Source organism: Zea mays, chromosome 6 (assembly GCF_902167145.1).
Source record: "Zea mays cultivar B73 chromosome 6, Zm-B73-REFERENCE-NAM-5.0, whole genome shotgun sequence".
NCBI classification, from domain to species: domain Eukaryota; kingdom Viridiplantae; phylum Streptophyta; class Magnoliopsida; order Poales; family Poaceae; genus Zea; species Zea mays.
The window spans coordinates 106,199,443-106,270,584 of record NC_050101.1 but is presented as its reverse complement, the minus strand read 5'-3'; the positions used below and the strand labels follow the sequence as shown (position 1 = coordinate 106,270,584).

At 48.4% G+C, this 71,142-nt stretch overlaps 2 protein-coding genes across 2 annotated transcripts; both read right to left on the bottom strand.

Annotated features, from left to right (window-relative positions):
* Positions 1 to 36,692: 36,692 nt before the first annotated feature.
* On the bottom strand, positions 36,693 to 40,733 carry LOC100274448 (putative serine peptidase S28 family protein). The gene is made up of 10 exons (NM_001148807.1): positions 40,106 to 40,733; positions 39,326 to 39,506; positions 39,070 to 39,203; positions 38,317 to 38,429; positions 37,937 to 38,060; positions 37,703 to 37,858; positions 37,470 to 37,622; positions 37,285 to 37,364; positions 37,100 to 37,149; positions 36,693 to 36,994 (listed from the first exon to the last, which is right to left on the bottom strand). The coding sequence occupies exons 1-10, from the start codon at positions 40,604 to 40,606 to the stop codon at positions 36,858 to 36,860; spliced, it is 1,629 nt and encodes a 542-aa protein (NP_001142279.1). The 5' UTR covers positions 40,607 to 40,733; the 3' UTR covers positions 36,693 to 36,857.
* Positions 40,734 to 45,003: 4,270 nt separating this feature from the next.
* LOC103629700 (WRKY transcription factor WRKY28) lies at positions 45,004 to 47,003 on the bottom strand. The gene is made up of 2 exons (XM_008650811.2): positions 46,020 to 47,003; positions 45,004 to 45,856 (listed from the first exon to the last, which is right to left on the bottom strand). The coding sequence occupies exons 1-2, from the start codon at positions 47,001 to 47,003 to the stop codon at positions 45,443 to 45,445; spliced, it is 1,398 nt and encodes a 465-aa protein (XP_008649033.1). The 3' UTR covers positions 45,004 to 45,442.
* Between the last annotated feature and the right edge of the window lie 24,139 nt (positions 47,004 to 71,142).

Genomic DNA, 71,142 nt, shown 5'->3' with positions numbered 1-71,142 from the left:
ACTGGGAGGGTTGTGAGAATATGGGAGATGCTGACATGTCGTCAGCTCTCGTAAACTTAGAGAGAAAGGGGTTATGAAACATTATGACCATGGAATACCCCTGGAACGATGAGGTGGTAGCTCAGTTCTATGCCACCCTCTGGATAAAGAAAGTAGATGAGGAAGCCGATGGGTATGATTACCCAGTCATGTATTTCTTCATCCAGGGTAACTGGCACAAAGTCAGTTATCGTCGTTTTGCCCATATTATGGGCTTCTCTGATGCAGATATTCAGGGCAGCAACATGCGAGTGCATGACATTCGGCTGCCCATGCGGGAAGATACGGAATTCATTCATGTCTCTACTGAGCGGGAGTTCTGGACAACCGCTAACATGCATAGGTACTACAGGTACCTTAATTCTTTGTCCCGGATGACCGTTCTCCCGAAGGGCGGAAATCAAATGAACGTCCTTGGGGAGAGTCGAGTCTTCCTCCTCCTCCTTGCTCCAAATAGTCTCGCCTGCATCAATGTGTTTGACATGATCTAGGAAGAGATCATCCGTGCTTCCTGGTCTCCTCTCAGAGGGTGTCTTCATGCACCCTTTATCATGAAGATGATCGAAGTGGTCACCCAGACCCACTTCGAAAAACCCGTCAAACACTCCCGCTACGTACCCTACTGGGTTGATTCCTCCAACCCAGCTGCTCGTACGAAGCGGGCTCCCTCACGGTCTGGAGGCCCTGCCTCCTCCACTGAGCCACCTCGCCAGCCTCCCCATCATCCATCCTCCTCTCCCCCCGCTGCTGCCTCGCGTCCCTCTCCTGGCCGCGGATCTCCCATGCCACATGCTCATGGTCGTGGTCGTGGTCGTGGCCGCGGGATGGGTGCTCGCTTGGTCCATGGGTTTGCGGCATTTTTCTCCATGTGCCGCAACATTTCTGCTGATGTCCATGAGGTGGCACGGCGTCAGCGGGAGACTGACGACAATCTTCGTCGTCAAGCTTCCTCCATGGGCATGCCTTTTGTCCCTCGTTCGCCTGATGTGCCTCTCCATCCTCCTCCCCCGGAGATCAATGAGTGGCACCAGCAGGCCTACGGGGTGCCTTTTATGTCTGCAGACGATGAAGATGAAGAAGTCTATGTTGATGATCGCGAGGAGTTTGCCCCGCCTCCCTTCCATGGGGATCCGGGTCAATCATCCTCCCACCCACCGCCTCCTTACCCGGGTCCGGGACCCATTCCTGGTGACCCTAGGCCATCCGGCTCTGGTTACCACCACCACCCTCCACCTCCTCCTGATCATCGTACATCTTCGGCATCTGTTTTTTCTGCGGCTGATGAGCCACCTCGGGACTCCACTTTTGAGGAGGAGGCGATGAGGACTTTTTTCCCTGACTACACTTCATATCCTCCATCATATCCTCTGTCATATCCTCCTCCTGGAGGATATTGATTCTTGTATCCTTGTCTCTCCCTCCGTTTTTGGTACTTGTTGCCAAAAAGGGGGAGAAAATCCAACTTCTAGTTTGTGGTTCTTTCGTTTTCTCTTTTGGATTATTTTTGTTTTTGGCCACTGTTGTGGCTTGTACCCTTTTTACCATTGTATGAAATAAAACTATTGGATTGTTATTCAAAGTAATATGATGGTCTTCTGGCCATCATCATTTGTCCTATCAGTTTGTAATGACTACTCTGCTATGAAGTAAAAATAATGTGTTTATAGTCATGTGCATCACAACTCCTGTTATGACACTTTTGCACCCCTCGGATGATTGTATTTAGTATGGTTGTTGTCACTATCTCTAAATGTGTTGCTCACATGACATATTATGTCAAGACGTTGGATTCACAATCGTGCACACATTTAGGGGGAGCCATCTACATACAATCATTCAAAAGAAATTTTCTATTGCAAATATATATCTTTTGACCTTAATTGTTTTGGCATCAATCACCAAAAAGGGGGAGATTGTAAGTGCAATCAACCCCAAGTGAGGGTTTTGGTGATTTAATGGCAAAACAAATAAGAGTACTAACAGTTTTTGTTCTCAGTGTTTGATTAGAAGGAAACAGGAACTTAAGGAAGCACCAAGGATTTCATGCAACGGACGTATAAAATTTATGTAAAATCTTGTGTTGCATGATGTAATTCTTCCTTGTTCTTTTCCGCACAGGTACAGGTGTTTGCTATAGCTCAAGTCCTCTAATTCAAAAGCTAATTTTGAAAACCAAAAATCACTTTATCTTTATTTGGCTGACCATGGTTTGGGTTGAGAAACCTAGAGTGTTCTTGCTGAAAAAACAGCTGAACTTCTTCAACTGCAGCTGAGCTTTCCAGCTGAACTTAACTTCAGCTGTGATGAGCTTCTTCAGCTGCAGCTGAGCTTTTCAGCTGAGCTGGACTTCAGCTGAGTTGAACTTTCAACTCCAGCTGAACTTCAACTTCAGTTGTGGACCTCTCTGACCATACCCAGCTAAACTTGCCCCAGGGCAGCTGAGCTGGGGTTTTCTCTCCAAAACTCTCTGGTCTAGACCAGCTGAACTGGTCCTGGGGGGCAGCTCAACTGGTCTCTGACCCTCTGACCTCTGATCTACAGTCTGCCAGTCAGACTGGCAGTCAGGTCGCCAGGGGTGTCAGGGGGCGGTTCAACCGGTCCTGGCCTGTCTGACCCGCCTGCAGATCAGTCTGCCAGTCAGACTGGCAGACAGTCTGCTGACCTGTCAGGGGGCGGTTCAACCGCCCTAGGGGGCGGTTCAACCGGTTTTCAACGGGGTTTTTGGTCAAACGGCTAGTTTTTGAGCCGTGACTATAAATAGACCCCCCTCTCTCTCTTCTTCAATACGGCTGAACACTCACTCATTTATTGCTCACCTAACTTGAGACAAAGCATTCATCTCTCCATCTCTCTCACACTTAAATCTTCCTCAAGATTCAACCTTGTTGGAGGAGCTCTTGGGTGTGAGGTTTGTGCTTGTGCTCACGATTTGGTTTTCCTCTCCCATCTCTCTTTCAAAGACTTGAGCTTGTGCAAACCCCTCTTGTGCGTTCTTGGTGTTCTTGAAACCCTAGGTTTCAAGATCTTTGAGGTTGCTTGGGAGTCTCCAAATTTGTGGACGACCCTAAGAAGTTTGTATCACCCGCTCTTTGAGCTAAGATAAGAAGAGATTGCCTTGACCTTTGTGGTCGGCTTTTGGAGGATTAGGGTTGAAAAAGACCCGGCCCTTTGTGGGCTCCTCAACGGGGAGTAGGACACCTTTGTGGTGTGGCCGAACCTCGGATTAAATCTTGTGTCTTGTGTTCTTGCTTGTTTCAACTTGAGATATTTTTACTTGCAAGATTGGCATAAAGATTTCTCCGTAGAGTTTATCTAGAAGTAAAATAGCCTTTACATATTCATCTTTTCATCCTCACTTAGCTATATCTTACTTCTCTCAAGAACTTGCGAAATACTTTTCGAGTAGATTTTAGTCTAAAGTTTTTAAAACAGTTGGATTGGTTCAGAGTGGTTCAACTTGCGCACGTAGCTGTTGAACCGGCCTGCACCAGTCGAACTGTGTATCTAACAATCTTTCGAAGTTTGTTGTGAAAATTTTCAGATTAGCCTATTCACCCCCCCTCTAGGCTACTTTCAAGGGGAAGCGCTCCTGCTTCAAGTATGGTAAGATTGGTCATTTTATAGCTAATTGTCCCGACAATGAGAGTGACCAGGAAAAGAAGAATGGAAAGTGGGAAAAGTAGAAAAACTATAAGAAGGTGAAGGGCGAGGCACATCTTGGAAAGGAGTGGGATTCGGATTGCTCCTTGTCCGACTCCGACAATGAAGGACTCGCCGCCACCGCCTTCAACAAATCATCCCTCTTCCCAAATGAGCGTCACTCATGCCTTATGGCAAGGGAGAAGAAGGTATGTACTCGAAACTCTACTTATGCTTCTTCAAGTGAGGACGAATCTAGTGATGAGGATGAAATAGATTATTCATGTTTATTTAAGGGCCTAGATAGAACCAAGATAGATAAAATTAATGAATTGATTGATGCCTTGAATGATAAGAATAGGCTTTTGTCGGCGTTTCGAGACAGGGGGGTCCCTAAGCCGACGAGTGAGTGTGCTGCGTGCCCCAGCCCAGATGGGTCGAGCGCGTGGGCGAGCGCGGAGGGGGGAGAGGCGAGGCGGCCGGAGCCGAGCGTGAGAGAGGTGGAAGTCCCGCGGCCTTCGTGTTCGTCCCGCGCCCAGGTCAGGTGCGCTTGCAGTAGGGGGGTTACAAGCGTCCACGCGGGTGAGGGAAGCGAGCGGCCCCAAGAGAGCGCCTGTCCCGTCCTCGGTCCCGTGCGGCCAACCTTCTCTGAGAAGGCCCTGGTCCTTCCTTTTATAGTCGTAAGGAGAGGATCCAGGTGTACAATGGGGATGTAGCAGAGTGCTACGTGTCTAGCGGAGGGAGAGCTAGCGCCCTAGGTACATGCCAATGTGGCAGCCGGAGAGATCTGGGCACCCTGCTGGCGTGATGTCGTGGCTATCGGAGGTGCGGCGGAGCCTGATGGAGGGACAGCTGTTGGAGCGGTCGAGTCCCTGCTGACGTTGTCCTGCTGCCGTAAGAGAGCTGGGGGCCGCCGTCGTCATAGAGCTCGTGGAGCGCCATCATTGCCCCTCTGGCGGAGCTGGCCGGACGAGACGCCGGTCTTGTTCTCCGTGACCCGAGTCGATTCGGGGTAGGATGATGATGACGTTTCCTGTTGACGTGGCGGTCTGTGCTCTAGGCAGGGCGACATGGGGTTTCCTCCGAAGCCGAGGTTGAGTCTTGCCTTCAGTTGCCGTGGCCGAGCCCGAGCCAAGGGGTCGGGCGAGGCGGAGGTCGTTCGGCCGAGGCCAGGGCGGAGTCCGAGCCCTGGGGTCGGGCGGAGCGGGGTTCGTCGTCTTCCGGGTCTTAGCCCGAGTCCGAGCCCTGGGGTCGGGCGGAGCGGAGTTCGCCGTCTTCCGGGTCTTAGCCCGAGTCCGAGCCCTGGGGTCGGGCGGAGCGGAGTTCGCCGTCTTCCGGGTCTTAGCCCGAGTCCGAGCCCTGGGGTCGGGCGGAGCGGAGTTCGCCGTCTTCCGGGTCTTAGCCCGAGTCCGAGCCCTGGGGTCGGGCGGATCGGAGTTCGCCGTCTTCCGGGTCTTAGCCCGAGTCCGAGCCCTGGGGTCGGGCGGAGCGGAGTTCGTCGTCTTCCGGGTCTTAGCCCGAGTCCGAGCCCTGGGGTCGGGCGGAGCGGAGTTCGCCGTCTTCCGGGTCTTAGCCCGAGTCCGAGCCCTGGGGTCGGGCGGAGCGGAGTTCGCCGTCTTCCGGGTCTTAGCCCGAGTCCGAGCCCTGGGGTCGGGCGGAGCGGAGTTCGTCGTGGCGCCCTTGGCAAGGCCTGATTGCCTGTCAGACTCACTCTGTCGAGTGGCACTGCAGGCGCAGGTGGCGCTGTCCTTCTGTCAGACTGGCCAGTGGAGCGGTGGAGTGACGGCGGTCACCTCGGCTCTGCCGGGGGCGCGTGTTAGGATAGAGGTGTCAGGCCACCTTTGCGTTAAATGCCCCTGCAATTTGGTCAGTCGGTGTGGTGATTTAGTCAAGGTTGCTTCTGAGCGAAGCCAAGACCTTGGGCAAGCCGGTGATGTGTCCGCCATAAAAAGGGGGCCTCGGGCGAGACGGAAGTCTCTCGAGGTCGGCTGCCTTCGGCCGAGGCTAGGCTCGGGTGAAGCGTGATCGAGTCACTCGTGTGGACTGATCCCTGACTTAATCGTGCCCATCAGGCCTTTGCAGCTTTATGCTGATGGGGGTTACCAGCTGAGAATTAGGCGTCTTGAGGGTACCCCTAATTATGGTCCCCGACAGCTTTTAAAAAAACAAGAGGATTTGTTGTATGAAGAACATGACAAATTTGTAGAAGCACAAAAATCTCATGCTTTAGAAGTTAAAAGAAATGAAATGCTTTCTTGTGAATTATCTTCTTGCCATGAGACAATTTCTAGCCTAATTATGGTCCCCGACAGTAGCCCCCGAGCCTCGAAGGGAGTGTTAGCACTCGCTTGGAGGCTTTTGTCGCACTTTTTTGCAAGGGGACCAGCCTTTCTCGGTTGCATTTCGTTCCGGTGGGTGCGCGCGAGCGCACCCGCCGGGTGTAGCCCCCGAGGCCTCGGAGGAGTGGTTACACTCCTTCGAGGTCTTAATACCTCGCTTAACGCTTCGGCTGGTCTGGTCGTTCCCTCATGCGAACTGGCCGTAGCCCGGGTGCACGGTCGGGGCCCAAGCTCTCGGGCTGGTATGTTGACGCTGTCAACGATTTGGCCGGAGCCGGTTTTTGCGAGAGCAGCCCCCGAGCCTCTGCACAGGGCGAGAGGACGATCAGGGACAGACTCGGCTTTTTACATACGCCCCTTCGTCGCCTTTCCGCAAGGAGGAGGGGGGAGTGCGCCATGTTACCCTCGATGGGCACCGAACATGGTGTCTCCGGTGAGCTGCAAGCGGGTAATCCGAGTGGACGTCCGTGCCCCGTTCGTTGGGGGTCGGCTAGGGGCCCAGAGGCACGCCCAAAAGTACCTGTGGGTGATTTGCCGGACCCGGTCCCCTGGCGACGGGGTCCGAGGGCTCGATGCCTCCCTCCGATGGGATTCCGTTACAAGATCGTTCCCGCTGGTCTCGGAAATGTCCTAGGGTACCTCGGGAGCGCAGCCCGAGCCTCGGTTATGTATCGAACGTACCCCTGGTCATCCCTCGCTCGGTGTCTGAGGCGACTGTGAACCCTTCGGGGGCCAGCCTTCGAACCCCTGATCAGTAATGGGCGCGGAGCCCGAGTAGCCTGAGGCGGCCATGGAGCCCTTCGGGGGGCTGGCCTTCGAACCCCTGACCAGTAGTGGGTGTCGGGCCCACGCGATCTGAGGCGGCTGTTGAACCCTTGGGGGGCCAGCCTTCGAACCCCTGATCAGTAATGGGGGGCTCGGAGCCCGGTTCCTTCGCGGAGAAGGATCCCTTTCGGGGGATCCCCCTTCCCCGGTCCCTGTTGCAAGAGATAGAGAAAGAGGAAAATGGAAAAGGATACGAAATCGGACGACGTGGCGTACCTTTTCTGAAGCGGTTATTACGGCGAAGGTGAAGCGTCGCGCGCTCCTCCTACCAGAGGCGCCGCGTGTCCCGCCGCGGAGTTAATGCGACGGGGCGAGTGGTTGGCGGGGCGGCCGTTGCGCGCGGGTGATCCGTTCGAGGAACGGGTCACGGGTGCACCGTCTTCACGCCGTGAGAGGAGGCTCTCTTGCTGTCTCAGGATGGGACGTGAGCCTGGCTGACGACGTGACCGCTGCGCCCGCCCGCCTGCCACCGCTATTACTGCCGGCCCACTTTCGGTCGCTTTGACCGACGCGCCAGTCTGGAGCTGTTGGGTCGCCTCGAGTCGTGGCATAGGCTTCGCAACCGAAGAGGCGCGATGGTGGCACAAGTGGTGGTGCGGTTGCTTGCATGCAGCAACTGGCGTGCCGGTTGCTCGACGCGTGGGCCTGGGTTCCAAGCTGGCGTGTCAGAAGTCGGAGAAGCGCGTCCATCTGGCGCGGTTGCATGCCGCCTGCATGGCTGCCCGCCCCTTCTGCCCGTTGGTCTGGGTGAAAATGGGGGGTCGCCTGTAACCGCTGGACGGTCGTACGCACCATGCGCGGCGGTTTGGCTTCTTCTGCCCTGAGCCGGCTTGCATGACATGCGGGACCCAGCCCCCGAGTCGCAGGGGAGGGCCTTGGAGCGTGTTGGAGAAGACTCGGCCCGCGGCGCCTGGGGGCGCACGTAGGGGGAGTTGCCTTTAAAAGGAGGGAGGCTCCTTTCGTAAGGCAACCATGTCTTCTTCCTCCCTTAAGCGCCGGGTCTTCCCGTCTTCCAAGCCCCCGGATGGGGGATATCCGCCGCCTTTCCGCCTCCTCGTTGGAGGAACGCAACTCCATGGGAGTTGGTACCTCTCAGCCATCGTTCGGCTTCAAGGATTTTCATCACGCAGCCCGGTCGCACCCCTTCACCGGCGGTCACCCGAGATGGCGACCTCCAGCTTGATGGTGGGGGAAAGCGAGCCGGGCTGGGGCCTCTGCCCCTTCCTCAGCCTCAAGGATTTTCATCACCAAGGCTGGGGAGGGGAGAGTGCCGAGTTGGGGTCGGCCCCTGCGTGGGCGGTGGCCCGCTCCTTCACTCAGTGATGGGGGGAGAAGCGGGCATTGCCCGTGGCGTCCGGCAGCTGCAGCGTGCCTGGTCTTCAGCCGCGAGTGGCTTCGGGGCCCCTTGCGGCGTCGGCGTCTGCCACGGCAGCCGGAAGAGGTTCTTCCGCCGGCGCGGCGGCCGGGACCGGCCACGGGCTGACCTCCAACTTCTACGGCCTTCTGCCCGTCCTTGCCTCACGAGTTTTGGCACGGGCGGGGGCCTCCTGACAGCGGCATCCACCCTGAGGTCAGCGTTGCCGCTGTTCGGCCCCCCGGAGCAGAAGTCGCTGTCGTCGCCACTGCTGGAGCAGGTGACGGCGCGCCGTTCGTCGGTCTTCCGTTGCTCCGCAGGCCTTCCCCCTCGGAGTGGGGTTGTTCGTACCTGCGGAGGGGGAACCGGAGTTCCGTTTGTAATGGCACTTCGAATGCCAGTGAATTCGTTCATTGTGGCTGTCGAGGCCTGAACGTGTATGTAATTTTGGCACGGAGCCGTGTTTTTTCCTCATTTCCGAGCACTAAGTCTCGCCTGTTTGATTATCTGAACCGCTTTACCAAGCATGAGTTGCCCCTGTGTCAAGGTGACGGGTGAGGTATCCGTATCCCGGAGGCGTAGGAATTCCTCGGCCCGTTCGGCCTTGTTATGTGAGGCTCCTCTAGCTTAGTTGAAGAGACCCCTCGGCCGCCCTTTGGTGGATCGAGGCCGGGGGTAGCGATATCAGTATGAACAGAGGCGGAGTTGACTCGAGAATGGGGAACCTGGTTGGCCGGAGCCTAGCCGTGTTGCCCGTCAGCGGAGCCGACGCCCAAGTCGGTCAGTCGAGGCCTCGGATCGGGCTAGCGCCCTTGGAAGCCGGTTGCCCGAGGCCTCAGGGGTAACCGGTTGAGCCGCCTGCTCGGGCCGGATTCCTGGAGGAGCCCCTGGACCTCGGCGCCGCCCGAGGCTGGGTCGGGCTTTGCTGTAGACGTCGTCGATGCCGAGGGTGCTACGGCTCCCTTCGGCGTGAAGACCCGAGCCTGCAGGATCAGATCATCTTGTAGCGTGCGCTTTCTGCGGCCGCCGAGGCCAGAAGAACACGCCCTCGCCGCGCTTGCGAAGCTGCGTCTTTTTTCCTCCTGCTTCGAGCATCTGGACTCTGTCGGTAACAGGGACGTTTGTGTGAGCAAGAGTTGCTTTTCGCGGAAGGGACGAGTGAGGTATCCGTATCCCGGAGGCGTGGGAATCCCTCGGCTCGGTCGGCCTTGCCACTTACGCGTACTTTCACCCGTCCATGAGGCCCTGTCCCCGACTTAGTCGGGAAAGCTTGAAGGACTGCTTCGGCAGGAGAGCTTCCGAACGTGATGACTCGTTCGGTCCACGGAGTCGCTTTACCCGAGCGCAAGTTACTTATCGCAGAAAGGGACGAGTGAGGTATCCGTATCCCGGAGGCGTAGGAGTCCCTCGGCTCGGTCAGCCTTGGCTGCTTACGTGTACCTCGTCGTTTCCAGGATCCGCTTTCCGAAGTAGTCAAGAGGCACGGAAGAAACCCTGCTAAAAAGAGATCCTTTTTCGAGGAAAAATTCGACGCAGAGGGGGTCTCCCCCCTTTTAGCCCCCGAGGGAGGGTCGGGCTTTGCCGGGGCTAGGCCGACCCTTCCTTGACAACTAAACTTTGCGTAGGTGCGAGGTATATGGACAACTTGAAAACATCTTAAGGGTAGAAGCGACGTAGCTGTTTGATGTTCCAAGCGTTGCCGTAGATCTCGCCTTGATTGTTGGCCAGCTTGTATGTTCCGGGCTTCAGAACTTTGGCGACGACGAATGGCCCTTCCCAGGGGGGCGTGAGCTTGTGCCTCCCTCGGGCATCTTGTCGCAGCCGAAGCACCAGGTCGCCCACCTGGAGTTCTCGGGACCGGACCCCTCGGGCGTGGTAGCGTCGCAAGGACTGTTGATACCGCGCCGAGTGTAGCAAAGCCCTGTCCCGAGCTTCCTCCAGCTGGTCCAGCGATTCCTCTCGGCTAGCTTGGTTACTTTGTTCGGTGTATGCCCTCGCCCTCGGGGAGCCGTATTCCAGGTCAGTGGGCAAGATAGCTTCAGCCCCGTAGACCAGGAAAAACGGCGTGAAGCCCGTGGCACGACTCGGCGTCGTCCTTAGGCTCCAGACCACCGAGGGGAGTTCCTTCATCCATCGCCTGCCGAACTTGTTGAGGTCGTTGTAGATCCGAGGCTTGAGCCCTTGTAGAATCATGCCGTTGGCACGCTCTACTTGCCCATTCGACATGGGATGAGCCACGGCGGCCCAGTCCACCCGGATATGGTGATCCTCGCAAAAATCCAAGAATTTTTTGCCGGTGAACTGGGTGCCGTTGTCGGTGATGATGGAGTTTGGGACCCCGAAGCGATGGATGATGTTGGTGAAGAATGCCACCGCCTGCTCGGACCTGATGCTGTTCAGAGGTCGGACCTCGATCCACTTGGAGAATTTGTCGATGGCGACCAGCAGGTGCGTGTAGCCCCCGGGCGCCTTCTGCAAGGGGCCGACGAGGTCCAGACCCCATACAGCGAAGGGCCAGGTGATGGGTATTGTCTGCAGAGCCTGAGCGGGCAGGTGTGTCCGCTTCGCATAGAATTGGCACCCTTCGCAGGTGCGGACAATTCTAGTGGCGTCAGCCACCGCCGTTGGCCAGTAGAAGCCTTGCCGGAAAGCATTTCCAACAAGGGCTCGGGGTGCTGCGTGGTGGCCGCAAGCCCCCGAGTGTACTTCTTGCAGCAGTTCCCGACCTTCGGCGATGGAGATGCATCGCTGGAGGATGCCCGAGGGGCTGCGATGGTAGAGCTCCTCTTTGTCGCCCAGCAAGACGAATGACTTGGCGCGTCGCGCTACCCGCCGAGCCTCGACTTGGTCGAGGGGTAGCTCTCCTCGACGGAGATATTGCAGGTACGGGGCCTGCCAATCTTGGTCTGGCGTGGCCCCGCTCTGCCCTTCCTCGATGTTCAATGCCCCGCCCTCGGGGGCCGAGGGTACCTTGGGCCGGCCCGAGGTTACCTCGGGCTGAGCCGAGGGTACCTCGGTCTGAGCCGAGGGTACCTCGGGCCGAGCCGAGGGTACCTCGGGCTCGGGCGCGTCGTCGAGCTTGACGGAGGGTTGATGCAGGTCCCGGGAGAAGACGTCCGGGGGGACTGTCGTTCGCCCCGAGGCTATCTTCGCCAGCTCGTCTGCGGTTTCGTTGTAGCGCCGAGCGATGTGGTTGAGCTCGAGCCCGAAGAACTTGTCTTCCAGGCGCCGAACCTCGTCGCAGTAGGCCTCCATCTTCGGGTCGCGGCAGTGGGAGTTCTTCATGACTTGGTCGATGACGAGCTGCGAATCACCGCGGGCGTCGAGGCGTCTGACCCCTAGCTCGATGGCGATCCGCAATCCGTTGACCAGAGCTTCGTACTCGGCCACATTGTTGGACGCCGGGAAGTGGAGGCGCAGCACGTAGCGCAAGTGCTTTCCGAGGGGCGAGATGAAGAGCAGGCCCGCACCGGCCCCCGTCTTCATCAGCGACCCGTCGAAAAACATGGTCCAGAGCTCCGGTTGGATCGGAGTCGTTGGTAGTTGGGTATCGACCCATTCGGCCATGAAATCCGCCAACACTTGGGACTTGATGGCCTTCCGAGGGGCGAACGAGATCGTTTCGCCCATGATCTCCACCGCCCACTTTGCGATTCTGCCCGAGGCCTCTCGGCACTGGATGATCTCCCCCAGGGGGAAGGATGACACCACAGTCACCGGATGGGACTCGAAGTAGTGTCGTAGCTTCCGCCTTGTCAGGATCACAGCGTACAGCAGCTTTTGAACTTGTGGGTAGCGGATCTTGGTCTCGGACAGCACTTCGCTGATGAAGTAGACCGGCCTCTGAATGGGCAATGTATGCCCTTCCTCCTGCCTCTCGACCACAATCGCGGCGCTAACCACCTGAGTGGTCGCGGCAACGTAGACCAAGAGGACTTCTCCGCCCGCCGGCGGCACCAAGACCGGCGCCTTTGTAAGGAGTGCCTTCAGGTTGTCGAGGGCTTCCTCGGCCTCAGGGGTCCAAGCGAAACATTCGGCCTTCCTTAAGAGGCGGTACAGAGGCAGACCTCTTTCGCCGAGGCGTGAGATGAAGCGGCTCAGGGCCGCGAGGCATCCCATGACCCTCTGTACCCCTTTTAAGTCCTTGATGGGTCCCATGCTGGTGATGGCCGCGATCTTCTCCGGGTTGGCCTCGATGCCTCGCTCGGAGACGATGAAACCTAGGAGCATGCCTCGGGGCACCCCGAAGACACACTTCTCAGGATTAAGCTTGACTCCTTTCGCCTTGAGACACCGGAATGTCACTTCAAGGTCGGAGAGGAGGTCGGAAGCCTTCCGAGTCTTGACTACGATGTCATCGACGTAGGCCTCGACCGTGCGACCGATGTGTTCGCCGAACACATGGTTCATGCACCGCTGGTACGTCGCACCTGCATTCCTCAAGCCGAACGGCATGGTGACATAGCAGTACATGCCGAACGGCGTGATGAAAGAAGTCGCGAGCTGGTCGGACTCTTTCATTCGGATCTGGTGATACCCTGAGTAGGCATCGAGGAAGGACAGGGTTTCGCACCCAGCAGTGGAATCCACGATTTGGTCGATGCGAGGCAGAGGGTAGGGAACCTTCGGACATGCTTTGTTGAGACCAGTGTAGTCTACACACATCCGCCATTTCCCCCCTTTCTTCCTCACAAGCACAGGGTTGGCAAGCCATTCGGGATGGAATACCTCTTTGATGAACCCTGCCGCCATTAGCTTGTGGATCTCTTCGCCAATCGCTCTGCGCTTCTCCTCGTCGAATCGGCGCAGAGGCTGTCTGACGGGTCGGGCTCCGGCCCGAATATCCAGCGAGTGCTCGGCGACATCCCTCGGTATGCTGGGCATGTCCGAGGGACTCCACGCAAAGACGTCGGCGTTCGCGCGGAGAAAGTCGACGAGCACTGCTTCCTATTTGGGGTCGAGCCCGGAGCCGATCCGGATCTGCTTGGTGGTGTCGCCACTGGGGTCGAGGGGGACGGCCTTGACCGTCTCCGCTGGCTCGAAGTTGCCGGCATGGCGCTTCACGTCTGGGACCTCCTTGGAGAGGCTCTCCAGGTCGGCGATGAGGGCCTCGGACTCGGCGAGGGCCTCGGCGTACTCCACGCACTCCACGTCGCATTCGAACGCGTGTTTGTACGTGGGGCCGACAGTGATGACCCCGTTGGGGCCCGGCATCTTGAGCTTCAGGTAGGTGTAGTTGGGGACGGCCATGAACTTCGCGTAGCATGGCCTCCCTAGCACGGCGTGGTAGGTTCCTCGGAACCCGACCACTTCGAACGTCAGGGTCTCCCTTCGGAAGTTGGAGGGTGTCCCGAAGCAGACTGGGAGGTCGAGTCGCCCGAGGGGCTGGACGCGCTTCCCAGGGATGATCCCGTGGAAGGGCGCAGCGCCTGCTCGGACGGAGGACGGATCGACACGCAGGAGCTTGAGGGTCTCGGCGTAGATGATGTTGAGGCAGCTGCCCCCGTCCATCAGGACCTTGGTGAGCCTGACATCGCCGACAACGGGGTCGACGACGAGCGGGTATTTCCCCGGGCTTGGCACATGGTCGGGGTGGTCGGCCCGGTCGAAAGTGATGGGCTTGTCGGACCAGTCTAGGTAGACTGGCGCCGCCACCTTCACCGAGCAGACCTCCCGGCGCTCTTGCTTGCGGTGCCGAGCCGAGGTACTCGCCGCATGCCCTCCATAGATCATGTAGCAGTCGCGGACCTCGGGGAACCCCCCTGCTGGGTGATCTTCGTTCTTGTCGTCGTCGTGGGCCCTGCCACCCTCGGCGGGTGGCCCGGCCCTGTGGAAATGACGCCGAAGCATAACGCACTCCTCGAGGGCGTGCTTGACGGGCCCCTGATGGTAGGGGCACGGCTCCTTGAGCATCTTGTCGAAGAGGTTTGCACCTCCGGGGGGCTTCCGAGGGTTCTTATACTCGGCGGCGGCGACAAGGTCCGCGTCGGTGGCGTCGCGTTTCGATTGCGACTTCTTCTTGCCTTTCTTCTTGGCGCCGCGCGGAGCAGACGCCTCGGGGGCTTCTTCCGATGGGCGGCCCTGGGGCTGCTTGTCCTTTCGGAAGATAGCCTCGACTGTCTCCTGGCCAGAGGCGAACTTGGTGGCGATGTCCATCAGCTCGCTCGCCCTGGTGGGGGTTTTGCGACCCAGCTTGCTCACCAGGTCGCGGCAAGTGGTGCCGGCGAGGAACGCGCCGATGACATCCGAGTTGGTGATGTTGGGCAGCTCGGTGCGCTGCTTCGAGAATCGCCGGATGTAGTCCCGGAGCGACTCCCCCGGCTGTTGCCGGCAGCTTCGAAGGTCCCAGGAATTTCCGGGGCGCACGTATGTGCCCTGGAAATTGCCAGCGAAGGCTTGGACCAAGTCGTCCCAGTTGGAAATCTGCCCCGGAGGCAGGTGCTCCAACCAGGCACGAGCAGTGTCGGAGAGGAACAGGGGGAGGTTGCGGATGATGAGGTTGTCGTCGTCCGTTCCACCCAGTTGGCAGGCAAGGCGGTAGTCCGCGAGCCACAGCTCCGGTCTCGTTTCTCCCGAGTACTTTACGATAGTAGTCGGGGGTCGGAACCGGGTCGGGAATGGCGCCCGTCGGATGGCCCGACTGAAAGCCTGCGGACCGGGTGGTTCGGGCGAAGGACTCCGATCCTCCCCGCTGTCGTAACGTCCCCCACGCCTGGGGTGATAGCCTCGGCGCACCCGTTCGTCGAGGTGAGCCCGACGGTCGCGTCGATGGTGCTCGTTGCCGAGGTGGCCCGGGGCCGCAGGCGCGGTGTTGCGCGTGCGCCCGGTGTAGACCGAGGCTTCCCGCATGAATCGGGAAGTCGCGGCATGAGGTTCCGAGGGATATCCTTGCCTTCGGGATGCAGTGCTCTCGGCCCGCCGGGCCGCGGCGCCTTCCAGGAGATTCTTGAGTTCTCCCTGGATCCGCCGACCCTCGGTGGTTGACGGCTCCGGCATCGCGCGGATGAGCATTGCTGCGGTTGCCAGGTTCTGACCGACCCCGCTGGATGCGGGCGGCGGCCTGATCCTGACGTCGTTGGCGACGCGGTGCTGGAGACCTTGGGGCAGATGACGTATTTCTCCGGCTAGGGGTTGGCCCACCCATGCCTGTCCGACGTCCCGACGGATCGGCTCAAGTGCTCCCGTTCCCTCGTTGAGCCTGGCCTGCGCCTCGCGGACTTGCTCGAGTTGTGGGTCGTAACCCCCCGCCGGAGCGGGGACCACAGCTAGCTCCCGTGGGATGTCGGCGCGAGGCACCGGCCTAGGGAGATCACCATCCTCCGGCATGCCAAGATGGTTGCCTTCGGTGGGATTCCCTAGCTCGATGTGGAAACATTCGCGGCTTGGGCCGCAGCTCTCGTCGCCAAGGCTGCGGCTTCCATCGGAACAGTCGGACAGACAGTAGTCACATGCGGCCATGAAGTCCCGCACGGCACTGGGGTTGCCAAGTCCGGAGAAATCCCAACCGATGCTGGGGTCGTCATCTTCCTCGGACCCAGAGGGCCCGTAGGTCGAGACGTCCGTCAGTCGGTCCCAAGGCGACCGCATACAGAACCTCAGTGGGGTTGCACTCGCCTCAATGAGAGCGCCCGCCAAATCGAGGTCGTTTGGCGGGTGGAGGCCGAGTCGAAATGACGCAAGATGGGAGTTAGTCTGTAACACCCCGTCCAATCCCTGGACCGGCGGTACTTACTCCTGACAGCTCTCTAGGATCATATATTGTCCCCACAGACCAACACGAGTCTTTTGTGCGCACTTTGTCCTCACTCATGCGCACCCGAGAAAACTTCCCGGTCGGTCACCCATCCCAAATTGCTCCAAGCCAAGCACGCTTAACTTGGAGGTTCTTTCGAGATAGGCTTCTGAAAAAGAAGATGCACCTTGTTGGTATGATTACACTATTAATTCTATTAAGCCTTGGGCCAGGACATCCCATCCCAGGGGCCAGGATATCACAATCCACCCCCCTTAGAAGACCGACGTCCTCGTCGGTCAACCCCAATCCAGGAACCTCCCCTCTTGGCCACGTCTGTATGTCTAGTGTCGTCATATGCCATGCCATGTGACCACTCCGGGCCCACATGCGCCATATACCCGAACCCCCTAGCCCACACACGCCCGTGAAACCGCGAGGGTCGGCTCTGATACCACTTGTAACACCCCGTCCAATCCCTGGACCGGCGGTACTTACTCCTGACAGCTCTCTAGGATCATATATTGTCCCCACAGACCAACACGAGTCTTTTGTGCGCACTTTGTCCTCACTCATGCGCACCCGAGAAAACTTCCCGGTCGGTCACCCATCCCAAATTGCTCCAAGCCAAGCACGCTTAACTTGGAGGTTCTTTCGAGATAGGCTTCTGAAAAAGAAGATGCACCTTGTTGGTATGATTACACTATTAATTCTATTAAGCCTTGGGCCAGGACATCCCATCCCAGGGGCCAGGATATCACATAGTCGTTACCTTTTGGTCGACGAGGAGCGACGTAGTCACATCGGGGACTGGTTGCGCCGTCATCTCTGGTTCGAGGGCGACGTCCTGCAGGCTTTCCGCGAGCGCGCCGGCGTCGTCTTCTTGCTCAGGGTCAGCGTGCCGCGGGGGGACGACGCTCGCCTCCGTCTCGAACACGAGGTCGACGTCCGGCGTGCCTTCCGTCGGGGCGTCGGGGGCGTCGATTCGCTCGACGGCTGACGAAGCGCGGCCTCCCGTCTGGCCTTGACGGCTCCGCCTTCCCCTCCGTTGGCGGGGGAGAGAACGGAGCGAGCCCGAATATAGCTCTTCCACCACGCGGGGAAGACGTCGTCGATTCCGCCGCCGGCGGGCGGGTTGTCGGCCGCCATTGTCGTGGTCGCACGGCGGTGGAAGAAGTATCATGTCGTAGCTGCCGTCGAAGGACATGAACTCGAGAGCCCCGAAACGAAGCACCGTCCCGGGCCGGAGAGGTTGCTGGAGACTGCCCATCTGGAGCTTGACGGGGAGCTATTCGTCAGCACGCAGCAGGCCCCTACCTGGCGCGCCAACTGTCGGCGTTTCGAGACAGGGGGGTCCCTAAGCCGACGGGTGAGTGTGCTGCGTGCCCCAGCCCAGATGGGTCGAGCGCGTGGGCGAGCGCGGAGGGGGGAGAGGCGAGGCGGCCGGAGCCGAGCGTGAGAGAGGTGGAAGTCCCGCGGCCTTCGTGTTCGTCCCGCGCCCAGGTCAGGTGCGCTTGCAGTAGGGGGGTTACAAGCGTCCACGCGGGTGAGGGAAGCGAGCGGCCCCAAGAGAGCGCCTGTCCCGTCCTCGGTCCCGCGCGGCCAACCTTCTCTGAGAAGGCCCTGGTCCTTCCTTTTATAGTCGTAAGGAGAGGATCCAGGTGTACAATGGGGATGTAGCAGAGTGCTACGTGTCTAGCGGAGGGAGAGCTAGCGCCCTAGGTACATGCCAATGTGGCAGCCGGAGAGATCTGGGCACCCTGCTGGCGTGATGTCGTGGCTATCGGAGGTGCGGCGGAGCCTGATGGAGGGACAGCTGTTGGAGCGGTCGAGTCCCTGCTGACGTTGTCCTGCTGCCGTAAGAGAGCTGGGGGCCGCCGTCGTCATAGAGCTCGTGGAGCGCCATCATTGCCCCTCTGGCGGAGCTGGCCGGACGAGACGCCGGTCTTGTTCTCCGTGACCCGAGTCGATTCGGGGTAGGATGATGATGACGTTTCCTGTTGACGTGGCGGTCTGTGCTCTAGGCAGGGCGACGTGGGGTTTCCTCCGAAGCCGAGGTTGAGTCTTGCCTTCAGTTGCCGTGGCCGAGCCCGAGCCAAGGGGTCGGGCGAGGCGGAGGTCGTTCGGCCGAGGCCAGGGCGGAGTCCGAGCCCTGGGGTCGGGCGGAGCGGGGTTCGTCGTCTTCCGGGTCTTAGCCCGAGTCCGAGCCCTGGGGTCGGGCGGAGCGGAGTTCGCCGTCTTCCGGGTCTTAGCCCGAGTCCGAGCCCTGGGGTCGGGCGGAGCGGAGTTCGCCGTCTTCCGGGTCTTAGCCCGAGTCCGAGCCCTGGGGTCGGGCGGAGCGGAGTTCGCCGTCTTCCGGGTCTTAGCCCGAGTCCGAGCCCTGGGGTCGGGCGGAGCGGAGTTCGCCGTCTTCCGGGTCTTAGCCCGAGTCCGAGCCCTGGGATCGGGCGGAGCGGAGTTCGTCGTCTTCCGGGTCTTAGCCCGAGTCCGAGCCCTGGGGTCGGGCGGAGCGGAGTTCGCCGTCTTCCGGGTCTTAGCCCGAGTCCGAGCCCTGGGGTCGGGCGGAGCGGAGTTCGCCGTCTTCCGGGTCTTAGCCCGAGTCCGAGCCCTGGGGTCGGGCGGAGCGGAGTTCGTTGTGGCGCCCTTGGCAAGGCCTGATTGCCTGTCAGACTCACTCTGTCGAGTGGCACTGCAGGCGCAGGTGGCGCTGTCCTTCTGTCAGACTGGCCAGTGGAGCGGTGGAGTGACGGCGGTCACCTCGGCTCTGCCGGGGGCGCGTGTCAGGATAGAGGTGTCAGGCCACCTTTGCGTTAAATGCCCCTGCAATTTGGTCAGTCGGTGTGGTGATTTAGTCAAGGTTGCTTCTGAGCGAAGCCAAGACCTTGGGCAAGCCGGTGATGTGTCCGCCATAAAAAGGGGGCCTCGGGCGAGACGGAAGTCTCTCGAGGTCGGCTGCCTTCGGCCGAGGCTAGGCTCGGGTGAAGCGTGATCGAGTCACTCGTGTGGACTGATCCCTGACTTAATCGTGCCCATCAGGCCTTTGCAGCTTTATGCTGATGGGGGTTACCAGCTGAGAATTAGGCGTCTTGAGGGTACCCCTAATTATGGTCCCCGACAGCTTTTAAAAAAACAAGAGGATTTGTTGTATGAAGAACATGACAAATTTGTAGAAGCACAAAAATCTCATGCTTTAGAAGTTAAAAGAAATGAAATGCTTTCTTGTGAATTATCTTCTTGCCATGAGACAATTTCTAGCTTAAGGAGCATTCATGATGATCTAAATGCTAAGTTAGAAAAAGCTAGTAAATCAACAACCTGTGTAGAAAATGTTGTTATTTGCAATAGATGTAAAGATATTGATATTGATGCTTGTAGTGAACACATAGCTTCTATTGTTAAATTAAGTGACGAAGTGGCTAGTCTTAATGCCCAACTTAAGACTAACAAGAGTGATTTTGACAAACTAAAATTTGCTAGGGATGCCTACACGGTTGGTAGACACCCCTCAATTAAGGATGGGCTTGGTTTCAAGAGGGAAGCCAAGAACTTGACAAGCCATAAGGCTCCCATCTCCGCCAAGGAGAAAGGGAAGGCCCCTATGGCAAGTAGTACTAAAAGGAACCATGCTTTTATGTACAATGATAGAAGACAGTCTCATAGGAATTGTAATGCTTTTGATTCACATGCCTATAATTCTTATGCTATGTTTGCTTCTAGTTCTTCCTATATGCATGGTAGAGATGTGCCTAGAAAGAATATTGTTCATGTTCCTAGGAAAGTTATGAATGGACCCTCTACAATTTATCATGCTTTAAATGCTTCATTTGCTATTTGTAGAAAGGATAGGAAGATAGTTGCTAGGAAATTAGGGGCAAAATGCAAGGGTGATAAAACTTGCATTTGGGTCCCTAAGACAATTGTGACTAACCTTGTAGGACCCAACAAGAGTTGGGTACCTAAGACCCAAGCCTAAATCTGCCTTGCAGGTTTATGCATCCGGGGGTTCAAGCTGGATTATCGACAGCAGATGCACAAACCATATGACGGGGGAGAAGAAGATGTTCACCTCCTACGTCAAGAATAAGGATTCCCAAGATTCAATCATATTTGGTGATGGGAACCAAGGCAAGGTGAAAGGTTTAGGCAAGATTGCAATATCAAATGAGCACTCTATCTCTAATGTGTTTTTAGTTGAGTCTCTTGGATATAATTTACTATCTGTTAGTCAATTATGTAATATGGGATATAATTGTCTATTTACAAATATAGATGTGTCTGTCTTTAGAAGAAGTGATGGTTCATTAGCTTTTAAGGGTGTATTAGACGGCAAACTTTATTTAGTTGATTTTGAAAAAGAGGAGGCCGGTCTAGATGCATGCTTAATTGCTAAGACTAGCATGGGCTGGCTATGGCATCGCCGCTTAGCACATGTGGGGATGAAGAACCTTCACAAGCTTCTAAAGGGAGAACACGTGATAGGTTTGACTAACGTGCAATTCGAAAAAGATAGACCTTGTGCAGCTTGTCAAGCAGGTAAACAAGTGGGAGGAGCGCATCACAACAAGAATGTGATGACCACATCAAGACCCCTGAAGCTGCTACATATGGACCTCTTCGGACCCGTCGCCTATCTGAGCATAGGAGGAAGTAAGTATGGACTAGTTATTGTTGATGACTTTTCCCGCTTCACTTGGGTATTCTTTTTGCAGGATAAGTCTGAAACCCAAGGGACCCTCAAGCGCTTCCTAAGGAGAGCTCAAAATGAGTTTGAGCTCAAAGTGAAAAAGATAAGGAGCGACAACGGGTCCGAATTCAAGAATCTTCAAGTGGAGGAGTTCCTTGAGGAGGAGGGGATCAAGCACGAGTTCTCCGCTCCCTACACACCTCAGCAAAATGGTGTGGTAGAGAGGAAGAACAGGACGCTCATCGATATGGCGAGGACTATGCTTGGAGAGTTCATGACCCCCGAGTGCTTTTGGTCGGAAGCCGTGAACACGACTTGCCATGCCATCAATAGGGTCTACTTTCATCGCCTCCTCAAGAAGACGTCGTATGAGCTACTAACCGGTAACAAACCAAATGTTTCGTATTTTCGAGTTTTTGGGAGTAAATGCTACATTCTAGTGAAGAAGGGTAGGAATTCCAAATTTGCTCCCAAAGCCATAGAAGGGTTTTTGTTAGGTTATGACTCAAATACAAAGGTGTATAGGGTCTTCAACAAATCATCGGGTTTGATTGAAGTCTCTAGCAACGTTGTATTTGATGAGACTAATGGCTCTCCAAGAGAGCAATTTGTTGATCTTGATGATATAGATGAAGAAGACGTTCCAACGGCCGCAATGCGCACCATGGCGATTGGAGATGTGAGGCCACTGGAACAAAAAGAGCAAGATCAGTCGTCTTCCTCAACGATGGTGCATCCCCCAACTCAAGATGATGAACAAGTTCATCAAAAGGAGGCGTGTGATCAAGGGGGAGCACAAGATGATCATGTGATGGAGGAAGAAGCGCAACCGGCACCTCCAACCCAAGTTCGAGCGACGATTCAAAGGGATCATCCTGTCGACCAAATTTTGGGTGATATCAGCAAGGGAGTAACTACTCGATCTCGATTAGTTAATTTTTGTGAGCATTACTCTTTTGTCTCTTCTATTGAGCCTTTCAGGGTAGAAGAGGCCTTGCTAGATCCGGACTGGGTGTTGGCCATGCAGGAGGAGCTCAACAACTTCAAGAGGAATGAAGTTTGGACATTGGTGCCTCGTTCTAAGCAAAATGTTGTGGGAACCAAGTGGGTGTTCCGCAACAAACAAGACGAGCATGGGGTGGTGACAAGAAACAAGGCCCAACTTGTGGCAAAAGGTTATGCCCAAGTCGCAGGTTTGGACTTTGAGGAGACTTTTGCTCCTGTGGCTAGGCTAGAATCCATTCGTATCTTGCTAGCATATGTCGCTCACCATTCTTTCTGGTTGTTCCAAATGGATGTGAAGAGCGCCTTCCTCAACGGACCAATCAAGGAGGAGGTGTACGTTGAGCAACCCCCTGGCTTCGAGGATGAACGGTACCCCGACCACGTGTGTAAGCTCTCTAAGGCGCTCTATGGACTTAAGCAAGCCCCAAGAGCATGGTATGAATGCCTTAGAGATTTTTTAATTGATAATGCTTTCAAGGTTGGGAAAGCCGATCCAACTCTTTTCACTAAGACTTGCGATGGTGATTTGTTTGTGTGCCAAATTTATGTCGATGACATAATATTTGGTTCTACTAACCAAAAGTCTTGTGAAGAGTTTAGCAGGGTGATGATGCAGAAATTCGAGATGTCGATGATGGGCGAGTTGAACTACTTCCTTGGGTTCCAAGTGAAGCAACTCAAGGACGGCATCTTCATCTCCCAAACGAAGTACACGCAAGACTTGCTAAAGCGGTTTGGGATGAAGGACGCCAAGCCCGCAAAGACTCCGATGGGGACTGACGGACACACCGACCTCAACAAAGGAGGTAAGTCCGTTGATCAAAAGTCATACCGGTCCATGATAGGGTCTTTACTTTATTTATGTGCTAGTAGACCGGACATTATGCTTAGCGTATGCATGTGTGCTAGATTTCAATCCGATCCTAAGGAATGTCACTTAGTGGCGGTGAAGCGAATTCTTAGATATTTAGTGGCTACGCCTTGCTTCGGGATCTGGTATCCAAAGGGGTCTACCTTTGACCTGCTTGGATATTCAGATTCCGACTATGCTGGATGTAAGGTCGATAGGAAGAGTACATCGGGGACGTGCCAATTCTTAGGAAGGTCCCTGGTGTCATGGAATTCTAAGAAACAAACTTCCGTTGCCCTATCCACCGTTGAGGCCGAGTATGTTGCCGCAGGACAGTGTTGCGCGTAACTACTTTGGATGAGGCAAACCCTCAGGGACTTTGGCTACAATCTGAGCAAAGTCCCACTCCTATGTGATAATGAGAGTGCTATCCGCATGGCGGAAAATCCTGTTGAGCACAGCCGCACAAAGCACATAGACATCCGGCATCACTTTTTGAGAGACCACCAGCAAAAGGGAGATATCGAAGTGTTTCATGTTAGCACCGAGAACCAGCTAGCCGATATCTTTACCAAGCCTCTAGATGAGAAGACCTTTTGCAGGCTGCGTAGTGAGCTAAATGTCTTAGATTCGCGGAACTTGGATTGAATTGTAGCATACATGTGTTTATGCCTTTGATCATGTTCCTTCTGCATTTTGTTGCTTATTGTGGTGCTCAAGTTGTACAAGCACTCCCCGGATCTCACAAGTCCTTGTGCAAGTGATGCACATATTTTGGGGGAGGTGTGTTACAACTTGACCCTTTTGAGACTAACCATGTGCTTGAGTTTGTTTTAGCCTCAAAGGAGGATTGAAAGGGAAAAGGTGGACTTGGACCATGCAAGACTTCCACTGCACTCCGATGAAAAGAGTAACTTCTCCAAGTTCATCTTTATACTCTTATTGCCTATTTGCTCTTAGTTGAAGATTTTGGTGAGGCAATGGGGTTAAAGGGCCAAGATTGATCCCGTTTTGGTGCTTGATGCCAAAGGGGGAGAAAATAAAGGCCAAAGCGATAAATGGATCAGCTACCACTTGAGAGATTTTGAAAATAGTAGAATAGAGATTTTGAAAATAGTAGAATAGAGCTTTTGGTTTATCAAAACTCTTTTATTGTCTCCCTTGTCAAAAGTTGGCTTCTTGTGGGGAGAAATGTTGATTATGGGAAAAAGGGGAGTTTTTGAAATCTTGAATCAATTTCTCTTGTAATGACTCTCTTCATGTTTTAACAAGTATGTTTGACTTAGAGATAGAGATTTGAGTTTGATTTGCAAAAACAAACCAAGTGGTGGCAAAGGATGATCCATATATGTCAAAATTGAATCAAAACAATTTTGAGTTCTTATTTGAATTGATTTTGTACTTGTTCTACCTGCTTTATGTTGTGTTGGCATAAATCACCAAAAAGGGGGAGATTGAAAGGGAAATGAGCCCTTGGGCCATTTCTAAGTATTTTGGTGATTTAGTGTCCAACACAAGTGCCTAAGTGTAAAATGGTGGACAAAGTACGAATCAAGGATAAAGGTATGTTTCTCAGACTTAGTACATTGTTTTATGGACTAATGTATTGTGTCTAAGTGCTGGAAACAGGAAAAAATCTAATTGGAAATTGTCTTGGCTCGAGCAGCCAAGACTCTGCTCAGTCCGGGAGCACCGGACTGTCCGGTGGTGCACCGGACAATGTCCGGTGCGCCAGGCTGGCTCGAGCGAACTGGCCGCTCTCGGGAATTCATCGGCGACGTACGGCTATAAATCACCGGACTGTCCGGTGTGCACCGGACTGTCCGGTGAGCCAACGGTCGGCCGCGCGATCTGCGCGGGACACGTGGCCGAGCCAACGGCTAGAAGGGGGCACCGGACATGTTCGGTGTGCCAACGGCTCTCAGGCTGGCAACGGTCGACTGCGCCACTTTTGGAAGGAAATCGGGCAACGGACAGTGTCCGGTGTGCACCGGACTGTCCGGTGCGCCAGTCGACAGAAGGCAAGATCAGCCTTCCTAGAATGCTCTCAACGGCTCCTAGCTGCCTTGGGGCTATAAAAGGGACCCCTAGGCGCATGGAGGAAGATACGAAGCATCCTTTGAGCATTGTTGATCACTCACACATCATTCTTGCGCACTTGTTCGACATTATAGTGATTTGAGCTCCGTTCTAGTGTGATAGTCATTTGAGCTTAAGTCTGGGTCTTGTGTGTGCGTATTTGCTGTGATCTTAGTGTCTTGTGTGAGTTGCTAATCCCTCTCTTGCTTCGTGATTCTTTGTGAACTTCAAGTGTAAGGGCGAGAGGCTCCAAGTTGTGGAGATTCCTCGCAAACGGGATTAAGAAAAGCAAAGCAAAACACTGTGGTATTCAAGTGGGTCTTTGGACTGCTTGAAAGGGGTTGATTGCAACCCTCGTCCGTTGGGACGCCACAACGTGGAGTAGGCAAGCGTTGGTCTTGGCCGAACCACGGGATAACCACTGTGCCATCTCTGTGATTGATATCTTTTTGGTTATTGTGTTTTGTTGAAACTCCTTTCTTGCCACTTGGCAATTAGTGTGCTAACGCTTAACCAAGTTTTTTGTGGCATTAAGTTTAAGTTTCACAGGATCACCTATTCACCCCCCCTCTAGGTGCTCTCAATTGGTATCGGAGCCGTTCTCTTCAAGAAGGGACTAATCGCCCGAAGAGATGGATCCTAAGGGAAAGGGGATGGTGGTCAACAACAACGAGAAGGAGTCTATCTTCAACGAGCCGAAGGATGACAAGCCTACCGACTCGAGCTCGGGCTCGGGCTCGGGTCAAACTTCTTCTTAATTTTTTACAATCTCATCTAATCCATGTGTATTGGGAATAACCGAACAAGACCTTACAAGACCGATTAACAGGCCCAAATCACGGCTTGCTGACACCTAATCTTTCTGGCAGTTACTAACAGCTCACTGACAACTCATTAACCCCTGACAGCGCAGTTAACTAACAGCTCACTGACAGCTCATTAATCCCCAACCTGTAGCCTCCTAACAGGGTACAAGATGAAGACGCACAAGGTACTTTCCTGCTTGCCCGTGTTTGGTTCCTGCGAGTCATTGGGTGGTGCCTTTTGCTGATTCGTGTCTCTGTTCGGTTATGTGCGTCGTCAAGGCGTCGGCGAAGCGGTTCCGGGTAACGGGGAGGGGCAGCAAAGCGGTTCCGGGTAACGGGGAGGGGTAAGATCGTGCGCCGGTGCGCCGAGAAGCAGCACTTGCTCGCCAAGAAAAACACCAAGCGCAAGAAGAGGCTCTCCAAGATGGTATTCTTCTGTTCGTCCACTGTAGTGTTGCTCAAATTTTGTTCAGTTGCTTATTATGTCTCAGAGGTCGTTTCGTTTGTATAGCTCTAAATCGAAATCACGGCCAATCCGTCTCCGTGAATTAGATGCTAATGTGGAACGTTGATGTCAATAGCACAATGTGCTCTCGTATTTTTATTGCTTAATAGTTTTATTGTGATAAAGGTTCCTGGAAATTGGAAAGGCGAAATGCAAGGCGACATTTTGTTTTGCGGATATGATCTGGGATTCTGGGGTGCTTCATTTGTTAGAAATATAGACATTTTCCATATTATTTTAATTCCATAAATTAACATTATGATGATGACATATAAAATATGTTTAATCATAGAAATCACTATCTCAAATATATCCATATTGTAGATCAAGAGAACATAAAGCATATGAATCATATAGATATAATAAGGATATAAACATGGAATATGTATTATTATGGAACAACTAAAAGTAAATAGATGGCAACATAAACAGCATGACTGTAAAATTAAGACAAATAGATTTATCATATTACCAGTATGATCAGGCATCAGACATGTCATGATATAATACGACAAATCAGATTGAATAAATTTATGGCTATATATAAAACAGCAGGAATGAACATATATAATTTGCAGAATGAAAAACAGTAAGGAGATGAATTGATCATACTCTTCCATGCGCTCCGAGGATCTGGATCCTTGTCCAACTTCACTAGTCATGTCGTCAGCGATGAAGACAACGACGGACGTTGGGCAGTCGCGTAGACGCTCCCCAAAAACCTAATTGCCGATCCCCCGAGCAGGGTCTCGAACGGCAAGGGCTCCGGAGGCACCTACCATCTCGCTTCTCTGTGCGCGCAGAGTCACGAGATGGAAATACCCTCACTCGACGGCTGGACTGTAATTCTGAAAGTGGTTTTTCGCGTGTACCGAGTGACAGGGGTGCTCCTCTATTTAACCTCTCGCAGAGGGAAGCTGAAGGAGAAAGGTCGCCGAGTCACGCCAAGAGTCGGTCAGCTCTCGCCGAGTCATGCCATGAGTCGGCCAGCTGAAGGAGAAGGGTCACTCGGCTGACGAAGAGACAGGCAACTGAAAGGTTAACGCGGTTAGTGAGTGCTAAAAATTAACACAACCGCACCACGCCTGCCTGCCACGCCACGCCACGCCACGCCCGGCGGCAGCGGCGCGCGCGCGTGTGGCACGCCCTTGTCCATTTCTTGACTTCTCAAGTTAAGTAGAATAAATCCCATCATATAAGTCAAGCCAAAAGACCCTTGGACTTCCAATGTGGTACTATTGGTATTCTTCACCATTACACACCTTAGAGTTTATTCAATAAATGGGCCAAACCCATAAAAGATCCAACATCATTTGTTACTTTACTGGCATCTCGGTGCCTACTTACTCATTAGGAAGCTCAGTCTGTTCCTCGATCCTCAAATGTGTGTGGGCCAATAGATGGCATGAAAAGCTTTTGGCTACGATTGATCTTGTCAAAGCTCATAGACTATTATCATGGTCCTTATATAACATTTGTTTATGAAAATGAACCGGTTTACTTGTACACATAAAGAAACCGCTGCTATTTTTGAGTAGGAAATATAGGCATGCCATATTTTGAGAAAAAGTGGGTGGGGTGGGGTGGGTGTTAACCGTATAGCAACCTATAAATACTTATAATAATTTTACTACATTATTGTTGGTCAGCTAATATGTTGGGGGATTACTGCCCAGTGCCCATGAATTAGACATTGTGTTCTTCCATTTATGTGTTCTGTTACTAACTTTCAAATTCAAATGCATAAAAAATGTAAGGGTCTCAGGACTTGTGCTGTTGTAAAATTTGGTGATGTCATTCTTATATAATCCTGATTTCCCACTAATATGCACTTAAGTTAGTGCGTACTTAATTGCTTTCTTAGGTGAACCGGGTCATATTGGAGAGGTGTAATTTTTTCAGATTAAGACCAGTCTTTCCAAACCTTCACACATTCATCCTCATAGTCTGATGTGCTGCTTCACACAGACACCTAGGAGCTGATATTGGCATTAGCACCCATGGAGTGAAGCGAAATTTCTCTTTTTTTGTGACAGAAGAAATCATTAACATCTGCCCATAAAGTTGCTGGTCATTTTAAATGCATCCTTGAAACTGGCAATTTCATTAGCTGTTTGAACTTGACATTTTTGTTACAACAACATTTTTTATTAAATCACACTGCTATATTTATTTCAGGTCCAAGTCAACAAGAGTGACTACGACAATGTGACGGGTGCACTTCCCTACCTCAAAGTGAATAGGAAAGCAAACTGAGATCTTCGTGGTCTTCCAAAATCATTAAGTTTCATTCCACCAAATTGTACTTTTGTGTATCTTCCACTGTATTTCGTTTTAAAAAATATTGAGGCATCATTTCAAAGCAAGCAAAAAACAACTCCTGTTATCAACAGTTTAGCGATATTTCAGAGGTGCACTGCTTGCTATAGTTGTTATTTAGTCAAAAACATGTGCAAATAGGAGCTAAAGTTTTCACCGGCCTGTCTTCAATCCCAAGATAATGGTTTTCATCTGTTCTGCTGGCTGCCAAATTGTGGCCATTTTGTGTGTGTGTGTGTGCAGTACTCCAGTTTCATCGCCAAATTTTGGTGACACCAGTATTTTGTCATTTTTCTGAAACATATTTGGTAAAAGTGATAGAAATATCTGATTCCTCTGCTTTGCGATCTCCAAGTTCATCTTAACTATCTGCTTTGAGGATAGCAAATGATTGAGCCGACCCTATTTAGCTCTCTTCTACCTAAAATCCATAACAAATATATATTAGTAGTTTTGTACATCGCATAGCTGTGAAGGATCATTGTTGAGCCACGATAGGGAGAATTGAAGTTACCTAAAAACTCCTAGTCTAAGACTCTACTCTAGTTCACAATGTAGATAGTTAAATATACTGTTTGTTTCTCGATCCATTGGTTCCTAGTGGGTTTCTAGGTTGCCTAGGAACTTTTCTAAATCATCAAACCACCTATTGGTTTAGGTGTGATTTGTTTGGAAGCTCTTGCTTTATATTGATTGATGTTGAGAGTTTCATTTTTGGGTTTCCGAGTATTTCGCTTGTACTCTTGGTTTCCGTCGTGGTGGGTGTTCCACTGTGTTCCTTGGTTATCACTCAAGAATATCCACTTTTGTGAGATTTGATGTTTTTGGGGTTTGGATTCTAATTTGGTAAAAAAGCTAAGATTCTTCTTGAACAAAGAATTTTTATTGACTCTCGTTCACCCTCTGATCGTTGGTGATCAAAAGTAACAACAATGAACTCTCAATGGCGACAAGGGAAGAGCGGATTGACAACTATCTCATACCAGCCCAGATGTTGAATGGTGGGGTTGCAGTGGCAAACACCCTAAAGATGGCAAGATTAATCCACATCCTGTCGGTGATCAAGTGGACAGCACCAATGAACTTGACACAGGAACAAGCGAGGTACAGAATGGAACCATTTTGATGATATACATGCCTTTTTGGCTGATTGGGTTAAACTAATAAGATCTTTTTACCATTTTCATGTCTTCTTATTTCACAATGGGCTTTACATGTGAAATTTATGAGTTACATAAGTGAGGTTAATCTAACTCAACTTCTGTTTCTCACAACAGGATTTGCTGAACAATAATGATGCTTTCTTCAATGGGAACATGGAGTTTGCTCGGTGACGTAAATTTAATGGGAGGAAGATGTTTATCTATTTATGTTTTCCCATCTTGTGACAAATGCATGGTTCTTGTGCGTTGTATGTGCAAAATTGTGATGTTTGAAGTAGGCTAGCTAGGGCCTAGGAGCGGGTCTCCACTTTAGGGCTTGTTTGGTTCTACACCAATCCATATGGATTGAGGGGGTTTCAATCTCTAGTAAGTCAAAATATCTCACAATCTATATCAATCCCCTCCAATCCATATGGACTGAAAATAACCGAACAAGCCTTTAGTGGATAAGCTCTTGCATCTGTTGTAGGTTTCAACTTGGTGTGATTAAGTTTGGAGGGAGGTGTGGGTCTACCTTCCGTGCTAACACGATATATACAATCTTTGGTTCGAATACCAACATAAAATAATTTGCAGCTTTGGGAAACGAGGAGGCGGGCGGATGGTGAAAAAGAAAGGGCGAAAAGCTCCCTGGGCCGAGGCTCCTTCTTCCCCGCGCGTCCCCGTCCCTGTAGCGCATGGTGCGTCCCATGCTGACTCCGGTGGGCCGTCGTCTACAGCTTGCTTTGCGGCCCAAGGTAATCACGCGCCTGCTCGTTTCGCTTCTCCGGTTTCTTGGTCTAGATGGAGTCAGGGGGTTACGCCGCTTGTTCCAACCCTAGCCCATTCGTCGCGGGTTCTTCCTCCTGTCGCGACTCCTGACTCTGCGGTTTCCAAGTCCAGGTTAGGGTTTTCTCTCGACTTTGTGGGTTCGCACTCTTTCCCTCACTGCGCCGCCTTCCTCTCGCGTCTTTGGTCGCTCCATGTCTCCTCTCGATCTAGTTTCCATGGTGGTTGGTGCGTAACTTCCTTGCGCCCACCGGTGTCTGAAGAAGAGTGGCCTCGGTTGGGGTCGGGAGTTGTCCGAAGTAGCAAGAATCTCGGCGGGATGGATCCGAAGAACAAGAACATCCCCAATCCCTCTTGGGATCGTTGGGGACAAAAAGATTCTGCCCAAGGCTCCCAATCTTGGAATCGTAACCGCAATCTGAGTTGGAGATTGAATCCGCAGACTGGAAAATATGACCCCCATGATGGATTGATGTCTTCTTCCTCTGGAGATGGCATTCAATCAGGTAATCCCATCTTATCTCCATCTTCTTTGAAGAAAGAGATTGAACCTGCTCCTCCCGCTTTTTGCCAAAAATGTGGGGTTGAAGGGCATCATGCTAGAAATTGTTTCAATGCTTTATGGTGTGATATATGTCGCAAGGATACTCATGTTACAGCAAGATGTGTGCTACCAAAACAGAGCAAACCGAATATGCCCATAGTAGGTATGGCAGCTGATGGTCTAGGGTTCTATCTCTCTCACTTTACTAAACCTATATCCAAAAAACCAAAGAGGGTTTTCATCGGATTGGTTAAGGTGATTGAGGGCTTAGTGTCTACTGAAGATTTGGCGAAAGACTTTGGTTTCCATTTTCCCTAGGGTAAAACGTGGAAGGCTACAAAGTGCCACTCTGGTTTTTTAATGCAATTCGCCTCTCAAGAACGTCTTGATGAGATGATGAGCTTTCCTGAACTTAAGATGAAGATGTCTGGTGCTAAGATTGCAGTTGTCCTGTGGAGTTCTCGTGTCAAACCTAAATCTAGGTTGCATACTGCATGGATAGTTGCTGAGAATGTCCCTGAAGAATTACAAAATTACCAGTCAATCTGTGAGATTGGTTCCATGATTGGTGCTGTTGAGGAAGTTGATCTTATGTCTTTGGATTCCGAGGATATTGTGCGTTTTAAAGTCCACATTAAGAGTGTGGCTATGATCCCGCCAGTTGTAGAAGTGGCCGTGAAACCTTTTTTATATGACATCTATTTCAGAATTGAATCCATTAGTGATGAAGGATGGAATGATGAAACAATTAATCTGGGTAAGAGAGCTTCTGTCGATATCCATGGGATAAATGATCCGGTGTTTGACAAATCTGGGAAAAAACCCAGAAATGATGATGAAGGCTGTGATGAAGATCCAATACCTAATCTTAGGGTGGGAGAGACCTCCTCCCAAGGCAAAGATTACCTTAAAAATTCTGAAGCTTTCATGGAAAGTTCTAAAGATATATCAGGTGATGCTATGAGATTGGAAGATCTTAGTGATGAGAAAGTTGATTTTGACCCCAATGAATATGACCTGTTGAGTTCTCAAGAATTAGAAGAATTTGCAAAAGATGTGGAGGAAATGCATACTGACTTTCAAGCTAAAGTGGGTGAGGTGGTTTCAATTCCCTTAACTAAGGAAGAAAAGCAGGATCCGGTGGGAAAAAAGTCAAGTGAGATCCTGGTGTCTACCTCTGAAGGTATAAGAAAGAGCTCAAGACTTGAGAAGAATGATGACATTAAGGTGGCGGACAAGGCTATTTCTAGAGCTGAAGCTAAAGATGCCTTCATCAACAAAGGTATGAACAATAATTCCTTCTCTTTACTTAGTGCTAGTAATGAAGATTTGTTTGATATTTCCAATAGGCTAGGAGTTTGTTTGAGCCCTTCTGATTCCTCTGCTATGGCTAATCTTGACCTGATAAGAGATTTAGAAATGTCCAGAAAGATTCTGGCTATTCAGTCATGTGGAAATAAAAGAAGTGAGGAACCATTTGGTGACGATTTAGATGAAGTGGATAGTAGTGTCCATGTTGATTCTGAAAAAGATATTGATTATGATCTCTTGGATGTTATGGTCCTTAGAAAAGGGAGAAAAATCAAACATCGTAAGAAACAGCAAAAAAAGAAAGCTTCCCCCAAATTTAGGTGTACACCTAATAAAAAGAGGAAAGCAGAGAATTTTGGTTTCCCTCCAGACCCTTTCTGATGATAGGCCTCATTTGGAATTGTCAGGGTTTAGGGAATAGTTCTAAAGCTCAGTTTCTGAAAGAACTCATTAGGGATGAGAAAGTTGACTTTATTGGTCTGCAAGAAACCCAAAAGAGTCATTTTAGTGATTCCTGGCTGGCTTCGCTGGCTGGTAGTAAGCCTTTTGCTTGGTTTTTTGCCCCGCCTAATGGCAGATCTGGTGGTTTATTAGTAGGTTTTAATACTGATGTGTTTGATGTGCGTGAAAACGAAATTGGTGAATTCATGATTCGTACCTTGATTTTTCATAGAGAGAAAAACCTCATCTGGAACTTTGTCAACGTGTATGGTGCTGCTCAGAAGGAGAACAAATGTAGGTTCTTGTGTGAGCTTTCGTCCTTTTGCTCGAGAAGTCGTGCTCCTTTGCTTGTTGGAGGTGATTTTAATATTATAAGAAAAGCAGAATAGAAGAACAAACCGGGTGGTGTAAATAAGTGGAGCTCCCTCTTTAACAGTATCATTGAGCAGAATGGTCTTGTGGAGTTTGACTTGAACAACAGGTTGTTCACTTGGTCTAATAATAGGATTGACCCTACTTTTGAAAAGTTGGATAGATTCCTGGCTAGTCCTGAGTGGGATCTTGCTTATAACAATATTAATGTTCGTGGTCTGAATAGATCCTTTTCTGACCATGTTCCTCTGTGCATCCAAACGGATGTTATCCCGACTGACAGTAGAGTTTTCAAATATGAATTATGTTGGAAGGCTAGGCCAGATTTTCACAAAAAAAGTGATAGACAATTGGTGTACTCCAGTGAAGGCTAAAGGTAGTATTGACATTTGGAAAACGAAAATTAAACGTTTGAAACAAATGCTCAAAGGTTGGAATATTAATATTGAAGGGCAATACAAAAAATGAAACGAGAATTGATGGAAAAATAGATATCTTTGACAATATCAGTGAAGTGGTTGGTCTATCGGAGAATGACAGGATGGAGAAGCTTGACCTGGAATTGACTCTCAAAAAATTAGTTCATGAGGAGGGAATTAAGCTCAAACAGAGAGCTCGCGATAAATTCATTTTGGATGGCGATGAAAATTCAAGATATTTTCATTTACTAGCCAAGTGTAAGAGAAGGAAGCTTAAAATTATGACTCTTACTCATGAAGACAAAGTTGCTCAGGAGGAAGATGAAATAAATCATTTGGCGACTTCTTTTTACCAAAATCTGTTGGATGATACTGACAAAGATTACTTGACCAGACCGTTTGACATGGAGGAAATTAGAGAGGTGGTGTTTTCTATGAAACATAATAGAGCTCATGGGCCTGATAGCATCCCAGTTGAATTTTTTCAGGAGTTTTGGGACACGATTAAAAATGATCTGTTTAACCTCTTTCAAGATTTTCATGGTGGCGCTCTTAACATTGAGAGACTTAATTTTGGAATGGTGACTCTTATTCCCAAAGTTCTTAATGTTATTGACATTAAAGCGTTCAGACCTATTTGCTTGCTTAATGTGTGTTACAAGATTATTACCAAAGTTCTGACCAACAGATTGGCCAGTTGTATCAATAAGGTGATTAGTGATTTTCAGTATGGTTTTATCAAAGGTAAATACATCATGGATGGAGTGGTATCTCTCCATGAGATTATTCATGAGGTGAAAAGGAAGAAGCGGAGTGGGTGATTTTTAAGGTGGATTTTGAGAAATCTTATGACAAGGTGAATTGGAACTTTCTTCATCATATGATGATTAAAAAAGGCTTCGGCGACAAATGGTGTGACTGGGTTATGAGAACTGTTAGGGGTGGTAAAGTGGCCATCAAGACAAATGACAGAGTGGTCCCTATTTTACCACCCACAAAGGTGTCAGACAAGGTGGCCCTTTCTCCCCCTTGCTTTTTAATATTGCTACTGATGGGCTTGCTTGTATGGTTCATAAGGCCAAGGATGAAGGTATTATCAGAGGGCTCATTCCTCATATAATTCCTAATGGTTGTTGTTGTTTGCAATATGCTGATGATACCATTTTTTGCTCCAAGATGATCTGGAGGGAGCCAGAAATCTTAAGTTTATTCTTTGCTTATTTGAACAGATGTCTGGTCTCAAGATTAATTTTCATAAAAGTGAAATTTTCTGTTTAGGTGAAGTTGTTGATAAGGAAATCTGGTATGCTGACATTTTTACATGCCCTTCTAATTGTCTTCCAATGAAATATTTGAGAGTTCTGATTGATGACAAAACTTTGCAAGTCCTTGTGGTTACCCACAGTAGAGAAAGTTGAAAATAAAATGGGGGCTTGGCAAGGAAAATTCCTTAGTTTGGGTGGTCGGTTAGTCTTGATTAATAGCAGCCTTACCAATGTCCCATTATACATGCTCTCGATGTATAAAGCTCCCAAGAACATAGTGAAGAAAATGGATCTCTTTAGAAAAAGGCTTCTTTGGCAAGGTGGTCAAGCTAAAAAGAAATACCACCTAGCTGACTGGAATATGGTTTGTTCTCCGAGAGGTCATGGTGGACTTGGGGTCTTGGATTTACACAAGATGAATGAGGCGCTTCTCGCCAAATGGCTTTGGAAGTTGGAAAATATGAATGGTCTTTGGCAGACTATTATCAGACATAAATATGTTAAAGGAAGGCCTATTATTTCATTGAAAAAAAGACAAAGTGATTCTCACTTTTGGAAAGGTATTTTGGATATTAGGGATAATTTTTACAAATATTGTAAAAAGAAGGTTGGCAATGGCAGTAACACCAGCTGCTGGCACAATATTTGGTGTGATTTAGAACCTCTGTCTTCTAAATATGCTAGTTTGTTTGATATTGCTTATGATAAAGATATCACAGTGGAAAAAGCTTTTTCTTCTGATTTTAGAGTTGTGAATTTCAGGAGAAGGATTTATGGTGCTTTAGAAGTTGATTATAACAATCTTATTACACAATGTAATAATACCGATATTTCTGAGGAGGATAAATCAGTTTGGCTTCTGGATAACAAAGGTTTCTCTGTTAATTCTTTTTATAAAGAAATCAAATGCTCTCAGATTCCTTTGTCTTCTAGTTTCCTGTGGAAGACTAGACTCCCACATAAAATCAAAGCTTTTTGTGGTTTGTTATGCATAAAAAGATTTTAACCAAGGATAATTTGTTCAAAAAAAAAGTGGAAGGGCAATCTGGACTGTACCTTTTGTGGATTTTCAGAATCCATAGACCATTTGTTTTTTCAGTGCTCGGTTGCTAGATTTACTTGGAGAATAGTCTACTCAGCTCTTGGCTTAATTTTTATTCCTAACAATGTGGATGATCTGTTTGGTACTTGGATTAACAGTTTTAACAAGACTGAAAAAAATCTAGTCCTATTTGGATGTGGAGCTGTCATTTGGGCGATCTGGCGATATCGCAATGATTGTTGCTTTGGAACTGACCGAATTGATGATCCGACTAATGTGATTTTCTCTTGTTGCTATTGGCTTGATACTTGGGCTATTCGTCAAAAAAAGAAGGCAAGAAAACTGGTGGAGCAAGGAAGCCTCAAAATCAGAAGGATGGCGTGTGAGATCTACAGCAAAACTCGTGGTTGGAAGCCAGTTGACAGACGAATCCAATGAAAAATTATGTTTGTTATCTGGCTATTTTGGTTCATCAACAATGTGTTCGCTATATTTCCCCTCCCCGGTAGCGCCAGGCTACAAGAAACTATGGGCTAGAACGTTGCTTGCTGTTCTTGTTTGATCTGTGCGAACTTTGTTTTGGTCAGCTATGTGTTGTATCTGTGCTGCTACTAGTAGTTTGGTTCGGTCAGGTTCTGGTCCTTCGTAGCTGATAGTTGTGTGCCTTGTCGGCTTTAAATTTCTGGGTGTTCCTATGGTCTTGTAAGAACTTATGTCTTTTTCTATTTCGTAATGAAACAAGGGGTTATCCCCTCTGTCAAAAAAAATATGAATTTGGACATTTTTTATTTTTTGCGTACAGAATAACCTAGTTGTTCTTGGTGATCTTTTCTTAGTTCCTTGGGATCATAAACCAGGTGAAGTTAGATGGGTCTAAGTTTCGATTATATGTTGGATAGCCATGCAATTACTATTATTTTCTCGAAATATGGATACCCAGCCCTAATCTACATGCATAAAACAGAGAAAAATGTCAAGACTGTTCCTTGCCGAGAACAAAAGAAGAAACAATACAGTTAAAAAAAACAGAAACTGAGTCAAGACTCAAGACTGCCTTGGTCCGCTGGCCAGAGGCCTGCGAGATCAGTCGATCACTGCTCTGGCGCGGATTGAAGTCCCAGCACCTGCACCACCCCTTACTAATTCACAAAGGGGCCTGCTTTGTGTAAGATTCAGCAATTTCTGATGTTTAGTGTGTAAATTATTGATTTTTTGTCCTTTATTTTTTTCCATGGATCCAAACATGACCGTAACAGGAAGGTGTCCTGTTTTCATGAAGATGTTTCCGCCATGTCCTGATGATACACGCCCTGTTTCCACCATGTGTAAGAAGAAGAATACTGACTTGCCCTGTCTTCAGGAAGATGTTTCCGCCATGTCCTGATGATACTGATCAATCCATCCCTGAATGATCTCAACCTCTTGCCTCCTCTGTTCTATGAGCCAGTCTGGATCACCCTTCGTTGAAGACCTCAAGTCTAAATGATGGGCACCTGACCACACCGTGACAAACAGCTGCTGATGAGTGAATCGGAAAGAGAGGGGAAAAAAAGGTTGGTACTACATCTCACATTTTTTTTCTGGAATCTGTTGCTCACCTTTCTCTGTAACAAGGGCGATGATGCTGGACGAGATGTTCTTGAGCACCCTGGTCGCAACACAAGGGAGAAAGGCGTTACAGATACATACTCCAGCGCGTGTATGTATCCAGAAGACTTCAACCATCAACTATCACGATGAATGATGGGCAATGAAAAAGAAATGGTCAGTCAGGTAGACCTACCCGCCACGGCTCCATGGGTCTCGCATTCCGTTGGAGAAGATGATGTTGCTGCCGAACCTCTTGAGCACCTTATCGATTTTCTGCGGCAAATTGTGCGACGAAGCACCAGATCGACGAGCGTTTCAGTTCACTTCATACATCCTCATTACTACAGACTGTGGATGGAATTCTGAAACGACACCTACATATCCACCGTACTCAGTGGTGATCCAGTGCGGCCTCGGCCGAACCCCCCAGCTCTGGAAACACTCGTCGGACCTGTCGTCGTAGCTGAAGGCGGACGGCGGGAACATGCTCTCGTTGGAGATCGTCATGGGCATGATCATCTCTGTGCAGGCCTGCACGCACAATCTCATCGCTGACTGCTGCCACCGTTCACTGGCATTGATCTACTTTGTGTCTCAGTCTCAGGTTTTACCTGCCATTGCCAGCCATCGAGGCCGTGCGGGTCGTCTCCGTCCTCTATCTTGTTGCAGGCCTGGTCTCCCGTGTAGTTGTAGTACAGGCTCGCCGCCGCGAACGCCTTCTCCAGGACGTCTGCGCCCGCGGGGAACGCGTCGATGGTCTTGCACATCTGCAGATGTTTTCACGCGAAAGCTTCATGATCGGTAGAGCTGGAGTCCAGGTTCACTTTTGCAGACAAATGGACAACCTCCTTGACTGGGTAGGCAGGCAGGTTCTCCAGGAAGTTGGCTGGGGTCGGGTAGTCCACCATGGCAGTGTAGGTGAATGCTGTCCACAGCCAGTTCCGGATTGAATAAGCGTACTTCACAGTCCTGAAATTTTGAGGAGTAACAAAAAAAACAATTTGAGCCGTACTGTATTTAAGGTATTCTTGTAATGATGATTAAACACGCATGATGTACTGTTTTTTTGTTCTTATCAATGCCTTGATTACTGCCTGCAACTTGCAAGTCATCTCGTTTCTTGCCTAAATGTTCACTCCACGCGACGCGACGCAACCCATTAATCAAGCATCACTCGCAGGCAGTATCTATGAAACCAAGTACTAGTTCAGCTTGACGAGCTTACTTGCAGGCTCTGAAGAGTTTGCTGAGGTCCAGGAGCCCTTTGTCTGTGGCCCCCCTCTCATCCAGGACGTCCCAGGCTGCCCTGATGACACCGAAGCAGTTGGAGCTCTCGGACTGCAAGCATCGATCGGTCGCAAGCTACTGTCAGTCAAAGTCTCAAGCTTCAGTGTGACAGAGAAATGGTACTTTGCTGCAAACATCTCAAGCTCTTCCTCCTCTTCTTCTTCTTTTTTTATTTAGAAAAGCACTCAGGTGTTTGAGAACAAAAGAAGAGTTCTCTGAACCGCAATGCGAGTTTTCAAGTCGACCGAGGCGAGATTTTCAAGCACCTGTTGCTAGTAACATTGAGAGCCTGATCAGTTCTAATAAAGGCACAGGTTAAGTATGGCAGTCGAGGTTATAATAACACACTGAACTGTCACTGTCAGTCTTGGCTCGTGAGGACCTGGTCCAGCTGCATTGCATTATTTGCATGTACTACCATTTCAATCATAGAATTAGTTTTGCTGTTCGTGAGCAGTGCAGGGACAAGTGAGGAGGAAGGTGTCAAATTGCAGGTGCAGCTAACCAACTGAAAACGCTGAGCGCTCACTGGTCCTCCAGACCCCTGAAAGACATGCTAACCGATGTGTCCTTACTACATGATATTGGTTCAGAGCCCACACCGGCAAGCAGAGCTGGGCAACACAGGTCAGAAGCTGTGGGGTTTGGAAGCTGCCACTGATGACACTGAAGTGCTCCATAATTTTGTTACCTTGAAGTCCTGCGAGACGGCGTCGTAGAAGCTGCTCCACGGCGTTATGTGGTCGAACTGCAGGATCGGCGCGGAGGAAGCTAGGGCACCAATGGCGACGTGGGGGTACTTGAGCCTGAACCAGGAAGCCAGCACTGCAAACGAAAACAACGAGCATGAAGCATCATCAGTGGAGCACACAACCTGCTGCTTGTCATGTTCCCCTTGTAGTCGTACAACTGTACAAGCAGCACATGCTCGACGGCCGACGACTTACTTCCGCCGTAGGAGCCGCCGAAGACGACGACGGGAGCGGCCTCGGCGCCGAGGTCCCGCTTCAGGCCCCTGATGACGACGGCGAAGTCGGCCAGCGCCTGCGTGGACGTGAGGTAGCCCAGCGTCTCGGCCGACCTGTACGAGTCGTTCCCGAACGGCTTCGACTCCCCGTAGAACCGGTGCTGTTCGTCGGTGGCAGACAGGCAATGGAAGAAAGAAACGGTTTCGTCAGTGGTGGCAGAGCCAGAGGCAAGCGCGCGCGCGGTAGGTTTCAGACAAGCTGGGAAACTAGTGGTCGAGTGATGCAGCTAGCTGTGATTTTTCACCCTTTCTTTTTCTGCGACGTTTCTTTCTTTCCTCTCCTCTTCTTCCAGCTAGCTCCTTGTATATGCGATGCGAGTTTGCGACAAAGCAACGTCAGCGTCAGCAAAGAACATGTCGGTCAGTGATACCGACAGCGAAACGTTAGTCTTGGGTAGATGTGGAGCAGAAGATTTTTTTTTCCCCCGTTGGTTTGACTTGTGTTAGTATCTTGATAGCATTCAGAGTTTCAGACATCATTGGACCGGCAGCTCAAAACGCTCGCGAAGAAAATTGCATGCCCATGGTGGCTAATTCATCTAAGATTACGCGAGTTTCTATGCTACGGTCTCTTCTGGTAGGAGGTATATATAGGATTCTTCTCCTCCGGCTCCCGTGGAGTGGAGGAGCCGGCCGCTCCAGCTCATCCGGAGTAAGCAAGCAACCACGATTACTTACTTACTGGTATATATATACGTACCTCGATGAAGACGAGGAGGGCGCCGAACGTGGGCGCGATGTCGAACATGAACCCGGTGTTGGTGGCGAACCACTCGATGTCGCCCTCGTTGCCCGTGTACACGAACAGCGGGCCGGGGCCGTCGTCGCCGGCGCCGGCGCCGGGCCGGCGCCAGAAGGTGTCGTTGAGGAGGTACTTGTGGCGGAAGACCGTGGACGCGTTGGGCGTGAAGGCGAAGTGGTCGAGCAGCTGCGGGAAGTAGTGCGCCGTGAAGGGCTTGGTCGACGCGTTGGCGGGCCCGGCGACGAGCTCGGCGCTGCTGCTGCTCGGGCGCCGCAGCTGGTGGCGCTTCAGCAGCGGCGGCGTGAAGGCAGGCCGTGGGTTGGAGTTGGAGGACGGGCGCGCTGCTGAGTCGGCTGGGAGCGAGTAGGCCGCGAGGAGGAGCACGAGCAGGAGAGGCAGGAGGAGGGAGCGGGCCGGCGGTGGACCGGCTGACGAGGGCCGGGCATCTGGCGCCGCCATTCTCTCTGTCTGTCTCTCTGTCGTCACTCTTGGTGGTGGAAGGGGAGGCGGGAGGAAGGCGCACGGGCGGGTCAGTCAGACGAATATGCGTCGTTAAATTTCTGACGACGATTTTTGTCTCGGTGGCAGACACTGAGACACGACACGAGCCAAGTTTGGTCTTTGGTGTGGCAACTAGCTTTGTTTGCGGACGGACGGTCTTATGCACGAAAACGGCTGTCAACCGCCGCCTTCAAATCGAAATGATTCCATGCGTATGTATGTAGGTATGCTTTGCGCCTTGCTTTTTCTAAAAGGGTTTAGGGTGTAGCACTACCACAGAACCAAAGTGCTCCAGCATGGCGCGGCGTCCGCGGAGCCATGGGCAGAGGATTGGCCCACACCACCGCTGCCAATGATCCCGACCTCTCATCTATAACAGCAAAAGGGCACAAAGGCTTAGAACAGCGACGCACGAACTGCTCAGCTCAAAGATGATACTCCGACCGAAATCCAAAACCCGCAATATGTTTCTGACATGGTCCTCTCCGTATACATTTGAATAATCAATCCCCGTTTCATGTGAAGACATACAAGACATCCAGACAGACAGGCCGGCTAGCGCTCACACCGCTGCCTGCTGTTGTCGGATACGCACGCTCGTCAGAGCAGCAGCAGCAGCAGCTCCGTCCTCGACTCCCTGTGCCTGGCTCTGCTGCTGGCCTGCAGCCGGCCACCACGTTGTGGCACAGTTCTGGCCACTGACAGTTGACGCACCAGCAGCTGCAGCTGCATCCACCGTCTGAAGGGGTGAAAGGGGGCTCCGGTTGCTGCTGAATCACCAGCGGAGCTGCAAGTTATTACAGTACAAGAGTGTTTAAAAAGTTCTACAGTTTCTCAACCTGTCAACCTGATGATGCATGCGTGCGTCACAAGTGAAATAACTGGATTGGCTTTTTCCCCTTCTAGCTTGTCACCTTCATTTTTTTTCCATAGAACAGATTGTTAACTTGACTGCAACTAGGGGTGGTAATGGGCTCTAGATTTTACACTATACATTTCAAGGATCGAATCGGATTATGATCGGACACTATTCCTATTAATTTTTGAACTAAAATTAATTAAGGGTCATAACTTATTGTGAAGAAATATTTGAATCGTGATCCATTACCACCCCTAACTGAAAACTGCAGTACAGCAATAGTAGCACCTTTAATTATCCTGATGACGTTTGCTGCCAAACCACGTTAGGGAGCGCGGCACATTGTTTCCAGTTTGGGCTGGGCCCAACTCCGAGCGTTCGGGAAACAGTAACCCAGTTCTCAAGCCTTTGAAAGATTCTGGCGTACGATGCCAAATCGTCACGCGATTGAGGCCCGCCCGGCCCGCTGTCGTGTTTGCCGAGGCCGCCTGCTGCTGGCGCTTGCAGCTGGCAACAGGAGGTGATTCAGATGTTTTACTCGTGGGGCTCGGTGCCTGCCACGCGACGGGAAAACACAGGTGCCAGCAATCGCCAACGGAGATGGATTTGTGCTGGCCATCTAGCGCCACAAAATTGCTGCTACTAGAGTAAAAGGACATATGGATATAAAAAGGTGTTTGGTTCGAGAAATAAACTAGTTTATTATCTTCTCGTTGTTTACCTTTTTGTTTGTTGGTTTTATTATAGAATAAAATGAGTTCATTCATCACCACCTCGTTCTGAATAGTTAGTTAGTCGGTTCTAGCATTAGAAATGGGACCATTGCAACAAATTTGATAGATTGATTCGTAATACACCATCTCATTTTGAAAAATGGAGTGGTTTCTCAAACCAAACCAAACACATCGTTTTTAGTAGATCTAGAAACCTGATCCCCAGCGAAGTCGCCAAAAAAATGTGTTGGCGTCGATCTAGGAGTCAAATACTGCAACGAACCACTTGACGGTGCTCTCTGCAAAGGCACGAATGGCCCGCAGCATAGAGCCGGATGGTCGACGATACTTTTGGTGAGATCTCAATGGTAGAGGTTCAATCTGACGTATCACTTCGTATACAACATATCGGTTTTAAAGGTTAATCTCGTAGGTTTAGCTAATAAATCTTATAAAAAATCCGAAACACTAACTGACTTTATACACACGCTAACGGTACACGTGGATAGTGCGCGGATAGTGCGGACTCAAGATCTGACCGTTCCCTAGGCACTTTTGGTTAACAACATCGGGATCCATCCCTACCGGTAATCCAGTCAAGTTCTGCAGGAGAAAAAACAATGCGTTCCAGACTTCCAGTCCACCTCGTCGAGCCCCAGCGCCCTCCCAATCCCGAAGGCATGTCTGCTTCGTTTCAGCTGTCCGCGGATTGCGACTCCGGCGGCCGCGACTTGAGAAGCTTCTCTCTTGGAGACGCGCGAGACGCCAGATGGATGTGTCCCTAGGAGTCTACGACTAGTCTCGCTGTCGCAGCGCATCAAGGAGGAGGAGCCACAGCCATTGAGCCGGCCATCGCTATCTCGGTCGAGAGAGAAGCTGGCAAGGGCAACTGAGGCTGAGCTGAGCTGAGCTGCCTCAGAGACGACAACGACGCGACGAGTGTGCTCCCCTCTCACGTACGAGCTGGCGTGGACGTGTTGACCGTTGACGGGACCGCCGCCACTCACGTGTTTGACTAATCGCCGATTCGCCGCCTCGTCCAGCAAAGCAGAGTGACCAGGTGGGGTCCGCCCCTTCCGTATCACGCCAACCGCGGGCACGCGCCTCCCGCCCGCTCTTGCTTGCTCCCTTCGGCTTTCCGCTCTGCTTCCTGGCCCCGTCGGCTACCGTCCCATGGGCCCCCGGCTTGGAGCCTGGAGGGGAGCGGAGCGGGAGACAGGATTGGTGTCTCCGTTCTGAGGTTATAGATTATCCTATTTTTCTTTTCGTTTTAAGTGCTAAAGCGTCTCAAGTTTAACTGAGAGTATACAAAATTTAAAAATATATATAGCATCAAATAATATTTTGCAAAAGTACAATTAATAAAAAAATACTTAATTAATATCCTAACTGTTATCATTCTATTGTATAAATTTGACCAAAGAAGCAGCTCTGTCTCTTCAATAATTTTTTGGAACCGAACCGAGTAACTAAACTGACTAGCTACAGCCTACAACTACCTTGTCCCGCGCACGTGGACCACGAGTGTGCCCGACTTCCGGGTCCCACCGCACGCGTCGCCTTTTGTTTTTTTTTTCAAACAGCCTGCTTCTCCCCGTCTTCCGATTCCGAACCGGCCGGCGACATCTGCTATGCTCGCTTGGAGTTCACGTCGCCGTCATCGGGGACACCAAGGACCTAGATGCTTGATTGCTGGAAAGCAATCAGTCGGAAGTCGGAACACGAATACCTACGACCACTTCTTTTTAAGTCAGTTAAATACTGAAATAGGAGTACTGCTTTGTGTAGTACATACTATTTTATTTAGCTAGGTGAATGGTTTTAAAGAATGTAGAAAATTACGAAACGTGCAAATGATTTTAATCTTGACGAATTCTACGTTGCAGCGGCATGGTATTTTGTTTAATATATAGGCGTATCCACTCCTTGTCTAATTATTTCTAGTTCGAAAAGACTAATATGATAAATCTAAAGACCGACGAAGTCACTGTGGATACTTCAAAAAGACTAATTGCCTTTTTTCCCATGGATTAGTTTTTACTCCCTTCATTTGTCTTGTTTAGTTCACGCAGGAATTAAAAGGGATTAAAACATTGCTTTTAGTCTATTTTAGTCTACTGCTTGTACAGTGTTTTTGTCTATATGAATTACAGTCATAGCAATCCAAACAGTCAGATTTAATCTAAAGAGAACAGTTAAAAAGTTAAGACAGGATGATTAGGTCCACCATAAAGACCCTAACAAATAACTATATTATACTACTTAGTTCACAACGACTGTACTTTTATACATGTTAATAATCTATTCATCTATGTGTTTGACCCCGCGTATACATGATCGATAATCTAGCTCATCTCTCGGATGTATTTGGTATGAGAGCCTTAGAGTAGAGCTCGTGGTACGTAGAGAGGATCGAGCCTCATTCCATTGTCTAAAAGTTTGAATGCATGAGAAGTGTTTCAACCGGAACCCAGCCCGATTATAAACTAAACTGGGACGAGCCTTTTTTTTTCCTAGAGAACTTTGGTGCATTTTTACTGTATGATATATATATGCGAGAGAGATCTCTTCAAAGACGACGGAACTGCATGAGCTCATGTTTAAATAGCCTCTCCAGTGTTCTTATATCTTGGTTATATGACTAGTAGACCAGTTTTGTTTATACCCGCTCTAGTTGCAATCGTATTTTGAACCAATTTCGAATCCGAGGTCATATAGCGAATGTGCTTGTGTAATAAAAATCCAAAAGGAGAGGAAAAGGAAAAAAAAGTTGGTACTTCTGCTGAAAAAAAACAGCAATCCGATCAAATAAAAATGCTATATCAACAGTGATAGATCATCTTGAATTTTAATTACACCCGGAGAGATTTGCACGAACTTGTTTAATTTGTCGCTAGCTTACTGTTACATCTAGCATACATATATGCGCATGCGATGATAATATCGATGTTCTACGTACCCGCACACCGCCTGGAGCGGTACAAACTCGGTCATCCTCAACCTTGTTCTCTTCAGCAATCCAGGCATCCGGCGACATATATGCACGCCGTTAATCATATCATCTCCAGGCATCTATCATCATGTAGCTTGAAACTTGGATGATAATGGCGTACGTGCTAGAGCTAGCTTGAATAATTGACAGCTTCAATGGCACTGGCCAACAGAGCAGGGTGAAATAAAAATGTCTGTATCAATTAATCGTCGTGTTCGTCTATTATTAGGCTATAATCCCTGGTCAAGGATCCGGCCGGAGAGCGCGCTGACTAGCGCCGCCTTGAACCCGGGATCCCGCGTGAGCGTGACCGCCATGTGCTCCGCGAGGTTCTTCCTCGCGACCTCCGACGACGGCCCGGCCTCTTGCTTCTGCAGCGGCAGTGGCGCCGGCGGTCGCGCGGCCTCGCCCGCCGGCGGCGCGGACGACCTCTTGGCGCCGCCGTCGTGCTGCGGCGGGCGGGCGTGGTTGTGCTCGCCCTCGTACGTGGCCACCAGGACGGCGCTGTCGTCCGCGCTGCGCTGCACCTTCTTCTTCACCGGGCACGACGGCGCGAGCGAGCACCGGAAGTAGGCGCGCGGGCACGGGTTGTCCTTGGTCACCTTCTGCCCGTACTTGCGCCACTGGTACCCGTCCTTCACCACCTGTTTCGTCGAACGCGAGCGGGACGACGAGTTAGTTATATACTTATATAATATCTAGTTGACCGATCTAATTACGCGCGCGCGCGCGAGGAAGGCGCCGCGCGATGGTTAACGACGACGACGAGCTGGCTTGTCTAGTCGGGGTATATCCGCCGTTACTTACGAGGCTGAGGTCAGAGGGGTCGGCGTGGACGAATCGCCGGGACACCTTGGGCTTGCGCTCCGCCTCCCGGATGCGCCTGGCCGGCTCGTGGTGGTAGGCGGCGGCGGCTGCGACGATGGTGACGGCGGCCGACGTGCACTCCATCTGGTCGGGGCCGGGGGCGGGGGCGGCCGCGTACGGCGACGGCGGCTTGCGGTTGTGATGCTGGGGCGCGGTGTCGAGGCTGTCGCTCCGGACCGGCCGCTTCCTGGACGGCGAGCCGGCCGCGGAGCCGCCGTCGTCGGACGACGCGGAGGACTGGCGGTTGGCGGCGGCGGCGGCGGCGCTGTTGCCCGCCGTGGACACCACCGGCGCCGCCATGCCGTTGACCTGGCCCTGCAGCTCCGCGTACTTGGCCACCACCGCCCGGAGCATGTCGCTGAGGCGCCTGTTCTCCTCGCCGGCTCGCCGGAGCTCCGCCTCGAGCGCCTGCACCTGCACCTCTCGGTCTTTCTTGACGGCCAGGAAGTCCTCCTCGACCAAGACCTCGGCGGTGGTGGTGGTCGCAGGCGGCCTCGCCGCCGTCGGAAGGCCGACGTTGAGGTCCAGGCTCAGGGAAGGCTGCCCGATCCACGGGTCCATGGGCGCCGCCGCGAGAATCGCGTAGTACAGCAGCCCAGACGTACGTGCGTCAGGATCAGGAGCAGGAAACGGGTCAGAGGTGGCGGGAAGGGGGACAGCTAAGGAAGGAAGGAGAGGAGGAAGCTGAGGAGTCGCGCTTGTGCATGGATGGATGAGAGGGGCCGTGGCTCCAGCAGGGCAGGCAAATATATAGGCAGTGGAGGAAGGAGGCTGGACTGATGAGTGGCTGGCTGGGCGGAGAGCGACGGCTAGTTCCGGGACCTGGGTGGGACTTGGGAGACGAGACGAAGCATCATGGGACGACCGGGGACAGAACATATCAAAAGAGCTGGGGTGGATCAGTGAATGTGATGACGAGGCCATTGTTCCGGATTATAATACGTACTGTACTACGTGGATTAATTAACAGGACATCTATCCCAGCGGAGTCGATGCGGCCTATGCTATGCCTGCCCTTATTGTGTCGCTTTAAACTAATCTTCTGGACTGCAGCAGTGTGGTGGCGGGGCTGGACTGGACCAGGCCAGCCGGTTGGGAGAAGCGAGAAGACAGGGTCGCCACCAGGGTCAAACGAAAAAAAAAACACCAGAAGATTACTTACGGTTACGCGTGGGGGGAGGCTTGGCACTCTCGAACTCGAACGCAGGAGGCCGGATTAGCGTGCTGACGAGCAATCCTCATTACGCACGCAATTAGCCCGGCCGGCCGGTTCTCTCTTGCTTTTGTGTTTAGGAAAGAAAGAAAGAAAGAAAGAAAGAAAGAAAGAAGAGGCCTCGCGGTTCATTGGACCTGGACCCGGCACGCAGTAGCTAGAGGGGCAGTCGGAAGGAGACTCAGCATTGACGAGGAGGACGCACTCGCGGTCGCAGCCGCAGAGCAGGCGGGACTTGGACCTGGCGCGACGCCTTGCTGGTTGGTTGCCAAGAACGAGTTGGCTTGATCTCTTCGCACGGGGACAGCTAGCCAACTAGCCGGCCGGAGGTCGAGAGCAGGACGGAATGGGTAAAGCTGGGCAACAAACCGCAGTTGATCCTTTCCTGAAAAGGGGACTACGTTTCTTGGATCCGAAGATCAGATCAATGCAGGCCAGAGTACGGAACACTTCCACGACGAAAGGTTTTTTTTTTTTTTGAAAGAAGACGAGGAAACGGTATTAGAGTCTGTCCGCTGAAAAGGAATGAGCTGTGGCCATCATCTATCAGTGCGGTAAAAGCCTAAAAGGAATCCATTCATCGCCATATATGATATATACAGTGATCTTAAGACAATTTATGATTCGTGACAGTACAGTCAGTAGTAGCAATCCATGTTTCCGGAGTCAACAGGATCCGGCCGGCCGGTTTCCTAATTAACCGCCGCCGTTTGGTTGGAACGAACGAGAGAAGCCGTATCGGACTGTGCTCACGTCATGACGTCAACATGTGAACTGGACCGCAGCCGCCACGTCCTGTCATCTGAAACTTTTGTTGGGAGAGGTGGTGCATGCATGAGCCCAACGGAACTCTCAAGCACCGTCTTCACATTTGGCACGCCGCACCGCAAAGTCCGCAGGAATCTAGACATCTAGTACTACACACTAGTAATCCGCGTCAGCTTTTTTATTTATTTTTATTTTGGCACGAGGCCACCTGATAAAGTGGTAAAAACAGACTTTCTATATCGGGGTCTCTGTAATCTTCCACGAGTGGGAAAATAGAAAGTCTGTTTTTACCACTTTATCAGGTGGCCGCCTTGTATGGATTAAATCAGTCATGGGGGCAAACCGTGGTTCCACTTCGGGTCCCGTGGTGGTCGCCTTTCTATATCGGGTCCCGTGGTGGTCGCCTTGTGTGGATTAAATCAGTCATGACGACGGTGCCGATCTACGCGATGATGGCCAACGGTATTCCAACTTGGGCGCGAGAGGAGATTGAGGCCTGCTGCAGACGCGTCTTGTGGGCGGGCGCGGACGCTTCTGTACGCGGCAAATGCGCCGTGGCCTGGCCCGTGGTCGCACGACCGCATGAGTTCGGCGGCCTTGGAGTATTGGATTTACGCCTCATGGGCTTGGCTCTTCAGGTTCGATGGCTTTGGCTTTAACGCAATCCCGCGGACGATGGCCGGGCCTGGACGGAGCTACCTCTGAAGGTCGCCCCAGAAGTCCGGTGCCTGTTCCATGCGTCTGCGAACTTTGAGGTCGGCAACGGGCAGCGGACGTTGTTCTGGAAGGACAGGTGGGTCGCCGGTTCGTCGGTCGAAGACATCGCTCCTGCGCTGATTGGCCTCGTGGCCAAACGGACAAGATCGTCACAGTCCGTAGCCGTGGCCTTGCAAGGGAACCAATGGATCAGGGAACTGAGGGGAGGATTTTCGGTTCAGGCGATCTCTCAATACCTGAAGCTGTGGGACGCTGTGCGAGAGATCAACCTTTCTCCTTCGACCCCGGACAGGTTGTTGTGGCGTTGGTCGTCTGACGGGCATTTCAGTGTGCGATCGGCGTACCAGCTGCTCCATGAAGGCTCTCTCCACCTACCCGAGATCGCGATCGTGTGGAAGACGTGGGCGCCGTTGAGGGTCAAAATCTTCTTGTGGCTTGCCTGGCGGAGGCGGCTCTGGACCGCAGACAGGCGACGGCGTCACGGACTCGATGCGAGAACCACTTGCTACCTCTGCAATACGCGGAAGAAACTTGCGACCATCTACTAGCCACTTGCAGCTTATCCCTTCGAGTTTGGGATGGCATTTTGTCGCAATTGGGGCTTCACAGACCGTCGCTAACGGACTGCAGTTCAGTCCTTGGTTGGTGGCAAAGAGTGCGGGAGCTGTGGCCACCGGGCGCCAGAAAGGACGTTGATTCTCTCTTTGCGTTGGTGACTTGGGAAGTTTGGAAAGAGAGAAATGCAAGATGCTTCCGGAGTGAGGCATCCTCAGTTGACGCCGTAGTTTCTTTCGCTCTTGGTGTTGCTAGCGAGTGGGTGAGAGCGGGCGCGAAAGCCCTTGGTTGTATTCTGAGCGAGTAGTCGACTCTGTGTTGAGCTGGTTGGCCAGCTCTTGTTTTTGTATTTGTGTTCGCACTCTTCTTCTATTAACAAAGATGCGCAGCTCTCCTGCGTATTCGACAAAAAAAAAGAAAATAGAACGACTGATCGAGCGGACCGTGCACAGAAACCCGAGACGGACGAGACTATGTTCAGCAATCTCAACTGCCCTCGGGGGTGAAGTTGTCATAACCCCATCACGGAAATGTGAGTCACGTTCAGTGCAACTGCAGTCCTCATTTTTCTAAATGATTTTTATTTTCTTTTAAAAAAATAGTTGAGTTTATTTTTCTTTTGAAAAAAATATGGAAGATGGAGTTGCCAAATTATGTCTACGAAAAGAAAAAACACCATTGACAACAAGTACTCGTCTCCGCCAATCCAACCACCTCTCGAGGCGGCCATTTGTCTGATGTACTGTCTCTGTCCCATAATAAATAATTAGTCGGTTGACCGTGCGTTATGATGGCTTACAACAATACCCACGTAAACTATCCATCAAAAAAATTTCAAGATTTTTTATTGATTCTCTCTGCTCTCTGTATAATATATTTTTTTAATTTGGCTAACTGATGTTATTGTTTACTCCATGCAAATATGTCTTGGTACAATACGGCAAATGAAGTGAGCGATTAGAAAAGAGTTCACAACGATTGACTGAATGAACAGAGATTATAAAATGACATAATTCCATCATACAGAGACCAAATAAAAGAGTTTGTGAGATCAAGTTTCTAAAATAAGTCCCATAAAGTCAAACTTATAAAAAAGATAGATTAAAATATGGAGTGATTGCTAAAGTCAGGCATCAATAAAAACTGGATGCGCTCCATGTAAATTATGCTACTTCGTAGCAATTACTAACGTTTAAAACCAACAAATAACCTTTCATTTTGCTGTTAGTGTGACAAATCATTGTTGCTCCATCCAATTCAGCAACCTCAAACACCATGTAGTCCATTGCGCCAATGTGGTCTCAGAAACGACCTAATGCTGCAAGAGCCAAGAACGTCGTGACGTGCTTGAGCTGTAGCCTCGGCCCGTAGTGCTGGTCCAGTCCGACACGATTACTTTTTTATTTTACAAAAAAGGTATATACCTATATACAATTTATATTCAATATTAAAAATATCTTAATGTGATGTTTTACTGGTTAGACAGTTTCACCCAGTGTCGCCCACCCCTCTTCCATTAGGGCATGAGTTTCGAACCCCACCTCCTGCACCATTTTTTAACATTTTATGCTGATTTAATTAAATAGATTGACGGGCTAACGGGCTGGTCCGACCGCGTGCATCTAGCCCGTGTCGGGCGTCGTTACGCTGATTTAATTAAATGGATCGACGGGCTAACGGGCTCGCCCGACACAGTTAGCAGGCCGGCATGACGTGCCTGTGTCATAGTTGTGGCCCGCGTGCATCTAGCCCGTGCCGGGCGTCGTTTGGCATCTATAGACGTGCAGCAGATTAAATTGAAATAGCTGTGAGGGGTTATTTGTAAAAAAAATGACGCGTGACCACCGTTGAAACTGGTGCTTTAAGTATAGTATAAGTTTTATAGAAGCATGAGGCAAACATAAGTCAGCAAAAAGATGTATTCCTCTCTCTCGTCTCCCCTTTTTTTAGTTCCTGGATCTAAAGTTTAACAAATTATCGTTTACGTGTCCCCGTAATTACCTTTCATACTACAACAGTGTGTGTGTTCTGCAGAATGTTACGAACAAATTTTGGCCTTCAGAAACTACTTATTTTAAGACAGAGAGTAAAAAACAAATATATATGTTTGGATCCTTGCTTGGTATATATACAGCATAACCGTGCCAAGCGAGTTATTTATTAAAAGCATTTAGTCCTCTAGTTCAATTTTTTGTGATTATTGGTAATATAAAGTTATTCTGACTAAGGTATATTTTGCAGATGAGAGGCATCGTCCACCTCTGTGCTGCATGTTTTTTGTGTAATGTTGGGGCTTATCCGGTTAGCTCTCAATGAATTGAGTGAGATTGGGTGAGTTTAAATCCCAAACAAATTATTTTTTTTATTTTTTTTCTAATCTCATCCAATCCATGTATAATAAGAATAACCGAACAAGGCCTTATATGGTGCATATGCATAGAAATTGGAGTCCGTGGGAGCAATGACAAATGACGTCTTATTATACTAGTTACTAGGAAGCGCAAGTTTAGAAATGGAGCCGGCAGGAGCTAGAGGCAGGCGGATCTAGAATTTTTCTATACCCATGACCAAGCTTATTGAATTATTTACTTCCCTTCTCTTTTATCCTAACCATTTTAAACTAGATTGAACAAAATTATACACGCTTACATGGATCACGTGTCCCGGGCCACAGACCGAGTGGTTCGGGGTATAGGTCCGTCCGTGGTAGAGCTGTGCCAAATGATGCCTCACATTAGTTACTAGGAAAAGGAAGAGGAAATTCGTCTCTTCCAACGGGCAAAAGTTAAGCATCTTCTTGAAGGAGATAATAACACTAAATACTTCTAGTTAGTGGCCAATGGAAAACATCAAAAACAAAGAATTTTTAGCCTTGAGGATGATGAGGGTAACCGTATAGAAGAAGGAGATCTCAAACACCATATCACCAATTACTATAAAACCCTGTTTGGGAAGACAGACCACAACTCAGTAATAATGGAGGAATCAATTACTTATGATATCCCCCAGGTTACAGATATTGAAAACACGATTCTAACTGCACCATTCACTATGGATGAGGTTCGCAAGGCTGTTTTCCAAATGGAACGTAATAAAGCTCCTGGTCCAAATGGTTTTCCGGCGGAGTTCTATCAGACTTTCTGGGAAGTAATAAAGGATGATTTACTAGCCTTGTTTGCGGATTTTCACAATGATACCCTGCCAGTTTATAGCTTGAATTTTGGGGTTATTAATCTTCTACCTAAGAAATTTAATGCCTCAAAAATCCAGGAGTATCGACCTATTTGCTTACTTAACGTTAGTTTTAAGATTATTACTAAAGTCCTAACAAACAGAATAGAGGTGGTTGCAGATAAACTTATTAATCCCTCGCAGACCGCATTCATGCCTGGTCGCAATATCCTTGAAGGTGTAATCGTGCTTCACGAGACTATCCATGAGATGCAAAGGAAAAAATTGAGTGGCCTGATTCTAAAACTTGACTTTGAAAAAGCCTATGATAAAGTAAATTGGTCGTTCCTACAACAGGCTTTGCGAATGAAAGGTTTCTCACCGAAATGGTGTGCTTGGATTCAATCTATTGTTTCTGGGGGGGGCATGTCGGGATTAAAATTAATGATGAAGTTGGGCCTTTCTTTACTACACATAAGGGTCTTCGACAAGGTGATCCCCTTTCTCCTATTCTCTTTAATATAGTTGTGGATATGTTGGTGATACTCTTTTCAAGAGCGAAAGAAGATAACCAATTCGCGGGAGTGGTTCCTCACCTAATGGAAGGGGGACTTTCTATCCTTCAATATGCGGACGATACTGTTGTTTTTATGGATCATAACTTGGAACATGCGCGTAACGTGAAATTACTCCTGACCGCTTTCGAACAAATGTCGGGTTTAAAAATCAACTTTCACAAAAGCGAGCTTTTTTGCTATGGTTTAGCTAAGGAGTATGATCTAAATTACTCTCATCTTTTTGGTTGCGGGATTGGTTCATTACCTTTCAAATATCTCGGGATTCCCATGACCCATCGTAGGTTACGAAATAGTGAATGGCAGAGTGTTATTGATAGATTCGAAAAAAGATTAAGTTCCTGGAAAAGTAAATTACTTTCTTCTGGTGGACGTCTTTTGAGCAGCCTACCCATTTTCATGATGTCCTTTTTTGAGGTGCCGGCGGGGGTGTTACAAAAATTAGATGCCATTCGTTCTCGCTTCTATTGGCAAGGCGGCCATTCGAAAAAGAAATATAGACTAACAAAGTGGAAGACTATTTGTCAACCTAAAGAGATCGGTGGTTTGGGGGTTGCCAACCTTGCCATTAAGAATGTTTGTTTACTTAGCAAATGGCTCTTTAAGTTACTAAATGAGAACGGTAAATGGCAGGAAATTTTGAAAAATAAATACTTTGGATCCAAATCACTTACTCAAATAGTGAGAAAATCTGGAGACTCGCATTTCTGGTCTGGACTCATGAAAATTAAAGAAAGTTTCTTGAGCAGGGGGAGGTTCAATGTAGGTGACGGTCAAATGACTAGGTTCTGGGAGGATAGATGGATCCTCGATAGGCCACTTAAGGACCATTGTCCGAATCTTTTTAATATTGTGCGTAAAAAGAATGTTTTAGTCAATGATGTTATGAATGGAAATATACCCAACCTATCCTTTCGTAGATCTATTATTGGAGTGAAGCAGGTTGAGTGGCATAATTTATTAAATTTGATGGCAACCGTTTCTTTAGAAGAACCGAGAGACAAATTCATTTAGGGGGCTCGCAAAGATGGACTTTTCTCAGTTCGCTCAATGTACTTTCTTTTAATGAATTCTCCCCCTGTAAATCGCAATATACTTTGGAGTCTAAATCTTCCTCTGAAAATTAAGATTTTCTTGTGGTATTTAGGCAGGGGAGTTACTCTCACCAAAGACAATTTAGCTAAGCGAGGTTGGAAAGGTTGTTTAAAATGCAGATTTTGTAATCAAAATGAGTCTATTCAACATCTGTTTTTTGATTGTTACCTTGCTAGAAATATTTGGAGAATTATTTACTTTGCCTTAAATATAGAGAGACCGAACAATATTAATCATATAATTGGGTCCTGGATTGCTAACAAGGGAACAACACATAGAAAAAATCTTCTAATTGGAGTGGCGGCAATGTTTTGGTCTATTTGGCTTTGTCGCAATGATGTTGTTTTTACTTTTAAACCAAAACCATCAATTATGCAGGTTCTTTTCAGGGCAACATACTGGCTCAGATTCTGGAGATTGTTGCAGAACGAACAACCTCAACACGAGATCCTTGCGGTATGTCAATCCTTAGAGGTGGTGGCTATGGAGATCTTTGCAAGCCATGGATGGAGGTCCAATGCTAGATTAGAAGGAGCTTGATTTGTTGATGTTTTATTTCAAAGAATGTTTACGATGGATGATTTTTTTTCGATTTGTAAGGCCGTATGTAAGAGATTGCAAAAGGCTGGAACATTTTGTTTCCATAATCAAAAAAAAGGAAACACAAGTTCTAAAGTAACCGTTGAATGTTTTTTTTGTCACATTATATATGCAAGTACTTACTTTCATCTATGAATCCGAGGACACCAAATATAAAATGGTGTTTGGCTGCAGGATTTAACTGAAGCGAACATGTTGGGCCATTCTCACTAGGAGTTTCGTTTTCATTAAATAACAAGCCACATAAGAGCAAGGAACAATGGTTTTGCCTGCTGCCGGCGAAATGGGCTCTAGCCTAGAGAGCAGTTAATGTGATAGTATGGCATACAATTTACTGAAGAAAGATATGAAGGAGTTTTATAGAATATGAGCTGTTTACTAGATAAATGTTGATGCGATAGCCTTAGAAACAACAGTGCCTTACGAAAAAGAAACAAAGTGAATTGTACTTTCGTGTCCATAAGACCTTTATACGAGTGACTTGGAGAACGTGGCGATTGGTATCGTGCTCTGGCGTGGAGCATATGGCAAGAACAATATTATTCATTAGCATGTCGCGTTGTGAATTAAGCGCGCGAACATTGTGCTCCATTTAGCCGACATGCCCACATGTTTCATGGAAAGAAAGAAAAAAAAAGGAGGGGACAGCGCTTCTAGGGTGTGCTGTAAACAAGAGCATGGTACTAGAGGGAGGGGGGGAGGAGCACGTGGAACATGTGGCCGCGACAATATCCTCCTGCCAACCGGAGCGCTCCACGCGTCCCCAGGAAACCGATCTCCGTCCCCCCTGGGCCCCACCAAATAAAGCCACCCAGATGGCATGGTCCCAGGCAGAAAACACGCGCGAGACGGGGTCGCGGGGCCGGATGCCGTCCCGTTCGGCCGGGCCGCACTTGCACTGGATCTGCCATCTGGATGTATGCGGACGGTCGCCGTCGCGTGGACCCCGTCAACGGAGCGGCGCGAGCCGGGGGGCGACTGGGCGGCGAGGCAGCTGGCAGCGGCCTCGCCTGCCTCGCGGGAAAAGCTAGCAGCAAACGAACTGGGTAGCTCCGTGCCCGGCTTCGCGCCGCGGAACGGAACGGAACGGATCGGCCGCCCCCCGGCCGGCAGGTGGGGCTTGGGGGCAAGTGGCCGGCAAGCGACTTGTCGGTCCTGGACCTTGACCGGCTCGGCTCCCTCGCGCGGTCGCAGCCCCAGGGCACGAGCATGGATGGAGTCGTGCGGATGCGGACGTGGACGCTGACGGAGGATGGTGCCGCCGGTGCGATTCGTCTCTGTTAAGAATTAATTCAACGGTGATCTCATCTTTATGAAAAGACACCCGTTCAGGAAAAGGTACAACCGTTCGTCGCCAGGATGCATGAAGCAAAGGACTCCGGGAAATAGAGATAGTTAGTGAAAAGGTGTCTGTTAGTGAAAAGTTGTAACTCTTTCTCTCTCTCTGTAATCCACGAAGGGGTACAAAGACACCCCTTCACTGTGTATAAATATGTACTAGATCAATGGAAAGGGACTACGAGTTCTCATTCTCTGTTCACACAACCGTTTACTTTTAATACGTTATCAGCACATAGACTCAGACACTGAGTTTTGGACAGAGGAAACATCGTGGAATAGAAGAACAGAAGAACGCGAAGAAATAGAAGAACAGAAGAACGCGAAGAAAGGAAAAACATCGCAGAATACAAGAACAGAAGAACGCGAAGAAAACTGCAAAATGCAAGGAATAAAGGAATTTGAGGAACTTGCTATCGATGGTAGCAATTATCTTGCATGGGCATCAGATATCAAAATTGGTTTTGCATCTAGAGGGATTTTACATACCATTAATGCACCTGACGCAAACAATCCAAATATAACTGATATTGCGAAGTACACTGCATTACTCTTGTTAAGGACTTCCATCCATAAAGATCTAAAGAAAGAATATCTTTTGGAAGAAAATCCTCGAAACCTATGGGTCGCACTTCAAGAACGTTATGAACAGCAAAAGGAAATTATATGTCCTGAAGCACAACATGAGTGGAATCATCTACGCTTACAAGATTTTAAATCTGTAACTGATTACAATCATACAGTTCATAACATATGCACAAGGTTGAAATTTTGTGAAAAAGAACCAACGGATGCAGAAAAGATACAAAAAACTTTATCTACTATGCACCCGTCAGACAGGGTATTGTGTAATCAATATCGTAAAGAGAACCACCAAGTTTATTCCCAGCTTATTCACTCACTAATTCAAGCCGAGAAGAATGATGAGTTACTTATGAAGAACCATCATTTACGTCCAGTTGGTGCTGCACCTCTACCCGAGGTCCACCATGCACAGAATAAAGCTCTGAATAAAAGGAAATTTAATGGATCTCCACTTAGAAATCCAAAATTTCCTCCTGCTCATCGTGGTCGCAACTATAAAAAGAACCTTAGGCATAAAGAAAACAAGAGAGCTCGTGGAAATGAAAAAATTGCAAATGACAAACCACGTCTTTGTCACAAGTGTGGTTGTAACACGCATTTCGCGGCCACTTGCCGTACTCCTAAGCATTTGGTAGACCTTTATTTAAGGTCACTCCGAGATGGCAATAAAAGATCAAGATATGAAGCCCACTTCAATCAAGCTACTGAGAAAGATAAGGAGATTGGTTGTTCCAACAACAAGGCATCCGCTCAGCAGATGGACGACATGATGATTGAATACAACTCGGGCGACATATGTGGAGATCTAGTTTAGATATCTACTTTTGAAATTTGATACCCAAATCATTTAAGTGTTGTAATATAATTCATAGTTAGAAGTCATATTATATAGAGTTTGCTTAGGATTTGAATATAGTTATTACAATAAGAGTTGTACTAATGATAGTACAAAAACTCATATATACCATAATATTATTATTGTAATATTGATATCAGATACCATATGTATGTATAAATAAATATTTAATAAAATAAAGAATTAATCACATAATTCTTGTTATTAATATAGATGTCTACCGGAAATGGTTCATTGGAGGAGGAATTATGCCTTGTGGATAGCTGTACCACAAACTCTATATTAACTGAGATAAAATATTTCCAGACTTTAAAGAAAAGGGAAGGAAATGTTTTAACAATTGCTGGAAGAGATGCATTGATAGTCGGTTCTGGCAGAGCCATTATCACTCTTCCAATGGGTACTCAAATTGTGATCGAGAATGCTTTATTATATCCCGATTCAACTCGTACCTTATTAAGTTATAGAGATATTCGTAAGAATGGGATCCATGTGGAAACATATGAAGAAAATAAAGAAGAATATCTACTTCTTACCAAACCTACTGAATATGGCAAACAGATATGTGAAAAAATTCCAACTCTAGAATCCGGATTATATTATACATACATCAAGCCCATTGAACATGTTACATACAAGGTAATTTTTCAGAATGTCGATGCATTTCAAATTTGGCATGATCGACTAGGGCACCCAGGTATCGGGATGATGAGAAAAATTATCACCAATTCGATTGGTCATGATTTGACTGAAGCAAAATTTCCCAAATCTTCAGATTACATATGCACTGCATGTGCTACAGGGAAATTGATTTTAAGACCTTCACCTCTTAAAATCCGAGCGGAACCACTTAGATTTCTTGAAAGAATTCAAGGCGATATTTGTGGCCCAATTGAGCCATCTTCTGGACCGTTCAGATATTTTATGGTTTTAATCGATGCATCTACAAGATGGTCACATGTGTGTTTACTGTCAACTAGAAACCATGCTTTTGCTAAAATAATGTCACAAATTATAAAGCTAAAGGCACATTATCCTGAACATCGGATCCAATCGATCCGAATGGACAATGCTGCTGAATTCTCCTCCCATGCCTTTAATGATTATTGTATGGCTTTAGGAATTCAGGTTCAGCACTCAGTCCCATATGTCCACACTCAAAATGGTTTGGCTGAATCTTTAATCAAAAGAATAAAGCTCGTTGCGCGTCCATTACTAATGAATTGCTCTTTGCCTACGTCATGTTGGGGTCATGCAGTTTTACACTCTGCCGACCTACTACAACTAAGACCAACTGCATATCATGACTCCTCTCCCTTGGAGTTAGTACGAGGGGACCCTCCTAGGATTTCCCATTTGCGTAAATTCGGGTGTGCCGTTTATATACCGATATCACCACCACAGCGTACCTCTATGGGCCCCCACAGAAAGTTAGGGATTTATGTGGGTTACCAATCTCCGTCAATAATAAAGTATTTAGAACCCCTAACGGGTGATCTATTTACGGCCCGGTTCGCTGATTGTATTTTTAATGAGGAGCATTTCCCGGCATTAGGGGGAGATTTCAAGTACCAGAAAGGAGAATGCCAAGAAATTGATTGGGATGCGAAGAGTATCTCCTCCTCAGATCCCCGTACTAAAGAAAATGAACTACAAGTTCAGAAAATTATTGGTTTGCAAAATATTGCAAATAACCTGCCTGATGCATTCACTAATTACAAAGGTGTAATAAAGTCTTTCATTCCTGCTAGGAACGCGCCTGAAAGAGTGGAGGTACCAAACAAAACCACTCAAAATCCTACTAATAAAAGGGGGAGAAGTAAGGCAACCAATAAGGATTCGCCTCCTTTAAAGAAAAGAAAGACGGTAAATGCACATCAACAACAAGTTGATGAAACACAATGTGGAATTGATACACAACCCTCTTCGAATGCGCACATAGTCGAAGAAGTAATATCGGAAAACCCGAGGACCATGGATATGGGAAATCCTGATGTGTCCTTAAGGGTAGATGAACTTGCTACCAATTATATTGAAACTGGTGAAACCTTTGACCGCAAGGCTACTGTAGTCGACTCTTATTTCTCTGAACAAGTTGCTGACATCCTTAATGATCTAGATCCTAAATCCATGGTAGAGTGTAGAAAACGCTCAGACTGGAATCAGTGGAAAGAAGCTATTGAAAAAGAGATTGCCTCGCTTTATAAAAGAGAAGTATTCTCGGAAGTGATGTTAACACCTAAAGGCACCTTCCCAGTAGGATACAAGTGGGTTTTCGTTCGTAAGCGAAACGAAAACAACGAAGTGGTGAGATATAAAGCAAGGTTAGTAGCACAAGGCTTTACGCAAAAGCCCGGCATTGATTATAATGAAACATATTCTCCAGTAATGAGTGGCATAACATTTCGATACTTAATTTCACTGGCAGTACAAAATCGTCTATCTTTGCAGTTGATGGACGTAGTAACCGCATATTTATATGGGTCACTGGATTCGGAAATTTATATGAAAGTTCCAGATGGAATAAATATACCGAATCCATCGGCAAATCGTAACATGTATTGTGTAAAGTTGAAAAAGTCACTGTATGGCTTAAAACAATCAGGGCGAATGTGGTACAATCGCTTAAGTGAATTCCTTTCTCTTAAAGGATACACTAATAATGATGATTGTCCATGTGTGTTCATTAAGAAGTCCTCCACTGGATTTTGTATCATTTCAGTATATGTTGATGACCTCAATATTATTGGAAGCGAAAAAGATATAAATGAAGCACGTCATCATTTAAAGACGGAATTTGAGATGAAGGATTTGGGTCAAACCAAATTTTGTTTAGGTATTCAACTTGAATATTTACCTTCAGGAATTTTTATATATCAATCGGCATATATCCAGAAAGTATTAGAGAAATTCAATATGGATAAAGCATATCCAGTCAAAACTCCTATGGTTGTAAGATCTCTCGATATGAATAAAGATCCTTTTCGACCAAAGGATGAAGGAGAAGAGATTTTGGGTTCTGAATTTCCATATCTCAGTGCTATTGGAGCACTCATGTATCTTGCAAATAATTCCCGGCCGGACATTGCATTTGCAGTGAATTTACTTGCGAGATATAGTGCAGCTCCTACAAAACGTCATTGGACTGGAATTAAGAATATTTTTAGATATCTTAATGGCACGAAAGATCTTGGTCTTTTCTATAGTAGAAGTCAAGACCCTACTTTAATTGGATATACTGATGCTGGCTATTTATCTGATCCCCATAATGCCAGATCTCAAACCGGTTTTGTATTTTTACAGGGTGGAACTGCTATCTCTTGGAAATCATCCAAACAAACTTTGGTAGCTACCTCCACTAATCATTCTGAAATTATTGCATTATATGAAGCCTCTAAGGAGTGTACTTGGCTTCGCAGAATGATAAACCACATAACGCAGTCATGTGGCATTGGTTCAATTAACTCACCAACCATTATCTATGAAGATAATGCTGCCTGTGTTGTTCAGATGGAGACTGGTTATATAAAAAGTAATATTACAAAACATATTGCTCCAAAATTGTTTTACCCTCATGAGTTACAAAAGGATGGGGAAATAAACATTTTGCAAACTAAGTCATGTGATAATCTTGGTGACTTATTTACAAAGTCATTACCATATTCCACATTTTCGAAATATGTTAAAGGAATAGGTATGAGACGACTTAGAGATTTGCAGGAATTAGGGGGAGTATAACTCTCCAAAATATAACCTAGTTGACATTATATTATACTCTTTTCTTTCTATGGATTTTTCCCTCGATGAGGTTTTACCATATAAAGTTTTTAATGAGGTAATATCAACATAGGACATATGTCATATCATCTATTTTTCCCACAGGGTTTTTACAAGATAATAATAGACATAATAGATTAGAGATTGTTAGTTTATATATTCCAAGTTGATCTCAATAAAAATGGATTCGATCAAGGGGGAGTGTTAAGAATTAATTCAACGGTGATCTCATCTTTATGAAAAGACACCCGTTCAGGAAAAGGTACAACCGTTCGTCGCCAGGATGCATGAAGCAAAGGACTCCGGGAAATAGAGATAGTTAGTGAAAAGGTGTCTGTTAGTGAAAAGTTGTAACTCTTTCTCTCTCTCTGTAATCCACGAAGGGGTACAAAGACACCCCTTCACTGTGTATAAATATGTACTAGATCAATGGAAAGGGACTACGAGTTCTCATTCTCTGTTCACACAACCGTTTACTTTTAATAGTCTCTTCCGTTTTTTTCTTTTTGGAGGGGGTTCCGGTGGTCTCGTCAAAGTTCTGCTGCTTCCACTACCGACTGGCGACTTGTCTGCTCGCTCCCAGTCACGTGCGCTACTGTGCGGCACGGATTGGATGGAAGCTTGGACTTGGAGGGTGGGGTGGTGGGGACTGTGTGCGGAAGTCAATCCTTGACCACGTGTGGTGCTGGTGCCGTTTGTTTTTCTGCACACCCATTTTAATATGTAAATAAATGATCTCTACATGCGGGCTTGAGGAAACAGTGCATATTTTCCGTTGTACCACCCACATGATACACGAGTACTTCTCTTTTTCCATAGTACGTGTACATGTTCCGACATATCCAACGGAATGAATCATTGTACCTTTTATTTCCCCCCGAGGCGTGTGTTAGCGTATCTTTTTATATGATAGGTTAGTTAGCCTGAGTCTAAGCTTCTTCAAAATGATACAGACTGTAATTTTATATACCGTTGCAACATACGATTATTGTACTTGAAAGTATATATACATACAGGTTGGTAGTTGTTCGATTAACATTTGCTTGACCCAAATTAATATTCGATAATAGTCGCTATGGTGAATGTGATATCCTAGCTCCTGTGATGGTGATATCCTGATCCAAGTCTTAATACAATTAATGGAGTATCCATACCAACAAGGTGCATCTTCCTTTTCGGAAGCATATCTCGAAAGAACCTACAAGTGAAGCGTGCTTGACTTGGAGCAATTTAGAATAGGTGACCGACCGGGAAGTTTTCTCGGGTGCGCATGAGTGAGGACAAAGTGCGCACAAAAGACTCGTGTTGGTCTGTGGGGACGATATATGATCCTAGAGAGCTGCCAGGAGTAAGTACCACTAATTCAGGGATTGGACGGAGTGTTACAGTGTACTAATAATTTAGTAGCATATCGGAAGTTTAAGGGACAAATCAATCAACTTAAATAGATGTGGACCATTGGTGCATCTGTTGAGAAGTTGAGAAAATGATGAAGAATTGTCACACGCGCGTGTCCCAGGTCGAGTCGTGCAGTGGCCGTGGCTCGTGGCAGATTGGACCTTAGTCGAACATACACACGAGATGTCTCGTGTGAATGGAGCCGCTGATGTCTTGAGCATCGGTCCCTCCATAGGTATATTCTGGTCTTCGTATATGTGTATATTTTAATGTTGTTTACTGTTTATTTAAGTAGTGATACATACATGCACATACATGTCGTCACATACGTCACAATGTTTTTCTGGATTAAATTAAAACCGATAATTTTTATTTCCGTAACAGTAGCGAGGTGACAATAGATATATCTAGAAGGGCTGCTGAATCCAGCGTAGCTCATGCGTGTGGCCGGGCGGCGAATTACCAGGGAGCTACTATCTAGCTGGCTCTGGAGTCCATTTTACCGGGACGGATTGGATGTGCCGTGGCGAGGAGAAAGTAGAGAGTGGAAAGAAGAACGACGAAGCTTTCCATTTTCCTCACGCCGCCGGCAGCTAACTCTTGCATTGAAAGAGTGCTCGCCTGGACTATCTTTTCCATGGTTGAATTAATTCCGGGGACAAGCTAGTAGTAGGGGTGCGCGTTCGGGTTACCCGAAAATTTCGGGTCGGGTAATTCGGGTTTTTAAAATTTCGGGTTTTGAGAATCGATACCCGAAATTACAACAAGTTTTGCAATACCCGAAATTTCGGGTACCCGAAATTTCGGGTTCGGGTTCGGGTATTCCCGAACTACCCAACTATTGTGTCACCTTTATAAAAACACATACACCCTATTAAATTAGTATAAAAATATAGTTTGAATAATGATACACATGGACATATAAAACACAAGCAATCTACAATCACTAGTTATGCACACATACACATAATTATAAATGTACAAATTAATAATTAAGCATAACATGAGTACATGACACATTAAAGTTCGGGTAATTCGGGTATTTCGGGTACCCGATTGTGATACCCGAATTACCCGAACTAAATTCGGGTTTTGCAAGTTGCTACCCGAAATTCCCGAACAAAATTCGGGTTTCAGGTATTTCGGGTTCGGGTTCGGGTATTCCAGGTTCGGGTTTCGGGTTACGGGTTTTTTGCCCAGCCCTAGCTAGTAGTGCATCTCGCCTGTCGCCTCAACCATCAAATCAAATCATCATAGTTGTTAGATGTTGTTTGGTCCATATATTTGTAATGTTAACGGTAACCGATAACATTATTACTATATTTGTTTAAGTCCAATCGTAATTAAGGGCCTGAGAGTGTCTTTACTTCAAAAACTTTAGCTTTGATTTTTTTTCAGCTTCATCATAAAACAACTTCATTGTTGGGGCCTTCGACTTCCGAAGGTCCTCAAAAACATGATTTAACAATGCCTCTGGAGTATAATGTGTGGACAGGGATCTTCGAACAAGAGCCCACGGTGTGAAGAAGCACGGAAACAATACGAAGGATGGAATAGAGCCGAAGCTGTGCGCAAGAGAGCTTCGGCATGATGGCAGAAAAGAGGAAACCGACTTAAATAGGAAAAGACTATCTAGACCTAGATAAATTACTATAGAGTTATTGTCAAAAGCAAAGGGCCTGAATGTAATTTTGCATTGACTGCGACTCGTGCCTATAAATAGGTGAACAGTATTCCCTTACTGTTCACGCTGACTTGGCATTCGCTTTCGCATCACGCTTGTACCCTTGCTTTCCTTCGAACCGAAGGTACATTTATAATTTGTTATTGTTGATATAGTAACGCAAATAAAAATAAGTTGATAATAATGTTTAAAGTGTTTATGTTATTTTTCATATCTTGCATATGAATCCTTCTTCATCATTTATTGTGCTTACGAAGGTTTTTCCTTCATAACCTTCGTTCGGAATTCATTATATCCGAAGGGAGATAATGCTTCGAAGGACGAAAGACTTTAACATTTAACACTTTCTATGTTGCCTTGTTCTTAACTCTTAGCATTTGAGAACAAGTCCCCAACATTGGCGCCCACCTCCGGTGAACTCACTTCCACTTTTTGAGTTTCGAACACCTTCGGCAAGCATAGACCTTCGTCATGCCGCCAAAGAAAGCTTCAGCAACAGGGGCTGCTGCTCTGCAGCCGCTGGACCCCAACCAGGAGACCCTCTCTCTTCGGGAGGCCCGAAGCCAGAAGAGGAAGGCCACCAGTCCAACGCCTCAGGAGGACGACTTGGATCTAGAGATCAGAAATATGGAGATGCTCCATCAGCAGGTGCAAAGGAAGAAGGAAAAGATGGCTAGGCTAGCTGACCTGCAAAGGCAAATATACGAAGCCTCTGAAGAAGTTCGCCATCTTGCTCAAGATGAGCAGAACCGAAGGCCTCACACAGAGAGCTTCATCAAGAGGGCTTTTTCAACGAGGATGACTGGTATGAGGATTTCCATCATGGAAATTTTGCTTTTGATGATGCTTCTCCTCTGTCAGCAGAACTGCAGGCTACACCTTGGCCTCCGTCTTACAAGCCACCTCAACTCCCCCATGTACGACGGACACTCAGATCCGAAGCAGTTTCTGATGAGCTACGAAGCAACGATATCTTCCTATGGTGGCAATACTGCAGTTATGGCGAAGTCTTTTGTCATGGCTGTCAAGAATGTTGCACAAACCTGGTACTCCTCTCTTCGGCTAGGAACAATCACATCATGGCAGAAGCTGAAGGATATGCTGATTACCAGTTTCCAAGGGTTTCAAACGAAGCCGGTCACCGCTCAAGCTTTATTCCAGTGCACCCAAGATCACGAAGAATATCTTCAGGCGTATGTCCGAAGGTTCTTACGCCTGAGGGCACAAGCGCCAACAGTGCCCAATGAAATTGTCATAGAGGCCATGATTAAGGGGCTTCAGCCAGGACCTTCAGCCTAGTACTTTGCCAGGAAGCCCCCTCAGACTCTGGAGAAACTGCTTCAGAAGATGGATGAATATATCCGCGCTGACAATGACTTTCGACAGAGAAGGGAGAAAGCTTACAGGTTCTCCGAAATAGCCAGAGGCTTCGGAGGGAGAATTCATCCTAGACACGTCATATCGATTCATTCCACTCAGAATGATGACAGGGGAAGCCAGCAGCAGAGGCCGCAATATTCCTCCCAGGCTTCGGGGCAGCAGCAGAGCTATCCTCGGCCTCCAGCTCCAAGGGGCAGAGGTGCCAGGGGCTTTGGAGGAAGGTTTGGGGATCAGCCCAGGAAAATTTGTTGCCTATTCTGTGGTGAGGACAAGGGCCACACCACCAGGATGTGCCATGTCACCATCCAGAAACAAAAGGAAATAGCAGAGAATGTAGCCCAACAGAGTCAGCCGAAGCAAGTTATGCATACCGCTTCATACCACTCGCCTTATATCCCAGAGTATGTGGGCAACCACCCTGCAGCTTCTGTTGCTTTGGCAAGTCAATCTCAGGCATCTTGGCAACAACCTCCACCTCCACCACCAATGCAACGAGGCCAACAGCCAGAAGGGAGTCAGCATACTCAACATCAACGAGACTTCAGAGAAGAATCCGAAGCTCGCACAGTCAATAGTATTGTGCCAGAATCGAAGCACATTTACTAACAAATATCCTACCTCGGCAGCAGTTTTTGCGTTCAGTATCATTTTCTTTTTAATAAGGAACAATTATTGAAAGCCTAAATGTTTTTTGTCGTTTTCAATTTCTTGTAATAGCTTCGCTTTTGCCATAGTAAAAATATACTTTCTCTACAGAATAACGGAGTCTAAAAAGTTGCCGAAGCATAAGAACTTATGGTTACAAGGAGAACCTCCGAAATAACAAAAAGTCGTTCCTAAGTGAGCGCAGCGTAAGTTTTCTGCTCAAAAGTCGTTCCGAAGGGAATGCAGAGCTTACAGCGAAAAATAAACGCTGATTCCGCTGAAGTAAAAGGCGAAGAAGCTCCTAAGGGAGGCTTACAGCAAAAAATAAACGCTGATTCTGCTGAAGTAAAAGGCGAAGAAGCTCCTAAGGGAGGCTTACAGCGAAAAATAAACGCTGATTCCGCTGAACTAAAAGGCGAAGAAGCTCCTAAGGGAGGCTTGCAGTGAAAAATAAACGTCGATCTTCGGCAAATATCATTTTGCATAACATCACATCATCACATCATTTGCATAGCATAACATCATACATCATATTGCATCAATGACGCAAGAAGGGGGTTTCAATGTTGATATTCGGAGATTGTTTCGAAGAAACAGTGCCAAGGCACAAAAATAATTATTGAAGAAGCATACCTTCGTCAAACTCTGAAATGAAAAGATCTATTGGTTACTGATTTTACGAAGATTGGATGTTTTTATGAAATATGGATATTATTTACGAAGCATGAAAAGAAGGGAAGGTGTTTTTTCGCCGAAGGCTCAAGAACGGTATGTATGTAAAGTTTTCATGCATCGTAAAGAATTGAACCATAAATAGCTTATATATTACATTCAAAGTTACAAAATATTACACATATTGTTCAACAAATATTACATTCCAAATGTCTTTACAATAACATCTAATCTTCCCTTAGAACTACTTCTGCAGCTTCGTTTAGTTGTTGATCAACAACTTTGTCCATGATAGCTTCGGCCATTTTTCTAATTTCGTCATCCCCCTTTGCGATGGGGTCCGCTAATGACTCGGCGGGCTCTGAGGGAGGAGGAAGTGCGGCTGTGTTACAAAATGTAAACAAGTTCGAAATCAAAAAGTTACAACAAAAAGCCAAAAACTAGTAGTCAATACCTATTCGCCCTTCGAGATCTGCACTTTTCTCAGCGGCCTCTGCTACTTTTCTAGCGTCATGAATACATTTTTCACTTTTCCGTATAATTTCTTGAGCCATCTCCCGGCCACCATTTTCCCAGATGTCGGTGAAAAATTTTCCACCAACCAAACTTGCCTCGGCCGAAGGGTCTTTTATGTCTTCAGTAGATAAGTCGGTTTCGGTTTGTGCCAAGGATTTCACGTGATCGCAGCCTTTTTTCTCCAAAACAGTGGCAATCCCCCTAGCACCCGAGAAGGCACATATGTCTCCGCGGCTATTCAAAACTTCTTCAAAAGCTTCAGCTTCGTGGCTGATCCATCCAATTGGGCCCTCGGGTCGCCCCTTATGAAATTTTCTTCACTTGAGAATGCGCCAACGCTGGCGAAGCTGGTTCTTATTTTCTTAACACATTCTATAGATTTTTTATAACACCTTTTCTTGGATGCACGAAGCTCTTCAACGTTTTTCTCTAAATGATTTGCCCATTGTTCACTAATTTCTCGTTTTGCTTCTTCAACTGTGTATTCTTCTTTAGCTCTGGCTAGCTGTTTTCGAAGATCCTCAATTTCACGCTTCTGAGCCTCAGCTTGAGCTTTGAAAGCAGCTTCGTCTTCTTTTATTTTATTCACCAATGAATGTAATATTTTATCTTTTTCGAGACCTTCGTTCCTTAGTTCAATCACTTCGGAACGAAGGTTGCTCAAGGCTATGGTACACCCTTCGTCTTCGGCATCTTTTTGTGCCCTGAGGGCATTGCTAAGTATAAGGCCCTGCAAAAAAATGCGTTAATAAGTTCAAGCAAATGAAAAATTTTGGTTTCAAGGAATAATACAAAGATCTCATTTTTTTCACCTTTAAACTATTGTACGCTAAGCTGTCGGCCAGCTCGTTTTTTGACAACACCGAGAGACCATCTTCTAATGTTGGGAATCCTAAGCTCTTGCTCATCTCCCGACAGATAGAAATCTCCTTGCTGTAAGGGAGACAATACAAGAAGTCTTCTTCTCCGCTACCGTTGAATATCAGCGCCCCTTTTGGATATTTCAATTTTTGTGCATAAAACTGAGCTTCTCTTTTTTCTTTTTCGGTCAGATTTTTACCCGAAGCATGACGTAAGACATAGTCAGAAGCTTCAGAAGATGCTTCGGGAATAGGTGTGGCGATTTTCTCAGATAAAATTTCTTCTGCAGATTCTTTTTTCGTTTCTTTTTCAAATTCCAAGAATTCCCTCTTGGTAGGCTCTGAAAGCCCAGTTTCAGTTTCCGCTTGACTTTTGGCAGCTTCGGCCTCAATTTGTGTCTTTGGAGTTTCGGCAGCTATCTTCGCAGTAGAGCTTGAAGATTTTATCGTTTCTGAAAGGGAATTAGGCTTACACCTAGTTCCTAAATAATTTTGGTGGTTAAATTGCCCAACACAAATAATTGGACTAACTAGTTTGCTCTAGTGTACAAGTTATACAGGTGCCAAAGGTACACACTCAGCCAATAAAGAGACCATGTATTGGGTTCAACAAAAAAGCAAAGGGGTAACCGAAGGCATCTCTGGTCTGGCGCACCGGACTGTCCGGTGTGCCACCGGACAGTGTCCGGTGCACCACCGGACATGTCCGGTGCACCAGAGGACTCCAACTCAAACTCATCACCTTCGGGATTTTCCAGAGGCAACTCCACTATAATTCACCGGACTGTCCGGTGTACACCGGACAGTGTCCGGTGCTCCAAGGAAAAGCGGCCTCAGGAACTCGCCAGCCTCGGGAATTCACGTCGGCTGCTTCGCTATAATTCACCGGACATGTCCGGTGTACACCGGACTGTCCGGTGTAACTGCGGGGCAACGGCTACTCGGCGCCAACGGTCACCTGCAGGCGCATTAAATGCGCGCGCTGCTCGCGCAGAGGTCAGACACGCCCATGCTGGCGCACCGGACACTCAACAGTACATGTCCGGTGTGCCACCGGACATCAAGGCGGGCCCAGAAGACAGAGCTCCAACGGTCGAACCCAACAACTTTTGGTGACGTGGCTGTCGCACCGGACATGTCCGGTGTGCACCGGACTGTCCGGTGCGCCATCGAACAGACAGCCTCTCCAAACGGCTAGTTTGGTGGTTGGGGCTATAAATACCCCAACCACCACACCATTCATTGCATCCAAGTTTTCCACTTCTCAACTACTTACAAGAGCTCTAGCATTTAATTCTAGACACATCAAAGAGATCAAATCCTCTCCAAACTCCACACAACGCCCTAGTGATTAGAGAGAGAGATTTGCTTGTGTTCTTTCGAGCTCTTGCGCTTGGATTGCTTTCTTCTTTCTTGATTCTTTCATTGCGATCAAACTCACTTGTAATTGAGACAAGAGACACCAATCTTGTGGTGGTCCTTGTGGGAACTTTGTGTTCCAAGTGATTGAGAAGAGAAAGCTCACTCGATCCGCGGGATCGTTTGAGAGAGGGTAAGGGTTGAAAGAGACCCGCCTTTGTGGCCTCCTCAACGGGGAGTAGGTTTGAGAGAACCGAACCTCGGTAAAACAAATCCGCGTGTCTCACTTCATTATTCTCTTGCGATTTGTTTTGCACCCTCTCTCACGGACTCTATTATATTTCTAACGCTAACCCGGCTTGTAGTTGTGATTAATTTCGTAAATTTCAGTTTCGCCCTATTCACCCCCCCCCCTCTAGGCGACTTTCAATTGGTATCAGAGGCTGGTGCTTCATTAGAGCCTAACCGCTCGAAGTGATGTCGGGAGATCACACCAAGAGGGAGATGGAGACCGGCGACAAGCCCACTACGAGCCAAGGGAGCACTTCATCGGAAGAATCCCGTACCAAGAGGAAGGAGAAGAAGAAGGACTCCTCCAAGCGAAAGGAGAAAAGATCTTCTTCTTCTTACCACAAAGAGAAGAAGGGAAAATCTTCTTCCCACAAGTGGCATCGGAAAGGCGACAAGCACAAGAGGATGAGGAAAGTGGTCTACTACGAGACCGACACTTCATCAACATCTACCTCCGACTCCGATGCGCCGTCCGTAACTTCTAAGCGCCAAGAGCGCAAGAAGTTTAGTAAGATCCCCTTACACTACCCTCGTACATCTAGACATACTCCATTACTTTCCGTTCCATTAGGCAAACCGCCAACCTTTGATGGCAAAGATTATGCTAGGTGGAGTGATTTAATGAAATTTCATCTAACCTCACTCCACAAAAGTATATGGAATGTTGTTGAGTTTGGAGCACAGGTACCATCCTTAGGGGATGAAGACTATGATACGGACGAAGTGGCCCAAATCGAGCACTTCAACTCTCAAGCTACAACCATACTCCTTGCCTCTCTAAGCAAGGAGGAATACAACAAGGTGCAAGGGTTGAAGAATGCAAAGGAGATTTGGGACCTTCTCAAGACCGCGCACGAGGGTGATGAACTCACCAAGATCACCAAGCGGGAAACGATCGAGGGGGAGCTCGGTCGCTTCCGTCTTCGCCAAGGGGAGGAGCCACAAGATATGTACAACCGGCTCAAAACCTTGGTGAACCAAGTGTGCAACCTCGGGAGCAAAAAGTGG

Coding starts and splice junctions, on each gene's coding strand:
- LOC100274448 (NM_001148807.1), bottom strand. CDS start 40,606: ATGGCGGCGCCAGATGCCCGGCCCTCGTCAGCCGGTCCACCGCCGGCC. Junction 39,507..40,105: donor CCCTCCTCGTCTTCATCGAG/GTACGTATATAT, acceptor ACCGACGAACAG/CACCGGTTCTACGGGGAGTC. Junction 37,623..37,702: donor TCGATGGCTGGCAATGGCAG/GTAAAACCTGAG, acceptor TTGTGCGTGCAG/GCCTGCACAGAGATGATCAT.
- LOC103629700 (XM_008650811.2), bottom strand. CDS start 47,003: ATGGCCTCGTCATCACATTCACTGATCCACCCCAGCTCTTTTGATATG. Junction 45,857..46,019: donor ACCCCTCTGACCTCAGCCTC/GTAAGTAACGGC, acceptor TCGACGAAACAG/GTGGTGAAGGACGGGTACCA.